This window comes from Salmo salar, chromosome ssa12 (assembly GCF_905237065.1).
Source record: "Salmo salar chromosome ssa12, Ssal_v3.1, whole genome shotgun sequence".
Classification (NCBI taxonomy): domain Eukaryota; kingdom Metazoa; phylum Chordata; class Actinopteri; order Salmoniformes; family Salmonidae; genus Salmo; species Salmo salar.
The window spans coordinates 77,663,356-77,735,212 of record NC_059453.1 but is presented as its reverse complement, the minus strand read 5'-3'; the positions used below and the strand labels follow the sequence as shown (position 1 = coordinate 77,735,212).

The window sequence follows — 71,857 nt, the reverse complement described above, 5'->3', positions numbered from 1 at the left end:
AGGCCCTTGTACATAACTGTTATGTCTTTGAACTTTGTCACCATGTAGCATCTCATCTAATGATGTCTGTGGGAAACTGTCACCAGATCTCTTGAAATGTCTTTCCCATTTATTCCCTGGCCTTCCTCAGGAGCAGGACTTCACAGCCTTCCAGTGAGAAGAGGCCTGGTGGTAGAGCAGGCTGTCCAGACAGTACCAGCGGATAATTCTGTCCACAGAAGTGGCCAGTCTGCCTCCCAGCAGCAAAGAACAGAGTCTGGTCAACCTCCCTAACACTCTGGCAGAGATGATTCTCAGTCTCAGAGGATGACTGCCTCCAGTGGTAAGCTCAGACAACAGGAATGAGGGCTTCTGGTACAGCCTGGTACATAGTTTGAGTTACACCTGTTCTTCTGTGTTTTCATTCCTTTATGAATTCTCATCACTTTAGGGAGCAGGATAACTACATTGAGCTCTAAAGTTATTGAGACAGTGACACATTTTTTGTTTGTTTTGGCTCTGTAATCCAGCACTTTGGATTTTAAATGGTAGAATGACTAGGAAGTTAACCTTTTAGATGTAGGACCTGCGTTGTTCTGGTACCTGTTCCGACTGACATTTTCGCTTTATAAATCGATATGTGGATACCCCAGATCAAACTGGCTTGCGTTGAGCAATAGTCCTGGTTCCAACGGACACAGTATATATATATTTTTTCTGAGCCTATGTGACATAGCTTGTGAAATCTGAAACCACTTCGAGCTGGGATATCCCTCCTACCATTTTAATGTTCTCTTCCGACTGTCCATCAACTCCTGGCTGAACCCTACAGCTTGCTTACTGCTTATGGTAGTCCATCGTATTCGATGATGACTTCCACTTCTGAGTTAACCGTGAATTCTTTGATGACTGTAGAGTCCAATCCAAGATCCACAAACTTTATTGCAGGTTGGGCATATGCAGTCTGTGTTGGCAGGGGCAGGCATGGTTGTATGTCTCCTGAGCTGTTTTTGCTGTGACTTTGTGCTCCTCTCCTCCTCCCACTGTACACCGCTCTGGCAGAGCTGTCGCCAGGTGGAACGGTCGGCAGCATCCTTGTCTAGGTCTGTGGGTTTGATGTTGCACTTCTTCAGCAACGTTTTTAGCTGCTCCTTGTAGCGCTTCATCTGCCCCCCTGCAGACCGCCGGCCAAGGTGTAGCTGGCCATACAGGATCTTCCGCGGCAAGCGCTCCTGAGACATTCTAATGACATGCCCAAGCCAGCGCAGTTGGTGTTGGGTGACCATGGCCTCCATACTCTTGCAGTTGGTCTTAGCAAGTATTTCTGTATGGGGCACACGGTTGCACCAGGTGATTCCCAGGATTCGCTACAGGCATCTTATGTGGACTCGCTCAAGCTGCTTGTTGTGGTGACGGTAAGTGACCCAGGCTTCACAGCTGTAAAGAAGTGTGGTGATGCAGACGGCTTGATAGACAGTGTCTTAGGTGTGGAGGTAGAGAACCCTGTTTTGGAAGACCCTGCGTTTGAGTTTCCCGAAGACAGCTGATGCTTGATCCCATTTTGAATTTCGAGATCTATGCTGCAGTCCTCTGAGAGGATGCTGCCCAGGTATTTGAAGGATGGAACTATTGCCAGTGATTTGTGTTCAATGGTGAAGACAGGCATGGTGGGTGGAGGGCTGGATCACCTCTATCTTGGTGGTGTTGATAGACAGTCCCATCCTGCTACAGACTCCCGAGTGGCGCAGCGGTCTAAGGTACTGCATCTCAGTGCTTGAGGCATCACTACAGACACCCTGGTTCAATTCCAGGCTGTATCACAACCGACCGTGATTGGCAGTCTCATAGGATGGCGCACAATTGGCCAGCGTCATCCGGATTTGGCCTGTGCAGACCGTCCATTGTAAATAAGAATTTGTTCTTGACTGACTTGCCTAAATAAATACATTTTATTATTTTTATTTTTTAAATAGACCCTCACAAGGACGGACTGAAGGTCTTCCGGAGTGTGGGCCACAAGAGCACAAAACCTTGGTGGTTACTTGGAGCCTCCTGATGTTGAATAGGTTTCCATCCAGCCTGAAGTCCACCACAACACTGCTGCTCTTCTCAAGCTCCTTCTGGAGAAGCTGGGTGACACATAGGAGGAAGATGTTAAAGTGTACCGGTGCCAGCACACACCCCTGCTTCACACCGATGCTTACTCCAAAGGGCACTGACTCCTGCCCTCCTATGGCCACCCGAGCCATCATCCCATCATGGAACTGGCAAAAGATGTTGGCAAATTTGTCTGGACAGCCAACTTTGAATATAATGCCCCATAGTAGTTCCCTGCTCACAGTGTCAAAGGCCTTGGAGAGGTCGACAAAGGCAATGAGAAGGTCCTGATGGTTATAGATGGTGACAATGTTTGCATCCCATTGCTATTGGGGGACGATCTCCCGGTCCCAAACCTCAGTGATGTACTTGTGGAGCGTTCTGGTGCAGAAGTAACCTCCCTTCTTAAGTAGCTCTACCGGGATGCTGTCAGCACCAGGAGTCTTGTTGTTCTTGAGGGAACGGATAACTGATAATACCTCCTGGAAGGTTGGCGAATGGTTGAGGTCTTGAATGGGTTGACAGACAGGCAGTTCTTCCAGGATGGAGTGGTCTGAAGGAGAATGCTGATTGAGTAGTGCTTCAAATTGGTCAGCCCACCTCATCAGTATCTGGTTTTGGTCCTTGAAGAAAGTCAGACCATCAGCTGTTTTCATGGGGGTGATGGAGCGACGTCTAGGGCCATAGATGGCTTTAGTTGAGTTGTAGAAATTGTGCAAGTCATTATGTCAGCATAAATGTGGATTTCCTGTGCCTTATTCGTCCACCATTTGTTCTGCAGAGCATGCAAGGTTGTTTGCACTTCCTTGCACGATGCATCCCATTGCTTGCGAAGGGTAGCAGATGTGGGGATAGTTGAGAGTAGCCCTGTGCACTTTGTGCATATTGTCCAGTAAGGTAGGGATGGTGTCAGCGTTCTCATCGAACCAGTCCTGATGTTTCCTACCTCTGTAGCCAATGCCGAGGTAGCGGAGCGCCTGCCACGCGCCGCCAGCACGCTGCTTTTCTCTCAGGGTGTGCTCCCCTAGCCTTTGTCGTACCAGACTAACCCACAAGGCAGCGGGACAGTGGTTGATGGTTGCCAGGACGTGTCCACACAGAGGTGGGCCTGTACAGACGCATCTCTGGGGCCCACTGCTGCTTCGAGATCCCCTGACGATTAGCCTGGAGTTTTAAGACAACAAGTTAACGTGTGCCGCCGCGAAAAGGCCTGACAGGAATCTTGGTCATGGAGAGGCTTTGTACCGGCAAGGGGAAATCTGTGCATGAAGCTGCTCCCCAATTCACCACAAGGGCTAGCCGGTGGCAGTGAGCTGTAAGCGAGAGTATGCAAGCACATGGTAAGTGGGCATGCAACTAACCTCTACCTAGGCACTACTGCACTAGACGCGTCACATGCACCCTGTGGTTGTCTGCCGACACAACCCTACATCACTGCCACAGACAAAGCACATGCCTGCAATCGTTACATCGTAGCTCAACAGGAGAGTGGTTTTATCGATTTTATATCCAATAATCTAAAATAATTCTGATTTTAAATAAATGCTTTCTGTTTGTCATAGACAGACAAGATGTATTATTTTTTTAATTTTTTTAATTTCACTTTTATTTAACCAGATAAGCTAGTTGAGAACAAGTTCTCATTTACAACTGCGACCTGGCCAAGATAAAGCAAAGCAGTGCGACACAAACAACAACACAGAGTTACACATGGAATAAACAAGCGTACAGTCAGTAACACAATAGAAAAAAAGAAAGTCTATATAAAATGTGTGCAAATGGTGTGAGGAGGTAAGGCAATAAATAGGCCATAGTAGCGACGTAATTACAATTTAGCAGATTAACACTGGAGTGATAGATGAGCAGATGATGATGTGCAAGTAGTGATACTGGTGTGCAGAAGAGCAGAAAAGTAAATAAAAACAGTATGGGGATGAGGTAGGTAGATTGGGTGGGCTATTTACAGATGGACTATGTACAGCTGCAGCGATCGGTTAGCTGCTCAGATAGCTGATGTTTAAAGTTAGTGAGGGAAATGTAAGTCTCCAGCTTCAGCGATTTTTGCAATTCATTCCAGTCACTGGCAGCAGACAACTGGAAGGAAAGGCGGCCTAAGTAGGTGTTGGCTTTGGGGATGACCAGTGAGATATACCTGCTGGAGCACGTGCTACAGGTAGGTGTTGTTATCGTGACCAGTGAGCTGAGATAAGGCGGAGCTTTACCTAGCATAGACTTGTAGATGACCTGGAGCCAGTGGGTCTGGCGACGAATATGTAGCGAGGGCCAGCCGACTAGAGCATACAGGTCGCAGTGGTGTGTGGTATAAGGCTCTTTGGTAACAAAACGGATGGCACTGTGATAGACTGCATCCAATATGTTGAGTAGAGTATTGGAAGCTATTTTGTTGATGACATCGCCGAAGTCGAGGATCGGTAGGATAGTCAGTTTTACTAGGGTAAGTTTGGCGGCATGAGTGAAGGATGCTTTGTTGTGAAATAGAAAGCCGATTCTAGATTTGATTTTGGATTGGAGATGTTTGATATGAGTCTGGAAGGAGAGTTTACAGTCTAACCAGACACCTAGGTATTTGTAGTTGTCCACGTATTCTAGGTCAGAGTAGTGATGGTAGTCGGGCGGGCGGGTGCGGGCAGCGAACGGTTGAAAAGCATGCATTTGGTTTTACTAGCGTTTAAGAGCAGTTGGAGGCCACGGAAGGAGTGTTGTATGGCATTGAAGCTCGTTTGCAGGTTAGTTAACACAGTGTCCAAAGAAGGGCCAGATGTATACAGAATGGTGTCGTCTGCGTAGAGGTGGATCAGGGAATCACCCGCAGCAAGAGCGACATCGTTGATATATACAGAGAAAAGAGTTGGCCCGAGAATTGAACCCTGTGGTACCATCATAGAGACTGCCAGAGGTCCGGACAACAGGCCTTCCGATTCTACACACTGAACTCTATCTGTGAAGTAGTTGGTGAACCAGGCGAGGCAGTCATTTGAGGGTTCGATTCCCATGGGGGACCAGTACGGGGAAAAAAATAAAAAATGTATGAAATGTATGCATTCACTACTGTAAGTCGGTCTGGATAAGAGCGTCTGCTAAATGACTAAAATGTAAATGTAAACCAAGGCTATTGAGTCTGTCAATAAGAATACGGTGATTGACAGAGTCGAAAGCCTTGGCCAGGTCGATGAAGACGGCTGCACAGTACTGTCTTTTATCGATGGCGGTTATGATATCGTTTAGTACCTTGAGAATGGCTGAGGTGCACCCGTGACTAGCTCGGAAACCGGATTGCACAGCGGAGAAGGTACGGTGGGATTCGAAATGGTCAGTGATCTGTTTATTAACCTGGCTTTCAAAGACTTTAGAAAGGCAGGGCAGGATGGATATAGGTCTGCAACAGTTTGCTGAAGCACCTTTGGCAGCGATTACTGCCTCGAGTCTTTTTGGGTATCACGCTACGAGCTTGGCACACCTCTATTTGGGGTGTTGGGGTGGAAGTTAGGAAGTGGGCTGTCATGTGCCTGTCATGTGTCATGTGCCTTTTACTGAGGAGTGGCTTCCGTCTGGCCACTCCGACATAAAGGCCTGATTGGTGGAGTGTTGTAGAGATGGTTGTCCTTCTAGAAGGTTCACCCATCTCCACAGAGGAACTCTAGAGCTCTGTCAGAGTTACTATCTGGTTCTTTGTCACCTCTCTGACCAAGGCCCTTCTCCCCCGATTTCTCAGTTTGGCCGGGCAGCCAGTTCTAGGAAGCGTCTTGGTAGTTCCAAACTTCTTCCAATTAAGAATTATTGAGGCCACTGTGTTCTTGGGGACCTTCAATGCTTTAGAAATGTTTTGGTAACCTTCCCCAGATCTGTGCCTTGAGACAATCCTGTCTCGGAGCTCTACGGACAATTTCTTTGACCTCTTGGTTTTTGCTCTGACATGCACTGTCAGCTGTGGGACCTTATATAGACAGGTGTGTGCCTTTCCAAATCATGTCCAATCAATTGAATTTACCACAGGTGGACTCCAATGAAGGATGTGCCTGAGCTAAATTTCGAGTTTCATATCAAAGGGTCTGAATACTTATGTAAATAAGGTATTTCTGTTTTTTATTTTTAATACATTTGCAAAAATGTCTAAAAACCTGTTTATTATGGGGTATTGTTTATTATGGGGTATTGTGTGTAGATTGTTGAGGGGGGGGGGACAATTTACTCCATTTTAGAATAAGGCGTAACAAAATGTGTCAACATACTTCAAAGTTGTTAAGTAATATATATTAAGCTATGTTCTTCTCCATTACAACTACTGCATCAATTAATGAATTATTTATTTCATTCATTCATTCTATGAGACTTTCCTGATATTCCAAGCATCCCTTGAATGAGATGGCACCATTGCTGTCGATGAAGAACTCAGTGTTTGGTGTGTCTGGCGTCACCGATGCGATTTCATAGTGAAATGTTGAGTTTGGGGAATCTGACTAGAAAGGATCCTGTATCAAAAGGAAGACATTTTGGTTTTGGTATATAGTGACACAAAATAGTTATTAGAGTTTCCTACTCTATACCAAGTACCAACATTGTTTACCTTGTGTATTTGCCACTCCAATGCTGACCTCATACATATCCCTCCCAAAGACTGGTGGGTTTTCATTTATGTCCTGCGAGTCTGACTTTTTTATTACCTCAAATGTAAGCTGTGGAATGAAATACTTATTTATGTACCTTGTTTGAGCTGCATACAATCTATGATAAATATGACAGATCAATTACATTTGGTAAATATTGTCAAGAAATACAGGAAATATATAAATAGATGAATGTTTCCAGGCTGGCTGATTTCTGAGTATTTGCTAATCTTCAGGTTCTGGTTCTGTTCATAGTCGACAGCCTTGTGGACCATCATCATGCCTGTCTCTTGTCATACTGAGAAGTCCCTTTGGCTACTTGTCCACTCCCTCCCCAAAGAATTTAAATGCCACACGGTACTGTCGCTCAACAAGAATCTGAAACAGAGTGGTGAGAATATACAGTTTAGAATCAGTATGATGGAGAAATGGGGAAATAGTAAGAGCATTCTGGAACACTGAACAGGCTACAGGGTCAGTAACTACCTGATGAAATATATTGTAGATGTCCAAACTATGAGTCTGTACCCCCTTTGCCCAGCTCATAAGGAAAAGGCCCAGGGTGCCCCTCTTCAATATGGAATGAGTCATGATCCAGACCCTCCTCTGATGGCTGAAATCAAAGTGTATTTGTCACGTGCGCCGAATTCAACAGGTGTAGACCTTACAGTGAAATGCTTACTTACAGGCTCTAACCAATAGTGCAAAAAAGGTATTAGGTGAACAATAGGTAAATAAAGAAATAAAAATGAAATAAAAACGAAGAAATAAAAACAACTGAACAGGAGATACTGGCTAATCCAAACACCTGAGGGAATGGATATTCAAGATTCAGTCAATAGAGATATGTCAATCTTTCCCAGGGGCATATATTTGTTTGTATTTTTGTGTTCTTTTTTATGTCAATATTGGTCATCCTGAACAGCAGCTCAAAGCTTAAGTGACATATTTGTTTGTGCATCAGCTGTTTTGCTCATTTTGTCAGTCACCGACAGTTACACTATTATTCTAGCCAGTTATCTAAACTTGTAGTTATCTTGTCTGAATACCGACCGGGCACACAGGGCACGTGCAAAATGTTCCCTCTGCCCCATGGCAAAGTGTGTAGAACTGCAGAAAATTTGCTTTAAAACTGCAACAAGGTGTAGAATTTTAGGAAATGAACTTTAAAATGTAAATTTGTCTCTCTGCTGTCAAGAGGTGGGCCACTAAAATGTTTTGCTCGATTAGAACCCCTAAAATGCTAGAGCCGGTCCTTCTGAACATCAAATGAATAACAGTGGTTAAAGGCTGTAGGCCTGTTCTCCACTGTAGTGCTTATTATTGCATGAAACCCAATCATTTGTAAGTGTTATAGTTTGCAGAGTAGAGAGTCTTTGTTCATGTTCTAAGACCTTTGTGACGGTTGCTGTGTCAGTGTGGATTAATCTCTTCAAGGATGATGGTATTTCATGACTCTTACACCGGTTTAGTATTTATTAGGATCCCTATTAGTTGCTGCCGAGGTAGCGGGTACTCTTCCTTGGGTCCAAACAGGGTTAAAACAGTTACATTGGCAAGAAAAAGTATGTGAACCCTTTGGAATTACCTGAATTTCTGCATAAATTAGTCATCAAATTCGATCTGATCTTCATCTTAGTCACAACAATAGACAAAAACAGTGTGCTTAAACTAATAACACACAAATTATTGTATTTTTCTTGTCTATATTGAATACATAATTTAAACATTCACAGTGTAGATTGGGAAAAGTATGTGAACCCCTAGGCTAATGACTTTTCCAAAAGCTAATTGGAGTCAGGAGTCAGCTAACCTGGAGTCCAATCAATGAGACGAGATTGGAGATGTTGGTTAGAGCTGCCCTGCCCTATAAAAAAACACTCACAGAATTTGAGTTTGCTATTCACAAGAAGCTTTGCCTGATGTGAATCGTGTCTTGAACAAAAGAGATCTCAGAAGACCTAAGATTAAGAATAGTTTCACTTGCATAACGCTGGAAAGGGTTACAAAAGTATCTCTAAAAGCCTTGATGTTCATCAGTCCACTGTAAGACAAATTGTCTATAAATGGAGAAAGTTCAGCACTGTTGCTACTCTCCCTAGGAGTGGCCGTCCTGCAAAGATGACTGCAAGAGCACAGTGCAGAATGCTCTATGAGGTTAAGAAGAATCCTAGAGTGTCAGCTAAAGACTTACAGAAATCTCTGGAACATGCTAACATCTCTTTTGACGAGTCTACGATAAGTAAAACACTAAACAAGAATGGTGTTCATGGGAGGACACCATGGAAGAAGCCACTGCTGTCCAAAAAAGAGCGCCTCTGGCAAAATATTCTGTGGACAGATTAAACTAAAGTTGAGTTGTTTGGAAGAAACACACAACACTATGTGTGGAGAAAAAAAGGCATAGCACACCAACATCAAAACCTCATCCCAACTGTAAAGTGTGGTGGAGGGAGCATCATGGTTTGGGGCTGCTTTTCTGAAAAATAAAACATTGAAAAATTCACTCTGAAAAATTAATTCCCAAGTTTATCAAGACATTTTGCATGATAATGTAAGGCTATCTGTCCAGCAATTGAAGTTCAACAGAAGTTGGGTGATGCAACGGGACACCAACCCAAAACACAGAAGTAAAACAACAACAGGATGGCTTCAACGGAAGAAAATATACCTTCTGGAGTGGCCCAGTCAGAGTCCTGACCTCAACCCAACTTAAAATATTGTGTCATGACCTCGAGAGTGGTTCACACCAGACATCCTAAGATTATTGCTGAACTGAAACAGTTTTGTAAAGATGAATGGTCCAAAATTCCTCCTGACCGTTGTGCAGGTCTGATCCGCAACTACAGAAAACATTTGGTTGATTTTATTGTTGCCAAAGGAGGGTCAACCAGTTATTAAATTCAAGGGTTCACATACTTTTACCCACCCTACACTGTGAATGTTTACACAGTGTGTTCAATAAAGACATGAAAATGTATAATTGTGTGTTATTAGTTTAAGCAGACTGTGTTTGTCTATTGTTGTGACTTAGATGAAGATCAGATCAAATGTTATGACCAATTTATGTAGAAATCCAGGTAATTCCAAAGGGTTCACATACTTTTTCTTGCCACTGTACATCACAACAAAACACAACAGCCTACATCACAAATAAAACAATACATCTGACAAGACATTACTACATTATTACTCTAATATTACAAATGTAGAATATTAAATCCACAATACAACAATACCACAACATTACAGCGTGTGTGTGTGTGTCTCTTCACTGTCCGCGTTATGCCGTGAGGTATTATTTTATCTGTTGTTTTTTTTTATCTGATTTTACTGCTCGCTTCAGATACTTAATGTGGAAGAGAGTTCCATGTAGTCATGGCTCTATGTAGTACTGTGTGTTTCCTAGAGTCTGTTCTGGGGACTGTGAAGAGACCCCTGGTGGCATGTCTGAGCAGCGTGTTAGCTGTTTGAACAGACAGTTCGGTGCTTTCAACACATCAATACCTCTCACAAAGACAAGTAGTGATGCTGTCAATCTCTCCTCTACTTTGAGCCAGGAGAGATTGACATGAATCTTATTGATATTAGCCCTCCATGTACATTTAAGGGCCAGCCGTGCTGCTCTGTTCTGGGCCAACTGTAATTGCCTATGTTCTTCTTTGTGACACTTGACCATGTAACTGGGCAGTAGTCCGGGTGTAATAAAACTAGGGCCAGTAGGACTCATTTAAATGATTGTGATGCCAAGAAAGCAGAGCAATGCCTTACCTCTCCCCATCTTAGCTACCGCTGCATCAATACGTTTTGACCATGACAGTTTACAGTCTAGGGTTACACTAAACAGTTTAGTCTCCTCAACTTGTTAAATTGCCACATTATTCATTATAAGATTTAGATGAGGTTTAGGGTTTAGTGAATGATTTGTCCCAAATACAATGATTTTTGTGTTTTATATGGTTTGAGAGCTGATTATACAGTAGACTCGTAAGGTTGAACTAGACCAAATTTTGTTTTGACCAAACAGACCCCAACTCCACATAGAGAGAACACAATAAGCATGGGGTTTCATATTATGCCCAGTTAAAGGGATAGTTCACCCAAATTTCAAAATTACACATTGGTTTACCCTGAAAACAGTCTATGGACAAGGTATGACAGGAATCCATGTTTTAGTTTAGTTTTCCTTGCATTGTTTCCACGTGCTAACCTTTTAGCATTCGTGGCACAAATCCCATTCAAGTCATGGGACTGATATGAGCATTTTTCGTGCATCATGTCCAAATCATCCAAAAGTATCTAAAATTGATAGTGAAGCTCAACAAAGTCATGTATAAATGATTTGAACATGGTGTGTGAAAAATGCTAATATTGGTCCCATGACTTGAATTGGATTTGTGCCACAAATGCTAAAACGTTTGCATTTTAGGCAGGTGCTACACAGAGTGGAAGAGGAGAAGTCCAGTGGCTATAAGACCAGAATTGCCTTCTACAAGATCAGCAGCAGGCTGCATCATCATCTACCATCCTCTGACCAGCTAGCTCCCTTCACTCAAGCCATGAGCTGACCCTCTCCATCTTTGGAGGATGCAGCATTCAAAGACTTGGCCTCTATTGGTTGACCTGTCATGATATATTGCTTGTTTGTTTTTTGCTCTTGGAGAGCTTTGTGATTCTATGAAAAGCGCTATAGAAGTTTAATAAATAATAATAACAATTGTTATTATTATTAGTGGAAACAATGCCAAGGAAACTAAACCAAAGCACGGATTGCTGTCATACCTTGTCCATAGACTGCTTACAGGGTAAGGAAACCAATATGTCATTTTGTAATTTGGGTGAGCTATACCTTAAGGCATCACGATTAACCATCACTATTTGTAGGAATATGGAGTTACTTTGACCTGCAGGATGGTTTAAGACAGACATCAGCAATTGGATACACCTCTCCTTTACAAGCTTTTAACTGACCCTAAAGTGTATCATGAAGATTCTGTGGTAACGGGTCCTTACTGAAAGGAGTCAGTTACACTGTTGTAAGCCTGTCCTGAACATCATAAATGAACAATGTTGTATGTTTACTGTATGTGATTCATAATTCTACATTTACATTTGACATGTTAGTGTTATCCAGAGCGACTGACAGTAGAGTGCATACATTTTCAAAAAAAAAAATTCATAGCAAACCATTCACATCTTATAATAATATGTGGGGTCAACATTGCAGAAGAGCATAGATACCCTTTCTAAATTAGAATAGTACGTAGAATACATTAAAGTTCAAGCTTCCATCAATAGTCGATTTCAAACTCTGATAAAATAAGTCCAGAATGTGCAGTGTACACTTTGCTAACAGCATATTCAGGTCATTTAAGAAATTACAAGATACCAAACCAGTACCATCACTTCATAGCTCAGTAGAGATAAATATGACCGATGTCATGGTAAAGCCAGACACAACACCTGGATGACCAGCCTAGGGGAGAGTGTGATAATATCTGGCAGGTCCTGAGCACTGACAGAGGAAATGCTGCCTTTCATGTAATACACACATAGAGCCTCATATGTGTGCATATATGTGTGCATTCATGTATGAGTGTGAGAGAGAGAGAAAGAGGAGGCCTTTAGGAGGAGGTAAGGAGAATATATTGAGAAAACTTTAAGAAATAATTAGACAACTTGAAGATAAGGTCATACAGTATTTTTGAAGAACCTGCCAATGATTCAAAGTAAAAATTATGGAGTCAAATCCAAAGATTAAACTTACGCTGACGCTTCTGAATTATTAAATGTTGTTATTTGAGTAATTAGTCTACTACTGTGCTACTGTAGTTTAAAGCTGGTGTCTTCCTATACATTTTGGGTAAACAGCCAGATGGCAAAGATCATCGGGGTCATGTTTAGTAGGGCACACTGTAGTAGATGTTTTTACAATTGTTTTAGCACAGTGTGCTAAACATGACCCAGGTAACAATTTTACATGTATTGAAGGCAGTAACTCCCTTCACTGAGTGTACAAAACTTTAGGAACACCTGCTCTTTGCATGACATAGACTGACCAAGTGAATCCAGGTGAAAGCTATGATCCCTTATTGATGTCACCTGTTAAATCCACCTCAATCAGTGTAGATCAGGGATAGGCCTAGCAGCCAGCTATCTAAACTTTTAGTAAGCATGGTCGAATTACCAACTGGCGTAGGGCCCATTGATCATCAATTATCATATTAAAAACTGCAAACATTAGCCTCCACCCTTGGCAAAATATGTAAAAACATCAGGAAATTTGATGTTAAACTGCAACATTTTCTCTCCGCCGATGGCAAAATGAATAGAATTGCATGAAATGAGTTGTAAAATTGCTAAATCCTCTCTCCACCCCATGGCCCACAAGCCACTGCAGCCCCTCATGATGAGTTCCATTTTTTTGTGGCCCCCACTCCATCAAAGTTGCCCATCCCTTGTGTAGATGAAGGGGAGGAGAGAGGTTAAAGAAGGATTTTTAAGCCTTGAAACAATTGAGACATGGATTGTGTGTGCCATTCAGAAGGTGTGAATGAGAAAGGCAAAAGTGCCTTTGAATGGAGTATGGTAGTAGGTGCCAGGAGCACTGGTTTTAGTGTGTCAAGAACTGTAATGCTGCTGGGATTTTCACGCTCAACAGTTTGCCTTGTAAATCAAGAATGGTCCACCACCCAAAGGACATCCAGCCAACTTGACACAACTATGGGTAGCATTGGAGTCAAAATGGGCCAGCATCCCTGTGGAATGCTTATCAACACCTTGTAGAGTCCATGCCCAACGAATTGAGGCTGTTCTGAGGGCAAAAGGGAGTGCAACTCAATATTAGGAAGGTGTTCCTAATATTTTATACACTCAGTGTATTCGTTCGTTAATGGCAAAGTATTTTCTCCCACTCTTCTCTGCTGTTCCTCTCAAAATCTGTCATGTTTGATGGCGAGCGTCACTGCACAGCTATTTTCAGGTCTCTCCAGAGATGTTTGATCGGGTTCAAGTCCGTGCTCTGGCTGGTCCACACAAGGACATTCAGAAACTTGTCCCGAAGCCACTCCTGCGTTGTCTTGGCTGTGTGCTTAGGGTCGTTGTCCTGTTAGAAGGTGAACCTTTCCCCAGTCTGAGGTCCTGAGTGCTCTGGAGCAAGTTTTCATCAAGGATCACTCTGTACTTTGCACCGTTCATCTTTCCCTCAATCCTGACTAGTCTCCCAGTCCCTGTCGCTGAAAAACATCCCCACAACATGATGCTACCACCACCATGCTTTACCGTAGGGATGGCGCCAGGTTTCCTCCAGACCTGACGCTTGGCACTTAAGCCAAAGAGTTCAATCTTGGTTTCATCAGACCAGAGAATCTTGTTTCTCATGGTCTGAGAGTCCTTTAGGTGCCTTTAGGCAAACTCCAAGTAGTGTGTCATGTGTCTTTTACTGAGGAGAGGCATCCGTCTCTACCATAAAGGCCTGATTGGTGAAGTGCTGCAAAGATGGTTGTCCTTCTGAAAGGTTCTCTCATCTCCACAGAGGAACACTGGAGCTCTGACCAAGTCCCTTCACCACCGATTGCTCAGTTTGGCTGGGCGGCAAGCTCTAGGAACAGTCTTGGTGGTTCCAAACTTTTCCATTTAAGAATGATGGAGTCCACTGTGTTCTTGGGGACCTTCAATGCTGCAGAAATGTTTTGGTGCCCTTCCCCAGATCTGTGCCTCGACACCATCCTGTCCCAGAGCTCTACGGACAATTCCTTCGACTTCATGGTTTGGTTTTTGCTCGGACATGCACTGTCAACTGTGGGACCACAAGTGTGTGCGTTACCAAATAATGTACAGTCAATTGAATTTACCACAGGTGGATTCCAATCAAATTGTGGAAACATCTTAAGGATGATCAATAGAAAGTTCAATTTAGAGTCTCATAGCAAAGGGTCTGAATGCTTATGTAAATAAGGTATTTCTGTTTATTTTTTTAATACATTTGCAAAAATGTCAAAAAAATGTTTTCACTTTGTCATTATGGGTTATTGTGTGTAGATTGATGAGGATTTTTTTAAATGTAATACATTTTAGGATAAGGCTGTAACATAACAAAATGTGGAAAAAGAGAAGGGGTCTGAATTCCGAATGCACTGTATATATCAAAATGAAAGCAACACTATGCAATATGTACAGTACATCCTTAGTTTTTATTTGTGGCAGGTGTTTTGGGATTGGTTCAACATTTTGGAGAATACGGGAACTAAGGGACAGATTTACTCAGCATTGCAGTTACTCTCTAAATAATGTTTTTGTGTGTGTAATTGCACAATTGTAAATCCCTGTCTGTAGTACAGTAAAGCATGCTTACATGGTTGCATATTTCACAACTCTATTATGTACATATCCTGGCTGTAGAGTACACACAGGAATGTACTTCCTCAAATGTCTGTATCACACATCGCCAGACCCTACTAGACTCTCAAATGAGGAAATAAAAATAAGTATCTTGTTATCTATATGCCAGAAGTATATATGGAGATAAGCAAGCTTTGAGAGGATTTGGCCTTATATTTACAGTTCAGACAAAACTAAATGAAGAGTAAAGAAAATGATGTTGTAAGTGATAGTTGCCAGTCCATGGAACACCTCTCTGTGTGAGTGTCCCGTTTCAGTGATACTTGTCAGCACCAGTATGTCCAAAATGTTAGTGAATATTGTAAGTGAAGCAAGGCCTCTATGAAGAGAAGATGGGCCGATCCTTCTCCTCATCTTTCCCTGGGGTTGATCCATTCAGCAAGAGTGTGCCGACATTCACATCCTCATCATCTGATTGGACTACAGGGGTTTCCCTTCCATCCTCATTGGTGTTCTGGCTGTTGGTGGAGGAAGTGGAGGAGGTGGAGGACATGCGGGACTTCCCCACGCAACCGCCTGTGTTGTGGGGAGAGCGTCCCTGGCTGATGACCTCATTGTTGTTGTTGTTGCCATGAACTACTGTGGGTGAAATGAAAGGGATGTTAGGCCACAGATGATCAGTGCTGCACTCAGTATTGCAGTTAATGTTGCCAGCTAGTATAGGGGAGGGACAAAGCCTAGACTCTGCCAAATACTACACTATCAACACGGGACTGCCTCAGATGCGAGTCTCCCCTCCACTCACCTTTACCTGGCAGAGGGGAGGCCAGCACCCCCTCATCCCCCCCAGAGCTGAGGAAGACATCCAAGGCCTCCTGGTCAGAGATGTCCATAAGGTCCATCTGCTCCAGCATGTCCACATTCACCTCCATGGACGAGACGCTGCCAATGGGAGCTAACAACAACACAAGAGACAAACGTGGTTGATTAGAGGCATTTACTGTATGTCAGCTTCACTTCTCAAAGGAAATGTTTAGTAACACTTAGTAGGGTTGTTCCACCAATTAGATGCCTTTCGAGTAGTTTAACTTGGTGGGAAATAAACATTTTATTTCACCTGATTTTAACATTCTGTCATAAAGAGCACATGTTCGCTTAATGAAAAAATGTTTCCCCATCTCAGTAGGTTAAAAAAAACATATACTATAGTAAGTGACTATTAAGTGCCAAATGAAGTAACAGGGATGACCGTAAAAGAGTAGACGACTTCATCTTAAATCAGCCCCAAATACCCTTGTGACAGGAGGAATGGAAGCGTGTTGTGTGCAACAGGGATGGGTATGTAAATGCAAGCTTCACAAAAAAATGTACATTGTTAAAACATTTTTAGCCTTCTATCTACGGCTAACAGGGCTGACGTGTTATGCTCGACCCTCTCAGTTGTCCACCAAAACACCAGAAAATGGCCAAAAGGAGTAGAACAAGCTCACCTGCTTTACACTATGATTTGACTATGAAATGTTTTTTACCTTCAAATTAATCATCTTCAGAAATGACTGACAACAAAATAAATAGGGCTTTACAATGATGGTGAAAACCTGGAGAAATGTTGGGGTTAAGTGGGTTAAAGTCTTCCTAGAAATCATAGAGGATGCAAGTCTAGTCATGTAAAAAATCGGATTTATAGAATTTTCCATGTGGTCTATATTAACAGGCATTTCATTTGACATAACAGGTTTTTTATAATTCAGCATTTCTACTTAAAATATCAAAGGGATGCAAAAGGAACTCATTTCGTGGAACGACCCAGAAACTTTCACACGTGTGTGTGTGTGAGAGAGAGAGAGAGAGAGAGAGAAAGAGATATTTGGAATGTCTCTATTCCTTTCTAACTTTTGTGAGTGTAATGTTTACTGTTAATTTTTGATTATTTATTTCACATTAGTTTATTATCTTTTTCACTTGCTTTGGCAATATAAACATGTTTCCCATGCCCCAAAAAATCTATTTGAATTTAATTGAGAGAGAGAGTGAGAGAGAGAGAGAGAGAGAGAGAGAACTTGAAGGCTGTGGAGTTGAATCTGGGGTTAGGGTAATGGCTTGGGTAAGGGTTGAGCTGGGGAATGGACATGAAGCTTAGATTAGGGTTAGGGTACATGTGTGCATACATGTGTGTGATGCCGATTGCACTCACGTCTCTTATAGTCATGAATCTGCAGGTGGGCAGAGGACAGGTAGACGTCCACATCGTGCTGAAATACCTCTTCAAAGAAGCGCTGTCTCTCTCTCAGTTTCAGCTGCTGGGCTGAGTCCAATTCTGGGACTCTCTGAGCATGCTCTGTCTCCGCTGGAACATAGAACAACAGAACATACCAGTCAGAAACTCTAGTCTAACAGGTCTGCAGAATCAACACTTCTCCCCAAATCTGTAACAAACAATAACCAGAAGGGGGCAACAATGAGCCATGGGAACAAGAAACGGCAGGAAACTGTAATCTCAGATTCTGGGGTTGAGAATTTTAGGCTTTTCATATCTTCTTGCAGTCTTGGTTTCCTTGGTATAACCAAGTGTAACAGACACTTTTAGCACCATAGCATATGTCTGTACAACATTTCATACTGATGCCTTACGTTGAAATATGATTGGATGATTGATCCTGTAAACCATATCATATCATAAATGCTCTCCTTTGTTCATGAAGAATATGCAATTGACAATCCACTGGGATTCAAAAACGTCAACTCCACAGCTCCATGTATTCTGATTCAATCCAGATACAGCTAATGCTTTTACTGTTGCAGGTCCGTAACTTACCTGACCAGTGTGGATGGCCAGAGAGATGTAGATCAATATATACGATATTCACACTTTACCGTAGTGTACTATATTCAATCCCTCCACACCCACCAATTGCTTTGCAAAGGCCAGCTGTCAATTCCCCTACTAGATTAATCTTGTTTAGGACAGAATGCAATCACATTTTCCACCTCATCAGAACCATTGTAATAAAGCAGAGTGCTGCTAGAGCCAGGGGAGGGGACAGCACTGAAGTGTATACACAGGGAGAGAGGAAAGAGAAATGCAAGAACCCAGAATGACCTGAAGAATGCCAGGGTGTTCTGGGCACAGAGTAAACCACCCTCCAGTTTACATCACCTTTTTATGGTGGGCTCCCTGAACACATCATGTATACAGATGTCAAAAAGTCTTCTTCCACTGTTAACATATAACTCAATCTGTAAACACACTCATTAATGGGTTAGCGATGCAATATGGAACAAGTACTGTGAGATCATAAAGTGATGTGTAGTGTCGTGTCTTGACTATCATTAATGTGTTTGACTGTTATTTTATAAAATAATTACATACCACATTCAATTATTAAGCGATTAAATTAATCATATAACAATTAGTTAAGTAGTAATCTGGGGCACCACGGGAAAAGTTATTTAACAAGTTACTATCTCCTGACTAAACTCTAAAGATATAAATATCTCTTACATCAGTCACAGTCAATTCATTAATTCTTATTTACCTTCAGTCTCATTCTGAATGTCACAAAACTCTTGGATATCTGCACGAACCCTATCATAAATGATGAATCAGCGATACACAATTTTTTTAGTTTTTAGTTTAGTTTTATTTAACCTTTATTTAACTAGGCAAGTCAGTTAAGAACAGATTCTTATTTACAATGACGTCCTACCCCGCCAAACCCAGGTGACGCTGGGCCAATTGTGCACCGCCCTATGGGACTCCCAATCATGGCCAGATGTGATGCAGCCTGGATCAAATTGGCTTAAATATTTATTACTAACTAACTAAATAATCACACAGAATTACATTAACACACAAACAGGATAGCTTACACATTGATTACTACCCAATGGAATGAAAAGTCCCTAGTGGACTAAACCGATATGATGGCTTGTTACACAAAATGGCAGATTCTAAAGAGAGGAAAAGGGAGAGACAAAGGAATTCTACTAACGTACATACAGCTGATAAATATGCTCATGGAAATGCGAATACTTTTCACATGAACGGACGCTCATTCGAAAGAATTGCAATGTACATTTTCATGTGTATGACTTTGCTGTCTCTCTGTTGAAAACACTCAATCCATCTATGGGGAGTAAGTGGACAGAAAGTCTCGGGTTGTGTAAGTCTCTGGTTGTCCACCAGAGGTCACCATGTCTTTTGTAGTCATAGCTTGGTTTCAGGTGTCTGTGAGAACGTATCTTCCAGAGGAAGTGTTAGTTAGAATGAATCTTTCAAAATACCACCTGGTGGTTCTCGGTCGAGTTTACTAGACTGAAGTACTCAAACAGCTACAGACTGAATGTTCCTGTGTAGTCTTCTTCGAGAGAGAGTTTCAGAGTTTCTAACCATTTTGTACCTTTCAGCTCACACTGTAGGCCCCGCTGGTCATGTAGAGTCTAACCATTCGTAATGTCCAATTCAACACCGTCTGCCTGCTTGTTCTAATGTGTTAATTTTCTTAACCATTTGCAACATATTCAGCTGGTGCTGCACGTAACTGGTCTCCATTTAAATGGCAACCATTTCAGCGTGTGGACTGCATCCTCACTTTCTCTGGTCTAATGTAAATTTTGTTAGTGAGTCCATTTATAAACTATGGAAAAAGGGGCATTCCATGACTCTGACATAATGTCTGTGCTCACGTGGGTGTGGTCACTGACTAGTTAAAACCTTTCTATGAAAAACAATTCTAATTTAGAAGGCTAACATTACATTTCATCTTCTCACAAAGAGTTTCAAATTTAATCATATAAGTTCCACAACATTTAGATGTAAATCTGATAACTGGGAAATATACACATTCAGAGATACAGTTATGTTGTTATACTGTCCTTAATGAGATCCCAAAACAACAACTGATCTGACATAATTGTTCTTTTAGTACACACGGACCCGACTGTCATAAAACGGCCAACTTACATTTACATTTTACATTTAAGTCATTTAGCAGACGCTCTTATCCAGAGCGACTTACAAATTGGTGCATTCACCTTATGATATCCAGTGGAACAACCACTTTACAATAGTGCATCTAAATCTTTTAGGGGGGGGGATTAGAAGGATTACTTTATCCTATCCTAGGTATTCCTTAAAGAGGTGGGGTTTCAGGTGTCTCCGGAAGGTGGTGATTGACTCCGCTGTCCTGGCGTCGTGAGGGAGCTTGTTCCACCATAGGGGTGCCAGAGCAGCGAACAGTTTTGACTGGGCTGAGCGGGAACTGTGCTTCCTCAGAGGTAGGGGGGCCAGCAGGCCAGCGGTGGATGATCGCAGTGCCCTCGTTTGGGTGTAGGGACTGATCAGAGCCTGAAGGTACGGAGGTGCCGTTCCCCTCACGGCTCCGTAGGCAAGCACCATGGTCTTGTAGCGGATGCGAGCTTCAACTGGAAGCCAGTGGAGAGAGGAGGAGCGGGGTGACGTGAGAGAACTTGGGAAGGTTGAACGCCAGACGGGCTGCGGCGTTCTGGATGAGTTGTAGGGGTTTAATGGCACAGGCAGGGAGCCCAGCCAACAGCGAGTTGCAGTAATCCAGACGGGAGATGACAAGTGCCTGGATTAGGACCTGCGCCGCTTCCTGTGTGAGGCAGGGTCGTACTCTGCGAATGTTGTAGAGCATGAACGTACAGGATCGGGTCACCGCCTTGATGTTAGTGGAGAACGACAGGGTGTTGTCCAGGGTCACGCCAAGGTTCTTAGCACTCTGGGAGGAGGACACAATGGAGTTGTCAACCATGATGGCGAGATCATGGAACAGGCAGTCCTTCCCCGGGAGGAAAAGCAGCTCCGTCTTGCCGAGGTTCAGCTTGAGGTGGTGATCCGTCATCCACACTGATATGTCTGCCAGACATGCAGAGATGCGATTCGCCACCTGGTTATCAGAAGGGGGAAAGGAGAAGATTAATTGTGTGTCGTCTGCATAGCAATGATAGGAGAGACCATGTGAGGATATGACAGAGCCAAGTGACTTGGTGTATAGCGAGAATAGGAGAGGGCCTAGAACAGAGCCCTGGGGGACACCAGAGGTGAGAGCACGTGGTGCGGAGACAGATTCTCGCCACGCCACCTGGTAGGAGCGACCTGTCAGGTAGGACGCAATCCAAGCGTGGGCCACGCCGGAAATGCCCAACTCGGAGAGGGTGGAGAGGAGGATCTGGTGGTTCACAGTATCAAAGGCAGCAGATAGGTCTAGAAGGATGAGAGCAGAGGAGAGAGTTAGCTTTAGCAGTGCGGAGAGCCTCCGTGACACAGAGAAGAGCAGTCTCAGTTGAGTGACCAGTCTTGAAACCTGACTGATTTGGATCAAGAAGGTCATTCTGAGAGAGATAGCAAGAGAGCTGGCCAAGGACGGCACGTTCAAGAGTTTTGGAGAGAAAAGAAAGAAGGGATACTGGTCTGTAGTTGTTGACATCGGAGGGATCGAGTGTAGGTTTTTTCAGAAGGGGTGCAACTCTCGCTCTCTTGAAGACGGAAGGGACGTAGCCAGCGGTCAAGGATGAGTTGATGAGCGAGGTGAGGTAAGGGAGAAGGTCTCCGGAAATGGTCTGTAGAAGAGAGGAGGGGATAGGGTCAAGCGGGAAGGTTGTTGGGCGGCCGGCCGTCACAAGACGCGAGATTTCATCTGGAGAGAGAGGGGAGAAAGAGGTCAAAGCACAGGGTAGGGCAGTGTGAACAGGATCAGCGGTGTCGTTTGACTTAACAAACGAGGATCGGATGTCGTCGACCTTCTTTTCAAAATGGTTGACGAAGTCATCCGCAGAGAGGGAGGAGGGGTGGAGGGGGAGGAGGATTCAGGAGGGAGGAGAAGGTGGCAAAGAGCTTCCTAGGGTTAGAGGCAGATGCTTGGAATTTAGAGTGGTTTCTGCTTTAGCAGCAGAAACAGAAGAGGAAAATGTAGAGAGGAGGGAGTGAAAGGATGCCAGGTCCGCAGGGAGGCGAGTTTTCCTCCATTTCCGCTCGGCTGCCCGGAGCCCTGTTCTGTGAGCTCGCAATGAGTCGTCGAGCCACGGAGCAGGAGGGGAGGACCGAGCCGGCCTGGAGGATAGGGGACATAGAGAGTCAAAGGATGCAGAAAGGGAGGAGAGGAGGGTTGAGGAGGCAGAATCAGGAGATAGGTTGGAGAAGGTTTGAGCAGAGGGAAGAGATGATAGGATGGAAGAGGAGAGAGTAGCGGGAGAGAGAGAGCGAAGGTTGCGACGGCGCAATACCATCCGAGTAGGGGCAGAGTGAGAAGTGTTGGAGGAGAGCGAGAGGGAAAAGGATACAAGGTAGTGGTCGGAGACTTGGAGGGGAGTTGCAATGAGATTAGTGGAAGAACAGCATCTAGTAAAGATGAGGTCAAGCGTATTGCCTGCCTTGTGAGTAGGGGGGGAAGGTGAGAGGGTGAGGTCAAAAGAGGAGAGGAGTGTAAAGAAGGATACAGAGAGGAATGAGTCAAAGGTAGACGTGGGGAGGTTAAAGTCACCCAGAACTGTGAGAGGTGAGCCATCCTCAGGAAAGGAACTTATCAAGGCGTCAAGCTCATTGATGAACTCTCCAAGGGAACCTGGAGGGCAATAAATGATATGGATGTTAAGCTTGAAAGGGCTGGTAACTGTGACAGCATGGAATTCAAAGGAGGCGATAGACAGATGGGTCAGGGGAGAAAGAGAGAAAGTCCACTTGGGAGAGATGAGGATTCCAGTGCCACCACCCCGCTGGCCAGATGCTCTCGGGGTATGCGAGAACACGTGGGCAGACGAGGAGAGAGCAGTAGGAGTAGCAGTGTTATCTGTGGTAATCCATGTTTCCGTCAGCGCCAAGAAGTCGAGGGACTGGAGGGTAGCATAGGCTGAGATGAACTCTGCCTTGTTCCAGAGGCTGCTTCACCCCTCTCCAGAACTTCACCCCTCTCCCCCTCTGCGGGAGAGAGGGGGCAATGTAGAGCGGACCCACTGTATCCTGATCCTTCAGATCTTCACAGGAGAGTCATGACATTAGCCTACATACAGCAGACTGACATAGGCTACATTGGGGCTTTCAGCACAGTTCTGTAAGTGTTAAAACATGAATTGCCCTCTCTCGCCTCTCAACACATCCATATATTGACCTCCTACTGAACAAAACTGTCTGGGGATTTAGGCATAGTGAGAAGCTACAGGCAGGGATTGGGCTAATTGTATGAGGCTTTTAATCCTGATCTAAATTGGGAATAATGTAAAGATTATGTGGCCTGTGCTGTGATCACTGATCATGCTCAGACAGTAATGAGGCTCTAAGAAGCTGAGGACAGATAGAGGTATCAGGGCAGAAATAATAATAGGGGGAAGAGGAACTTGGCCTCCGACCACAGGGCTGCAAGCTCCAAGTGGATGTCTAATAGTATTGTCACCGTGACAACGTCTTTATTGCTGAATTTGTTTTAATCCTTGCTGAGTCATGACAAGTAACCGCATAAAGCAGTGTTGCTTTTGTTTTGCCCATGCTTCTCTAACATTACAGTAAGCAAATGGTATAATGGTAATACCAATGGTGTTCCTGGTTTTCCTTTGTATGCAGAACGATTTAAGTCTATCTGAAAAGGGCAAACACGCCCCCCCCCAGTCCAGTCTGCTGTGTCAGCCCCAAACACCCCGTGGGTCCTGTGGAGCCCTCTGTCTAGTGACAAAAGGAGGCAGGCCTGTCACAGCAACTCCCTGTCTCCCCCAGTCTGGAAGCCCTGTCCTGGGGCCATCCGGGAAGGGGAGGAGAGATAGCAGAGGAGAGGCTTCACCTCACCTCCTGGGCCTGACTCTCTGTCTGACTGCACCACTGGGCACCATTGGGAATCACTGGGCATCTGTGGGCAAACACTAAGACACTGATCCATGTGGGGGACAGCCTCTGACACCAGCCCAAGCAAACTCTCAGCGCTCCAGAGGCACAAAACCAAAATGACAGAAAAAATAAAGAGCTGGTGAGAAAGTCTGCTGCATCCTGCCAAACATTCAATGAGTTATGTCTGTTCATAACATTAGTATTCTGTCTGCTCTATGAGTTACAAGTTTGAAGTCATGGAATTAGGCCCTGACTGTGCTTTGTCGTGGATTCTATTGCCTTCACTCACTGTGATGATTCAGATGGATTTGATTTGAACCACCCTCATGAAGCCAACTTTACCCACAACATATCAGATCTCATTAGCTATTACAACAGCTCTGTGTATGTACATGATGTAACTCGGTACAATGAGCAACATCATTTCGTCCCCTGTCACATCTATTTTCTAACGTAACTTGCAGTGATGTAGGCAGCTATCTGACCAATTCAGCTAAATTGAGGCACGTAATAAGGCCATATAATGACAGAGATGTCTTTCGCTCCTGAAGCACTTTCACATTTCCTTTCCTTTCTTCTGTTCTCATCCCCTCTCCTCTCCCTCCTCCTCCTCTCTCATCATAATTGTTTCCATGAAGTGATTAAAATCAGTCCACAATCCTTAAAACTTTTTCCATTGTCATTTCCAACTCTGTTTTTTCTAAACGACAAATCTCCCAGAGCTGCTGTTTATGTAACCAGAGAGAGTAGGATATTGTCACTCTGGTTACTCCCCTGCGGAAAGCAAAGCCCGATGTGTGATTAATTTAGGATTATATAATAAAGGTGTAAAATTGGGAGCACTGAAGCACTCTCGCCATGCCGGCGGCACTTTTCTTCAGCCTCAATCTAAGAGAGCATGTTAACTTGTGGGCCTGGGGCCACAGACAGATACAAGGATAGGAGAACACTTTTTGGTTTCAGGCAGAACCATTTTTGGCTCCAGGTAGAAGAACCCTTTTGGGTTCCATGTAGAACCCTCTGTGGAAAGGGTTCTACATGGAACCTAAAAGGGTTATTCAAAGGGCTCTCCTATGTGGACAGCCAAAGAACCCTTTAAGGTTCTATATTTTTCTAAGTGTGTAATGCATCACTGGTTTCTATGGAGAACTAACTCATCATAATTGTCCTTATAAAAGCCTATTGCTTTCAAAAAGAAGAAGAACAAGAATAACTTTCAAAGCCTTGCTCACATTGCTTTTTAGGTTCTGTGGCGAACGGCAGGGCTCTCCAGAGGGTGGTGCAGTCTGCCCAACTCATCACCGGGGCCAAACTACCTGCCCTCCAGGACACCTAGAGCACCTGATGTGACAGGAAGGCCAAAAAGATCATCAAGGACATCAACCACCCGAGCCACGGTCTATTCATCCCATTATCATCCAAAAGGCAAGGTCAGTACAGGTGCATCAAAGCTGGGACCGAGAGACTGAAAAACAGCTTCTATCTTAACCTGTCTGGGATAGGGGGCAGTATTTTCACGGCCGGATAAAAAACGTACCCGATTTAAACTGGTTACTACTCTTTCCCAGAAACGAGAATATGCATAGTATTAGTAGATTGGGATAGAAAACACTCTAAAGTTTCTAAAACTGTTTGAATGGTGTCTGTGAGTATAACAGAACTCATATGGCAGGCAAAAACCTGAGAAGATTCCAAGCAGGAAGTGGCCTGTCTAACAATTTGTAGTCCTTCTGTTGCATCTCTATCAAAATTACAGTATCTGTGCTGTTACGTGACACTTTCTAAGGCTTCCATTGGCTCTCTAAAGCCTTCAGAAACCGTCTCCTGTCTCTGGGCAGATAACAGCAGCACAGTTTGTCAGTGGACTGCCTGGTGACAGAGAGACTGGAGATGTGCATTCACGAGACCTCGCCATTTTTTTCTTTCCCTCTTTGAATGAATACAACATTGTCCGGTTGGAATATTATCGCTATTTTACGAGAAAAATACCATAAAAATTGATTTTGAACAGCGTTTGACATGCTTCTAAGTACGGTAATGGAACATTTTGAATTTTTTTGTCACATAATGCGCTCACGCATTACCCTTTGGATAGTGACCTGAACGCACGAACAAAACGGAGCTATTTGAATATAACTATGGATTATTTGGAACCAAAACAACATTTGTTGTTGAAGAAGAAGTCCTGGGAGTGCATTCTGATGAAGAACAGCAAAGGTAATCCAATTTTCTAATAGTAATTCTGAGTTTAGTGAGCCCCGAAGTTGGCGGGTGTCTGAATAGCTAGCCTGTGATGGCTGAGCTATGTACTCAGAATATTGCAAATGTGCTTTCGCCGAAAAGCTATTTTAAAAGCTGACATAGAGATTGCATAAAGGAGTTCTGTATCTATAATTCTTAAAATAATTGTTATGTATTTTGTCAACGTTTATGATGAGTAATTTAGTAAATTCACCAGAGGTTTTCGGTGGGTATGCTAGTTCTGAACATTACATGCTAATGTTAAAAGCTGGTTTTTGATATAAATATGAACTTGATTGAACAAAACATGCATGTATTGTATAACATAATGTCCTAGGAGTGTCATCTGATGAAGATCATCAAAGGTTAGTGCTGCATTTAGCTGTGGATTGGGTTTTTGTGACATATATGCTTGCTTGGAAAATGGCTGTGTGATTATTTTGGGCTGGGTACTCTCCTGACACAATCTAATGTTTTGCTTTCGCTATAAAGCCTGTTTGAAATCGGACAATGTGGTTGGATTAACGAGAGTCTTATCTTTCAAATGGTGTTAAACAGTAATATGTTTGACAAATTGAAGTTATAGCATTTAAGGTTTTTGTATTTCGCGCCACGCTCTACCATTGGATATTGGTGAGGCGTTCCGCTAGCGGAATGTCTAGATGCAAGCCATCAGACTGTTAAATAGCCATCTTCCGCCCGGTTACGCAACCCTGCACCTTAGAGGCTGCTGCCCTATATTCATAGACTTGGAACTACCGGCCACTTTAATAATGGAACACTAGTCACTTTAATAATGTTTAAATAATGTTTACATACTGCTTTACAAATCTCATATGTATATACTGTATTCTATTCCACTGTATTTTAGTCAATGCCACTCCGACGTTGCTCTATCTAATATTTAAATATTTCTTCATTCCATTCTTTTACTTTTAGATGTGTGTATATTGTTGTGAATTGTTAGATACTACTGCACTGTTGGAGCTAGGAACACAAGCATTTCGCTACACCCGCAATAATATCTGCTAAATATGTGTGTGTGACCAATACAATTTGATTTGATTAGCAAAGTGAAAGAGCAGGTGTTCCAGCGCGAGGGAGAGAGAGGAGGGGGCAGGCAGAAAAAAACATGCTCATATGTCTTGATAATCTGTATCTCGCAATGTCTTGTCTTACATGTCTCGCAAATCCAAAGTAGCCTAAAGTTTGCCTCTTCCCCAGGCCTTAATAGCCTATCGTCTAGTTAGGCTATAACACTGAAAATAATATGTTTTGTGATAACTGCACTGTGATGGCTTCTTGGTAGCTAGTCATGAGGCTGGGAGATTGGGGGATAGATAAAGCCAACTTCATAAAATTACTAGGTGGCTAGTAGTATGACCGAGAAACAACAACCACACCTTTTTTTTACATAAATAATACAAATTAAATTACAACATGACAAATCTGAGGGGGCACGTGCCCCTGTTCCCGCTATGGGCATGATGCCTCTGCTCCCATCTCTTTTAAGGCTAAAACTCCTGAGGGGGAGACAAAGCATGCCCAAGACACCTCAACCAGAGACCAGAGCCCTACCAGGGACTGTCAGAACACCAGAACACCTGTGGATTAATCAGAGGATGATATCACAACACAAGCAATTGATGGAGACACCACTGACTATGGAAATTCCAGCTCTACCACCTCAAGCCTGCATGAACAGGAAGACACAGCCACTGATAACAATCAGAGAGCTCTAACAGGACCCCAACACATGACCACGAGAAGCTCCTGGTCAATCTCCTGGTCAAGGAATCCATGGAGGAGGGACTGGAATAAGGAACTTGCTGTCTTCATGATGCAGAATAACTCAGATGATTAACCAACCGACCAAGCAACCAAACAGCCAGCCACCAACCAACCAACGGACCGACGAACCAACCAACCAGCCTTAACTACAATATGAAGACATGTAGGAGTGGAAGATAACTCCTAGTCATTTTAATATTTCTAATTTACAAATAAATGCATATCATAAATTATGATGTGATTCTGTATTAGTGTAAGATACAGTTGAAGTCGGAAGTTTACATACACCTTAGCCAAATACATTTAAACTCAGTTTTTCACAATTCCTGACATTTAATCCTTGTAAAAATTCCCTGTCTTAGGTCAGTTAGGATCACCACTTTATTTTAAGAATGTGAAATGTCAGAATAATAGTAGAGAGAATGACTTATTTCAGCTTTTATGTCTTTCATCACATTCCCTGTGGGTCAGAAGTTTACATACACTCAATTAGTATTTGGTAACGTTCCTTTTAAGTTGTTTAACTTGGGTCAAACGTTTTGGGTAGCCTTCCACAAGCTTCCCACAATAACTTGGGTGAATTGTGGCCCATTCCTCCCGACAGAGCTGGTGTAACTGAGTCAGGTTTGTAGGCCTCCTTAATCGCACACGCTTTTTCAGTTCTGCTCACAAAATGTCTTTATGATTGAGGTCAGGGCTTTGTGATGGCCACTCCAATACCTTGACTTTGTTGTCCTTAAGCCAGTTTGCCACAACTTTGGAAGTATCATTGGGGTCATTGTCCATTTGGAAGACCCATTTGCGACCAAGCTTTGACTTCCTGACTGATGTCTTGAGATGTTGCTTCAATATATCCACATAATTTTCCTATCTCATGATGCCATCTATTTTGTGAAGTGCACCAGTCCCTCCTGCAGCAAAGCACCTCTACAACATGATGCTGCCACCCCCGTGCTTCACGGTTGGGAAGGTGTTCTTTGGCTTGCAAGCCTCCCCCTTTTTCCTCCAAACATAATGATGGTCATTATGGCCAAACAGTTCTATTGTTGTTTCATCAGACCAGAGGATGTTTCTCCAAAAAGTACAATCTTTGTCCCTATGTGCAGTTGCAAACCGTAGTCTGGCTTTTTTATGGTGGTTTTGGAGCAGTGGTTTCTTCCTTGCTGAGTGGCCTTTCAGGTTATGTCGATATAGGACTCGTTTTACTATGGATATAGATACTTTTGTACCTGTTTCCTCCAGCATCTTCACAAGGTCCTTTGCTGTTGTTCTGGGATTGATTTGCACTTTTCGCACCAAAGTACGTTAAGGCATTTGGAAATTGCTCCCAAGGATGAACCAGACTTGTGGAGGTCTACAATTATTTTTCTGAGGTCTTGGCTGATCTCTTTTGATTTTCCCATGGTGTCACGCAAAGAGGCACTGAGTTTGAAGGTAGGCCTTGAAATACATCCACCGGTACACCTCCAATTGACTCAAATGATGTCAATTAGCCTATCAGAAGCTTCTAAAGCCATGACATAATTTTCTGGAATTTTCCAAGCTGTTCAAAGGCACAGTCAACTTAGTGTATGTAAACTTCTGACTCACTGGAATTGTGATATAGTGAATTATAAGTGAAATAATCTGTCTGTAAACAATTGTTGAAAAAATAACTTGTGTCATGCACAATGTAGATGCCCTAACCGACTTGCCAAAACTACAGTTCGTTAACGAGAAATTTGTGGAGTGGTTGAAAAACGAGTTTTAATAACTCCAACCTAAGTGTATGTTAACTTCCGACTTCAACTGTAAGTGTATTAGTGTAAGAGAAGTGTTAGATATTGTTAAATAAGAAAGACACAACAGCACAACAATACAAACTGTATGTTAGCTCTTAACATTTGTCCCCCCAAAACAAGGCAGAAAGAAAAAGACATCTCCATGGAGCAGTGTGGCTTTACTATGTCAGGTATAGATGGCATTCAACAAGGTCACTGGAGAGGTCTGTGTGCTTAGAGCAGAGCTGACACTTGGCATTGCGGGGAGGGAGTGACTCCTTTTTCTCTTCTCATGGTCGTATGCAATCAGACATGACCCCGCCTTCTCTTATTATGAGGGCAGTGTGAGAGCCATGCTGACAAAGCAAGATGCCAGCAGAAATTGAGGCCAGGCATATGAGGAATATCAAAACATGCCAGGGTATATCTCAAAAATACTGGTTGCATGACTGATGTCTAAATGTGTATCACAGTAATAAAGACTGATAACAGTACAGTATGTCGCTGCAGTTTGGGAGAACAGCAGTTTGGTCATACTTTGGATCACTCAGTGTTTTCCTCATCCTCATGTTAGTGCAAAAGATCCTACAACCAGGTTGACATTGATTGATTGATGCTTTATGTATTTTTCTTAAGAGGCCTGGTACCTGACTTATACATGAGCTAAAGGGAAAGTAGTTAACAATGCAAATCTTCCCATTGATTTTCCTATCCCATTTTGTTACCATCTAATCCCCTTTATCAATAAGGTCTGGGGAACTCACAGCTGACCTTTTTGACCTTTGACCAGTTCCCTTTTCACAAGGGAAAAAACAGGGTCACAAAATGACAGGGTCACAATATCTCGGATTGCTGAGATCACTTTTCCGGACAATCATTCTCCATTCCTTACCCAAACCCCCCACTTCACACCACAAGCCACCCAGAGTGGCAGCCAGTGGGCAACACAGAGCGGCTATTCAGGAGGGAGGAAGAGGGGGGACTCAGATGAGAGAAGACTGGGACAAAACAGATGAAAGCAGATTGTCAGAGGGCTTTAAGTTTGACCTGACTTTCTTACAGAAAGGTTTTTCCGTTGTTTTTACTCACTCCCTCTCTCCCCCTCAGGGAAATGAGTTGGGGGTTGGACAGAGTGCGGGATTAGGGCTCAGTACCAGCTGGACGTGTGGAATGAGTCGGACTCGAACAGAGCCGGACGTGTCAGCTTTCCCACTCTGCCTCCCCACACAAAGACAAACCCAGATCCTCCACTCTGACGGGAAAAACAGAAAAAGCCCTTTCAGACAAACACAAAAGCAGGGCTGTAAGGGAGTGATTCTAAAGCAGGGCTGTAAGGGAGTGATTCTAAAGCAGGGCTGTAAGGGAGTGATTCTAAAGCAGGGCTGTAAGGGAGTGATTCTAAAGCAGGGCTGTAAGGGAGTGATTCTAAAGCAGGGATGTAAGGGAGTGATTCTAAAGCAGGGCTGTAAGGGAGTGATTCTAAAGCAGGGATGTAAGGGAGTGATTCTAAAGACATGACGCCAGTGAGAGGAAGTTATTTTACTCCATAGGCATGTCGGGAAGGTTAGGAAGGGGTACACCATGACATCATCAGCACATTGTCCTTTCCAACAGGGACCTCTCTCCCTCTCTGTATCATACTCACATTAGACCTTAGTGCTAGTCAGATACAGAGATAGTGAGAGCTGAAGGGCTGATGACCTCGTGACTGGAAGAGCTGGCCTCAGAAAGACAAACAGTGTTTGGGAACAAAACATGGACGATTAGCTTTCTAGATGATCCAGTTGCTTTTGGGTTTTAGATCTTTCACTGGGGCTGCTGGTTTGTGGCCTTCCTACATTCCCCAGCAGAGGCAGCTCTCAACACAAAAACCCTATGGGAATGGTCACTTCCTTTAGTGCAAACACTAATTATAGACTAGTTTGCCAGAGTCATTTGAAGGGAATTCTCTACCACCAAGCATAACTGGTTTCATAAAAGTGACAGACTTAATTTCCAAAATAATGAAGTAATCCTACTTAAATAATCCTTTGGAATTGATAGTAAACTGCAAAGACACAGCCATGAAAATGTAGGTTTCCTTGCGGTGGAAGACAAAAAGCAGCTCTCTCTCTATATATACACACGTCTCTTTGGGGGCAGAGTGAGCACTGCCTGTGCTCTCTCTCTATCTCTCTCTCTCTCTTTCACAGGATGACAACATGGCACCAGTGATCAGTGTTAGATGTTGTTCAGGATAAGAGATGAATCACCTGCTGGCACATCGCCAGGCAGTGAGACAACAGCAGGCAGTGACAGTGACTCCTGATCAGATTGATCAGGACCAACAAGATGTGACGTAATGCTGTTTGGGACTGGGGGAGATGAGACTGGGTAACCTTTACGACAGGACATGTTGCTGCGGGTGTGTGGGAGGGTAACAGGAGGGATTGTATTTCAACATGCACCATCTCACCGCTTGCTCTGGAGATGTGTTTGAGGGAAGAAGTTGGGAGGAAAAGTGGATAAAAAAACTAAAAGGAGTGAGATAAGAAAGGTCAACCAAAGACTAAAAAGTTCAATGGAAGTGCAAAGAAGGTGGGTGAAAAAAAGGAATGTACATATAAAAGAGAAGAAAAAAGATTAGGTGTGGAGTAGACAGGGAGAGCTGAGAGAAAGAATGAGTAGACAGGGAGAGCTGAGAGAAAGAATGAGTAGACAGGGAGAGGCCAGAGAAAGAATGAGTAGACAGGGAGAGGCCAGAGAAAGAATGAGTAGGCAGGGAGATCGAAGAGAGAGAATGAGTAGACAGGGAGAGCCCAGAGAAAGAATGAGTAGACAGGGAGAGCCAAGAGAAGTAATGAGTAGACAGGGAGAGCCTAGAGAGATAATGAGTAGACAGGGAGAACCAAGAGAAGTAATGAGTAGACAGGGAGAGCCTAGAGAGATAATGAGTAGACAGGGAGAACCAAGAGAAGTAATGAGTAGACAGGGAGAGCCAAGAGAAAGAATGAGTAGACAGGGAGAGCCAAGAGAAAGAATGAGTAGACAGGGAGAGCCAAGAGAAAGAATGAGTAGACAGGGAGAGCTGAGAGAAAGAATGAGTAGACAGGGAGAGCCAAGAGAAAGAATGAGTAGACAGGGAGAGCTGAGAGAAAGAATGAGTAGACAGGGAGAGCCAAGAGAAAGAATGAGTAGACAGGGAGAGCTGAGAGAAAGAATGAGTAGACAGGGAGAGCTGAGAGAAAGAATGAGTAGATAGTGAGAGCTGAGAGAAGGAATGAGTAGACAGGGAGAGGCCAGAGAAAGAATGTACCGACTGATTGGAGCTCATTAGCTGAGGAGGATGTCTTCCTGTTTTAACATGATGTCTTTTCCACTGCTCTCTCATCATCAAATTCCACTCTCAACAGTCTAGTGGCTGGCAAAAGCTGGCACTATGGAGATCATCAGCTGGCCATGACTGCCTCTAGGTATCTGGAAGTTCATTGGATCAATTGTAGTGAATAAGGGGGCAACATAGAAACTGCTTCAGAACAACATCAGATTATATGAAGCCCTGTGCAATTACTTTGTTTATTGAAAGGGTTTAGCAGGTGAAGCACCGTCCCTGGCTATGTAAACTGACCAGGGTGGCAGGCAATAGCCTCCCTTACATAAAACAGATGACAATATTAACAATTATGTAGAAGATGCCTCTTGTCGTATTTTGTTTACACCATTTATTATTGGGCTTTTTTCATCCTCCTGCTCTCTCCTGAACCTCCCATCTGGGCTTGGTTCCAATTGCGAAGAGAGTGAATTATTGATGTTGAGAGTTGAGCTGTGTGTGTGTGTGTGTGTGTGTGTGTGTGTGTGTGTGTGTGTGTGTGTGTGTGTGTGTGTGTGTGTGTGTGTGTGTGTGTGTGTGTGTGTGTGTGTGTGTGTGTGTGTGTGTGTGTGTGTGTGTGAGATCGTTGCGTGTGTGTGTTTGGACTGTGTGTGTGTGGGGAGCTTGCAATGGGTTGAATCACAGACTGGCACCACCACATGCCCACTCTGTAAATACTACAATGACATCATCTCTCCTCTCCCAGCACAAACATTCACACTCCGGACTGACAATAGTGCCATTTATAGGTCAGTCAGCCTCAGTCTCCTGTGCCAGTGCCCTCTACGTGGCCCATAAGCAGACTACTCGTCCACAATGAAGCCAAGAAGCTGAAAACTGAGAGACGTCTCCATTAGACTACACTCACTCACCATGAATGAGCAGAATTTGTCTGGAGTGTTGTGAGGGAGCGGATGTACTTAAAAGCATCAATAGGGTGACACTGTTGGTCAACTGAGTTCCCTCCATCATGACTCATCATGCCCTTTGGCAACACATCAACTATCACATTGTTCACCTTTCCTGGTGTTCCTGGAACCTCTTTGTTGCTCATCCTCTTTTTGTGATGAATAGCCCACATTGTTATTTTCAAATCAATGGAGAGCATCACTGGAATGTTTGGCTGGACACAATAGAATAGTTCTGGCCTTACAGTGATCTATTCTGTTGTTGTTGGTATTTCTCAAATCTAGTGCTTTTTGGAAGCAAACCACTCGATTTCGTCTCTGCGTTATATTGGCATCGAACATGTCACCCTCCCTAGGAGAGGGGGTGACCTTGATAATTTATTGTTAAAACGAGAGGCTGCCTGGATCTTTAATTTAAAGACCCTTGCTCCCTTCGGTCTCAACATAGACTTTGATCTTAAGCCATTCTTGTGATTATTGTGACTTTGCCATTGTAATTGTTTGTAAGCTTGTGTAGTCTAAAATGAATCTATGATCGTATGCTATCCATTTGTTTTTTGTATGCTGTTCTTTGTATGCCATTTTTATATTTGAGAATTAACCAATGATATTACAGACACCTGTGTGTCTTTTGACACTATATAAACGAGTCATCTCGCAGTGTTTGTGATCATACCCTGATGAAGACAGCTTGGCTGTCAAAACGTTGGATATTACATTTTTGCATCTGAGCTCCTAGAGTGTGCGGCTCTCCCTTATTTTCAAATCGAGTGCTGTCATGAGCCTGAGTAGTTTTGCACTATCGTTGTGGGTCCATGGTGAACAGCAAAGACCAGAAACCAAACCACTATGTATTTCCCATACAATTACTAATGATACCTGTGATACCTGTGTTGATGTGGGAGATGTGTAAGAGCTTTGTGGGTCCAGCACATGCTGACAGATTTATGAATAATGAATAATAACTGTGTTGTTGTATTTAGTGAACTACAATATGCCTGTAGGCATTAACAAGTATACCTGGTCTGAACCAGGGCTTGTTTTTCACCAAGCAGAGAATGGGATGATGGGAGATTTGATCCAAACTAATTAGGAGGACTTGGTTTTAGGCCTTGGTTTTAGGCCTAAGGTTTTAGGCTGTGTAGATTAAAGGATCTAAGTAGAAATAGATATGAACAGACGCTCATTCAAGGCCTGTAGTGTGTACAGATACATAATGTACATACACACACATGCACATGTACACACACCATGGGGCATTGCATGTGCACAGCATCCATGGATATTGTGTGTTCATCAAGCTGTTGGTCAGCCATGCATGGGGAAAAAACGACATTATCTACACTGCAGCTGTTGCAGTCATAAAGTAATATTAGTACAGGTAGAATAAATCCAGAAGCTTTTGTTGTGGCCACCTCTCCATCCTACAGTGAGCTGCACCACCTTATCAGAAATGTACTATGCTGTGTCTGCCTCAGTGGGAGACTGGCTCTGTTTAAAATGAGCACTCTGGCAACAGTAATCCTGTGAGCCACTAGCATACATGGGGAACAGATAGGAGTTCCATGGAATGCTGCAGGGAGAGACACCAGTCGTATCTATATAATGGAGTTAGTCCCGTCAGAAAACGAAGGGACCTACCATGGTTGGTGAAGAGTAGAATACCTGAATGGGATACCTGAGACACACAATGTTTGATCACCGAGCATAGTTGGCACCACAACAAAACCATGTCCACAACAACATAGAAAATATGTGAGAATAAGTTGTGTGTTTGCAATCAGTTATGTCTTATCTGGTGTACATTCAATACAAACTGCGCATGAATCATTCCCAACCTGTCATGTAACTTTTCAACAGTGTGATAGCAGCTGTACAGTCCTCCAAGCCAACACACACCACTGTGCCCCTCCAAACAGAACATTCCCACACAATACAGACCCTACAGGTAGGGCACTGGGCACTGGGACCGGTCTACCCACAGATAGAGGATGTCTTCTCTCTCAGTCATGGTCTGATCAAATTTAGCCACTGACTGACTGACCCTATTGTGACAAATTCAATTTCCTCTTTCTGTGTTTCACTGTGAGAGCATCGTCTGTAGGACAGTCTGTCTGTAGCCCTATGTCACTGAAGTCAATCTATAGATACAGACACAACCCATGCCCACTATAATTCTCTGTTCTGTTAATTTTCCCTATTCACTCTGTCCTATGTGGCTCTCAAACTGGAAGAAAATTTCTCAATCATTTTTACAGGCTAAATTCCTGTCCAATCATTCAAAATGGTTAAATTTCCGTTTCATTACAAGGGTTCTATTTCTTGCTGTTTTTTTTTTTTAGGAGTTAGAGATTCATGTCAGTGAAAGCATTGGATGTCTTTAAGGCCCCAATCCAAAATGAGAATATACTGTATCCCTTTAAGAACCCTCAATGTCTTGAGTAAAGTTCCACTGATTACAGCGGTATTATGGTACATTACTCATGGGGATGATTCACCATTCTAGACTTTATTTGGCCAGCAGAACATACAGTATGTCAGCCTTAGTAACATCAACAAACACCAGGTCCTTACCACATCGGCTGAGCAGTCAAAGCAGCCAACACCGACACACACCGACACACACAGACACACACACACACACACACGCACACGCACACACACACACACACACACACACACACACACACACACACACACACACACACACCAACAACAACATCAACAACAATAACAACAGCAGGAATCAGTAATCACCCATAATTACTTGAACAGGTTCTGTTGATTGTGGCTTGGTTTGTGTTTCTCTTCACTAAATATTTAATGAGTTTGTCTGTCTGTAAAGCTACTACAGATACCCAAATATGGACAGGAATTTTCTCTATGTAGCGTTCTGCTCAGCAATAGGGGATTACAGTGATTGAAACTACAGATGTAGGATCTTAATTTGATCACCCTGTTGCAGGAGAACTGTCCTGCAATGCAGGAAATGTAAAACCTGTAGTGTATTTGAGGTTTAAAAAAGCTTCTGAAGTTTGTAATTTGAACTTTGAAATGTCAGTTTATTTGTATCAATCGCCCACAAAACTGTCCATTAATTATAATCCACATAATAATGTACATTTCCTGTTGCTGCAGGATTATTTTCCTGTGTAGAAAACTGGCTCACATCTGAATATAGAAAATTATTTTTTTTAAACAGTACAGTACACTACAGAATAAATGACTAAAATGATCTGTAATGACTTATGGAATATTCCCATTGTGACGTAGACTTTCCAAGTCCTACACATTCAAATAGTTTTTAAGAGAGGTAAAGAAGCTTTAAAGTTACTCACAGGGTAGACGCTTGTTGTGGAGGTTTGCCCCAGATGAGCTCATGGTGCTGGCAGCTTCGGAGAGAGAGCTGCAGAATCAGATGAGGTGTGCTGTTGAGGAGGACTGGAGAGTCAGGTCACACAGTCAGGCACAGAGATGAGATGGGGTGGGGAACAGTCAGCCCTCCAGAGCCTCAGCAGGACAGCTCATCTCCCTCCTCTCCTGGGACAGACAGAGAGTAAAAGCACTCCCAAGAAACTCACTGGCTCTCTCAAACACACTCTCTCCTTTCTCTATGGAACAGTACAGGACCCTTCTCTCTGAGTGAACTTACTCTGTCAACTACAGTATTTGGATGAGAACAGCAGGTTAGGGCTTTGTGGAGCATACCAAATGGTCATTCACAGGGGGAGGAGCTTGGTGTGAGAGGGGTGGATAGGGGAGAGTGCAGGGTCCTTTATGTAACAGTGGAAGATACCAAGTCAGTAGACAGACACTTGCTTTTGTTATTTTTGTCATCCTCTCTCTCTCCCTCTCTCCTTTCTCCTCTGTGTCCCTCTCACTTCCAGGCTCAATTGATGTGCACAAAATGCAATGCGACAGGATACAAGATCTTCTTGCCGTTAATGGAATAGTATTGATGTTATTGAACAAATCAAAATCTTTTTTTTAGGCTTGCCTTTTTGAAAGAGCACACATTGTTCTTCAGAGGAACAGTTGATTTCAGCAGCTTTATGTATAATTCAGTTCATGGCAAAGATGACATTTTTCATCACAAAAATAGCATTAGAAGCCAACACCTCCAAAATAACCTATTGTGTTTAGCTAGACTGCAAACAATTTCTTCTAGAAATGTATACCTTTATTTTTAAGAAATCTTTAGAGAAGTAAAAGCTTAAAATTATACTTAACTGCTTAATTGCAGGGCAGTTTTGATAGCGTACTATACTTATACCGCATTGTATCAGTAGGTATTTTAGATGTAAGGGTAGTACCGTCCCATAAAATGTATGTGTTGCCTGGGATAATACTGATTGCCTGCAAATACAGAAATAATGATCACTCAGTACTACAACATTGTGTGAATATCAAAGTAATTGACCCCATCTAGTGGTCAAAGGATGTGTTTCCTTTTCATTGCAACCTGAGCTGTTGTAAATAGATATTATTCTGCATTTAAATAGCTAATATGAAATGTTTTATTTGCTTGATTTGAATAGGCCTTATATAGGCCTTTAATTAGCCTTGAATTATATGGTATATAAGTGGTAATATCAATGGGGTTTTATTGTATAGGATGTTTTCCTGTGAGGTGGCATTCTTTCAAATGAAAGCACACAGACATGCTGCCACCCAGAGAGAGACATATAGAAAGAGATGGAGAGAGGGGAAGGACATATATGAATAGCTATCTGTCTTTGTGGAAACCTTAACAATAACAAGTCTTGGCATCCATGCATGGGTGCGGATGTAAGCTACTGACTGCAGATGCGTGTATACTCTAATGGGTGTTTGGAGGACGTGGGAGTGAGAAAATGATACGTTGATTTGTATCAACAGTGATCTTCCTAAATGTCAGAGAAGTGTTGCTTGAGGTAGTGACTCCTCCAGCTTTAACTCTTGACATGTCCTGTACTGTCTGAGAGAGTGTGTGTGGGCAGAGGAAGAATGATGTGACTCAAAATGAGAAGCTCTTTTCACCTCTCTCTAATGTGTGTGTGTGGGCTTCATCATGACTGGGGTTTCACCCTGCAGAGCATGGGGCATCTGGAGCTACCTGTAAATCAGATTGCTTTCCTATAGATGGGAGATGCTTGAATCAAGGGCCATGATCACTTTTTATTCTGTAGAATGAGAGTAGGGCTGAATAGAAATACAAAGAGAGGGGGAAAAGAAGAATAGTAAAAGAGGGAACATATCTTTTGTGTCCTGAGTTAAAAAAATGTGTTTGTTCTGAATGTATATAGGTCTAAATACTGATCCTTTTAACTGCTGAATAGAAAGCAATTAAGGCTGATAATTTTCTAACTTTACTGACATTCACACTGTCTGGCATTTGGCTCAGTGGCTCGGATATGTATCCTACATATGCAGCAGTGAGAAAACTAAGAGAAGACTGTAAGACTGTATTAATGACCACAGTAATAGAGAAGTGGGTTTCGAGGATTCACTGTCATTTTCAACTGTCATTTTCAACAACTGAGAATTGCAATAAATGTGAAGCCAACGGAAGTATTTTCAGAATGGGATTTCATTTTCAGAATGTGTCTTCCTATATATTCCCAAGAAGGTTCTGCATTCCAACTGGTGGAACAGGCATGAAAGCTAAAGATGTGTAATGCCCAGAACATTCTAAGCTATAGTTTCCCGCCCTCACCACAACTGGGCAGAGTTCCAAGCCCATCAGGCAGCCATACGCCTACTATCAGCTGACGAGTATCACAGCGGTCTCATGTCTAATTATACACCCAGAGAGAGGGAGGGAGAGAGAGGGAAGGAGAGAGGGATGGGGGGAGAGAGAGAGATGGAGAGAGTCAGAAACCAGAGAGAAGGGTTGTGAAAGGGAAAGAAGAAGGGAGGGAGAGGGACAAGACTGAGCTAGAAACGGAGAAAGAGACAGAGCAACAGAGAGGAAGTGAGGGAAGGAGGGAAGGAGAGGGCTGAGCAAATCTGGTAGATATGTCGAGAGGGCTGGAGATAGTGGGGGTGTAAAAGAGAGTGGGAGGAAAAAGAGAGAGTGCATCTGTCTGATAGACATAGTGAGGCTGTCTGGATGTTCCCATTCACTCTGCAGCATGCTGTACTAAAGACACACCTTAACCAGAAGAGAGGTAAGGCGGCAAGTGTTCAGATGTATCTTGTGAATGTGATAATATGTGTGTAACTGTGTGGGAGGAAGGTATTCATCTCCCTTGTAGTCATTAGATATGCATGGTATTCCTTTATGTTACGGTTGAGGTGTTACATTTACACCAAGTGGTAAAAACTCAATAGCAATAATATTGCATCAGTGATAAAGTGCATCTAACCCATCTAGAGCATTAGGCTTCACATCAGTCAGAACTTACGCAACGCGATATGACCAGTTCTGTTTGGGGTGTAATTTGTAACTTGGAAATGTGTTGCTTGAGAAAAAGAGCTCTGCACATAATGATAACAATACCAAAAGAAAAGTATGTTTCAGGACTTTCATAGCAATTACTGTTCCACTAAAAGTAACACAATTGTGTACATACAACACACCTACAGACACTCTATGAAGATTGCATTTGCATAGTCGTAGTATGACATGCACAGCAAGGTGAGGTCAATTGATACCCTTAATAGGTTATACTACCAGTCTGCTGCTCTGAGTTTTTGCCCAATGATTGGCCTCTGTCAGTACAGCCCTCTGTGTTAGGAATGTCTCTCCATTTGAGGGTGTATTCTGTCCCAATCTTATGAGGTCATCTAGTCTGTACACACAATGGAAGGTGTGATCCAAGCTATGCCTCATACTTGCGAGACATGTCTGTTAGTCAGAGTGAAAGAGCATCATTCAGCAATCAAGGGAGCTGGTGCCTGCTCTGCGGTGGTGTGATGACACCATTCAGGCCTTGGCTTTAGCTTTGCATAAGATTGCACCGTAAAGTCTTGCTCTGTTTTCTTCTGTCACTTCTCTTCAGGCTTTCGGTCAAATCATTTAAATAAAGAGCATGTAGATTTGAATAGGTCAACTACTGGCAAGTGTGTGCATTGTGAAATATCTTTATGGTATGAGCTGTACATAGGAAATGCAAGGTTAAGCTACATTTCTATATAAGGTCATTATTTTTATACAATATTGAGAAGTATAACAGTTTTATCTGCATGTATTTTGCTCAGATTCACATGAATGCATTATGCATTTTGTTGCTGTGCTGCATAGTAGGTCAGCTACAGCGAAATGAATAACTCCTGTTGTTGGTAAAATCAATGACATCCCATGTGTGTTGATCATTGGGTAAGAATGCGATATATTATTCAGACAAAGTAGATTCATTAAGTTTTCATGAAAATGATATTTGTGATTAGTGTTGGAAAGCACAACACAGCACCCCTGTGCAACACCTCCCCTCATGTACACCGTTCCCACAGTATGCACACTACTATACTGTGTTACCATAGTAACTTCTTCCTAAGTACATCCGGTTAAAGTTTAGTGTTCTAGTGAGCCAGACTTCAGCTGTCAATCACACTCTCAATGTAGCAGTCTGTGGTTTGAAAGGCTCTAATTTGGAGGCGATGGAGAAATTAGTGATGAGATTTCAAGGGCATAGTCACCATCTGTAACTCCATAGGGGTCTAAGAGAGACAGGGAGAACTGGCAGAGAAAGGCTCTGTCTATCACTTATGTAGCAAATTTTAAAGAGAGAGGGAGAGTAGAGAGAAAAAGAGGGATATGAGAGAGAGAGGGCGTTGTGACAGTACGTAATGAAATATAGTTTATGAAATGCTTCATCAAAAGTCACATGACTATAAGCTGAACAGCCTGTAATACAAGGCTATGAAATGTATACAATTATCTTGGTGTACCTTCCTCTTGGGCTTTTGACATAAGGATGAGGGTTAAATTATAATTTATGTCAAACAAACACCTTTCTGTCTTTTTTCAGATTGGATCATTGAGACTGAGACCACCTTTGACCTCTCTGTCAGTGATGATTCACCAGAGAGTAACGGGATCCCTTAGGGTGCCTCTTTCACATGAGGCCTATGTGACTTAACCTCTCCACAACAACCTGTAGGCCAGGGAACTGAAGTGTCAGTATATGTGACGGCTGTGTGAACCAATGAGCACCACACTAACCCCAGAGACCGGCCTAGGCAGAGAGAGTCTCCCGCCCAAGAAGAGGGACCCCAGACCAGGCCTCTCAGAGCAGCCTCCTGCTGTCACGTTCAAGGTCCCCTTCCCCTACAAGAGCCATAATGAAGTCAAGCCCTACAATGCATCTTACTCAGACCTGCTCCCTCCTACACCTGCATCTGTGCCCCCACTATACCAGCCCTGGACCCAGTCCCCCACCACAGCCTCCACCACCAGAGTCAACCCCTATCTCCCCTCTCCTGTCAACGACAGCTATGGCTGGGCTGAGTGGAAGGAGCACTATTACAGACGTTGGGCTGCAGTGCCTTCAGGGTGGGAAGTTCCCTACATTCTCCATCACCCCTCAGAATACCCACGCCACCCCTCTATCTGCAGACACATGGCCTTGCCTACAGAGGAGCCCAGTGGGGTGGAAGCAGGGTACAGATGGCACCTCAATAAAAAAGTGAGGGAGAAGTTAAGTCCACACACCACACAGCAAAGCAGACAGAGCGGCCCATATATGAGAAGAAGAAAACAGGGGGGCCAGCGACGACCCAGCTCAGGGACAGGTTCTGCCCCACTGAACACAGCTCTATCTCCTACCACCAACAGGAACCTACACCACCACCCTGAACTGGTATACACAAACCTCTCCACAGCCCCCAAGTACCATGCTTCAGGGCAAAGTCCTTTGGAGTTTGAGGCACAATCTCCCATAAGACCGTCACTTATTGATCAATCAACAGAGAAATATTGGACCATGGGAGTAACAGAAAAAGTATGTGTGCCTCCACATCTCTCCTCCCATCACTCTTCCTACCCTTCCGCCTCTTCTGACCAGCTGCCCTGGTTGCTCCCTCACTTTGCGGCAGGCTCTTTAATCGAGCTCAAAGACGGGCGGCTGAGGAGGGTTGAGGATTTGCAGACAGAAGACTTCCTAATCGGCGCGGAGGCTTGTCCAGAGCTGCGTCTGAGCTGCTGCACTGTGCAGCACATCTCCCCCTCCACAGCCCCCTCCCTCTCCCGCCTCCTCATCCTCCTACACGAGGAACACTCTCAGGTGAGCTGGGCCTGAGCCTACTACATCATTACATCACATGAGCTCATGTCAGTGTGTTTGTCATTGTATGTTTGTCTACTGACATTTCCATAATTTATAACATGGAATTCAATATACAAGATATCATAAATATTTGCAAATAGTATAATTCTTGATGAGTCTAACCCTAAAGAAAGTGAAATACATTCCTGCAGTATCCCTCATTATGATACTACATCAATGCCAATCCCCAATTTCAGAACACTAACACCACTTTAGTAGACAAACAGAGGTTCTGCATTGTGACTGTAACAGTATTTTTTCCCACAGGAATTCCTGGATGTGTATGTGGAGTACCCGTTCTTTGTACGCGGGCGTGGCTGGTCCTCCTGCTGTCCCCAGAGAACAGTCCGTCTTTGTGGCCTCCGCTGCCACCAACTTAGTGTGGGTGACGTCTGCCTGGCTCTCATACCCACATCACCCTCTGTTCCCCCACCCACCCAACCCCAGGGTCCTGGTACCCCAGCTAGAGGGCCTAAGCCCCTGCAAACATCCTGCCCCCAGGCTCCCCTTCCCCCTGCTCCAGATAGGCCAAAAGCAGGGCAGAGAGGGGGGTTGGAACCAGCGCGGAAGAGGCGTTGGTCAGCCCCTGAGCTGCGTGGCCCAGGCACCAACTGCCCGTACTGATAAACACCACTACCATATGGAAAGGGAGCCAGCAAAGCCTAACTTTGGTTTTATTATCTTTATCTCAACCTCACACTCTTCCATCCCTGTCTTTGTGGCAGTCTTTGGCTCGTTTCTGCTTGTCTGTTTTATATAAAGGTGAATTATGATCAAGGAGGAAAGAAATATAGATTTGACTCCTAACGACAGTGCCCTAAGCAGTGCCCTCAGCGACTCCTAAGACAGACTCATAAGCAGAGTACAATTGCAGTTATTGGTCTAAAAGCCATGGATTATCAGGGATGTGAGAGAGAATATATCAGGCACAATATATTACCTTGACCCAACTCTAGAATTGCAATTTTAAAGGTGTCACACAATATTATTAAAACTTGAAAACATAAACACTCCTAATTTTATCAATGAGATCATTCAGGGGAAATACATGTCATTCTATGCTACCTCTATATTAGCAACTTTAATTGACAGAACTGATTTCTGTATGTAGAACAGTGAATGTTGAAGTAGGCCCCAGTGAGTGTGAATGGCTCTCTGTGTGCTGTACTGTATAGCTGACAGTTGTTGGCATTACATTATGCACTAGATCCCCTTCATTGGTGTCCGGTCTGTTCTTTTACCTCAACTTTTGCTACGGTTTGACAATCCTTTATGTTCTGAAATTCTAATTGAAATATTTCTGTTGATTAAGAATAAAACATGTTAAAGGGCTCTATTCAATCCGTATGGCGGAAATTCAGCGTTACAGCGTGATAAACATTTATAATGGAATGTTCTGCGGAAGCAGAGACTGTATTCACGGTAAATGCTGCATAGTGAGCTACAAACGTATTAGGACAGCGACATAATTTTTGTTGTTTTGGCTCTGTATTCTAGCACTTTGGATTTGAAATGACTAGGAGGTTAAAGTGCAGACTGTGCACTTTATTTTGAGGGTATTTTCATTCATATCTGGTGAACCATTAAGAAATTACAGTGCTTTTTGTACATAGTCCCCCATTTTAGGGGACCAAAATTATTGGCCAAATTCACTTATACAGTATGTGTATTAAAGTAGTAAAAAGTTAAGTATTTGGTCCCATATTCATAGAACACAATGACTACATCAAGCTTGTTACTCTACAAATTTGTTGAATGCATTTCCTGTTTGTTTTGATTGTGTTTAAGATTAGTTTGTGACCAATAGAAATGAATGGTAAATAATGTATTGTGTCATTTTGGAGTAACTTTTATTGTAAATAAGAATATAGTATTTTCTAAACACTTCTAAATTAATGTGGATGCTACCATGATTACGGATAATCCTGAATGAATCATGAATAATGATGAGTGAGAAAGTAACAGACGCACAAATATCATACCCTCCCAAAAAAAACAAAATGCTAACCTGCCGTTATTGTAATTGTGAGAGGTTAGCATGTCTTCGGGGTATGACATTTCTAGCACGCAATCTGTAACGCTTCGGCTATACAGACTGAATAGAGCCCTAAAGTAGGCTACATTTACTATATTTTACCTCACCAGCTGATGTTTACAATATTTATATACATATGCTTATAGAGCGAGCCTATTATAGATTATACATAAACCATCAACGTTTTCAGTTACCATGTTTTGGTTGTCAGTGTGTGAGAAAATGCTTTTCTGGCCAAGTGATATAAATGTATTGCATCTGCTATGTCTATGAGAGTTTCTGTGCAATTTGTTGCTGTAATCTCACATTTAGTTTTTACAGAAAATATGGCCTCGATCGCCCACCTGCAGGTCTGGAAGGACATCAAAAGGAAGCTGGAACAGAATGATAGCTCAGAGTTCTCTCGGTCTCATGTGGGCAAAACCAATGGCATCTCTGGGACCACATGCCTTTCTTGTGCTGTGTAGAGCTTGGTGATATATGTCTGTGCCACCTCCTCCAGGAAACTCAACCCAAAAGGGCATACTCTATCAATCCCACACAGTCTCGTATTAACCGTCAGCTCTGCCATCTCTCATAGTAGCAGCCTCTGAATCTGCACACAGACAGCCAGATGTCTTACACCTGACCTCTGCTCCGCAAAATACATCATCATCTACATGCTGTTCAAAGGAAAAACAGACAGCCATTTTGTTCTCATCGAAATCAAAGTAAACCCAGCTGTTTGTGGAAAAAATGAATGATGCTGTAAAAAAGAAACGTGTCAAAGTAAACCCATTTCAGAGACTGTCTAATGCAATCAGATGCAGCAGTTTTATCCAGCAATTGTTTTACACAGATGCGCTGTGTGCACACAGCAGAACTGTCCAAACAGGATTTATCTTGTTCAAAGGCACATCTTAAAATGTCTACTCATGGATAAACAAGCAATTGCTAACTTTTTAATTCTGCTCCGTTTTGGAGCATCTTTAGCATTTCATTTGAGTCTCGTGCCTCTGTCCAGGGGGCTATCTTTTTGTATTCATCAATACTTTCCTTTCTTTGTTAACTTAAGTAAAATGAGATTATAAATAAATGGATGACAGTGCGGTGTCTGTGATGTTTCATTCCTCCATGGTACTGACTGGGAATTCTATTGCGGTCTCTAGACGAGTAGCCTTGTCACTATCTTTAATGCACCATGTAGTGGAGACAATCCAGATGCCAAAGATCTTCTTCGTAGTTGGGCTAGGGCAGTATGCCTCTACTGCTAGGGCAGTATGCCTCTACTGCTAGGGCAGTATGCCTCTACTGCTAGGGCAGTATGCCTCTACTGCTAGGGCAGTATGCCTCTACTGCTAGGGCAGTATGCCTCTACTGCTAGGGCAGTATGTCTCTACTGCTAAGGCAGTATTGCTAGTACTTGTCAGTTTGCAGCCAATAATAAAGGCAGTTGGTCTTCCTGCCAGTCCTGAAGCAGCAGGTCCTTATAGATCAGGAAATTAATGAGTTTTGCTGCATAATCCCCATTTCCTCCTCTTCCTCATCTTCCTCCACTAGCCCCAGTGTATCCTGAGAAGGGGAAGTCTGATGGCGGTCAGTGACAGCCGCAGTCTCTGACCACCATGTTACGGTACTTCTTCAGAATGACATTGGAGCTGTCGTCAAAGTAGAGGACTGAGATGCCGTGGAGCTGGGTGGGGGCACAGCAGGGTTTGGGCACTGTCTCTGGGTTTATGAAGTGGACCTGGGGGGGGGGGTAGAATAGAGCACTGTTATTAGAAATATTCAAGTGTGGGGTAAAATGTGCATTGATACTTTAGCAGTTTTCTTTACAGGATGCAGGACGTCAAAGAGTGCTTTGATAAAGAAATTGAAAAATGAAAATAATTTACAATTTAAAGTAAAGACTCTACAGTGAAACCCTGATAAAATGCCATATTCAACCCCCTCAGAAATGTATATAATAATATGTAAGCTATAAATATTCTTACCAGAGTCTGCACAATGGCATGATTGGTGGCATTCATGTAGGAGTTGAGGGGAAAAGCGCATTCGCCCTGGCAGTAGTACGCTGCATAGCCCTCTGGTGCAATGATCCAGTCCTGAGGGGACAATTGAAAAAATGAATTTCATAACAACATCCAACAAATGGGAGATGGAGATAATGTCATATTGAATCTATTCAAGTCATACTCCTATCTAAGTGGGTGAATAGAGAAAGAAGAGGGGGTGCTCAGATCATTACAGTACAGAACAGAGATATCAGGACCTGGTGTGATAGAAGGAGTCGTCATATTACTGTACCTGCCATCCCAGATCTCTGAAGCTGACATACAGCTCATGCTTCTTACAGCCCTGTTTCGGGTCTGTGCTGAGGGTCTCTGAAGACAAAGGGGGAAATTAACAGCATACAGATTAATCAACACAATCCACTGTGATCACTGCCACTTAAACACTGTAAAATAGAGGTGTTCCTAGTTAAATATTATTCATAGCCTGAATATGAAGTTTACAAGTTTATAAAATGTTGACTGACTCATTAAACTCCAAGTGGGGAATTTGTGTACCTGCTGCAGCCTCAGCAACCTTCAGTGCGTCCTGAGCATTCTTGGGGTTTTTAGAGCGGTTGGGGTTGCGCCCCTTGTGACCGTGGGCAGAGCGGACGCTGCGGAGGCGAACCTCAGTTCCCTTAAAGAAGGCCACCATAAAGGGCTGCTTGTCCTGTAGCCCACTGCCACACACCAGCCCTACTAGCCTGGGGTTCACACTCTGGCCTGTAGAGGGAGACAGAAATACATGCACATGTCAGTCCAGTGTATATGTTGATATTTTTAAATTCAATGTTATGTGGTGGGTGTACCAGCCCTAGAGATCTATCTCTGTTGGACCAGCGGCCATTCAGTACTCCTATAACTTTATGACAGTGACTCACCGTCCATGCTCTCTAGGCCCAGCTGCAGGTTCAGGTTCTGGTTCTGGTCCAGGTTCACCACCCACTGGTTACTGGTGGCTGTGATGTCAAACACCAGCCAGCCTTCCTCTATAGCCCACACCACACGCGTGTCCAGCAGGAACAGGTCCTCCTCACTGAGGGGCACATTGACTACTAACATTAGATACACAGCACATAAAGTCTCAGTTAGATACACAACAAAGAGTTACAGACCTAGGAAGTGTGTTCTTCTAAATTCTAACATCAGTTGCCTCAAGTCTGGATAAACGTATAGCCTTGCCACTTCACATTGCATTTCAAACCATTCTCCTCAGTGGCAGTTTGGGATGCTGCTATGTAGTGCAGTATGTAAAAGTAAAGTAGGTATATAAAAGTTGATCTAGATAGCTGATACATATTCCAATAAATAGTAGAGACTGAAGAGATTAGCCACCCAGAGAGAACCCAGGATCCAGTAAATCCAAAACAAGATGGGCTAGGACATGCAGTGTCGATCTAACCCCACCGATAGCCATTATTAAAAGAGGTATCTTTATCACAGATGAAAATTCCCAGACTGATTGAAGCAGATATCACAGCTCTGGGGCAGATCTCACAGACAATGGATTTGTTTACAGATTGAGTTTCAGGCCCCCAGGCCCACAACACAGACTGTTTCTTTCTCTTGCCGCCTTGTTGTCTGTATGGAAGGCATGTGTGTCTCTAAATGACAATGGTGTTGTTCTTAGCACCGACATAGCCTCACTGTCACCTCTGTGGGACAGGCCATGCCTACACATGACTGGGCTCTGATGTCACCTAGCAGGACAAGCTGTGTGTGTGTGTGTGTGTGTGTGTGTGTGTGTGTGTGTGTGTGTGTGTGTGTGTGTGTGTGTGTGTGTGTGTGTGTGTGTGTGTGTGTGTGTGTGTGTGTTTCCTAGGTGGACAAATCAAACTGCTGTTCACTACAATCAAAACGCGTAGTGTGGCCAAGAAGAGAGGGGTTGGTGGAGGGAGGGGAGGGTTGCCAGGTATTACAGAAGGGGGATTAAGTGAATGATGGTGGCGTGGGGAGTGAGGGTGATGTTTGAAGGGGTGTTCTATATGGTCAAGGTGGGTCTCTGCAGTTTTAGGGAGTAGTATACTGTTTTATAAGGCCACACACACAAAGATTAATGGAAGAGGTGTCACCTGTCAGGGGGCTTCTGTAGCACCTGGTACACGCTCACATGGAAGGTCTCATTCTCATAGTGTTCTCCGATGTAGTCCTTGTAGATTCTGAACTCTGCAGCGGAGACAGCTTCTCCCTCTGGGATATGGGACAAGTCAAAGAGGAATTCCCTGTTGTGCCGAGAAGACAGGACGTTCTGATCCAGCTCAACTGTTGAGAGGGGATAGTGGGAGAAAAGAGGTTACTCACTACCCATACCAACTGATCCCTGATCAGCTTTTTCCAACAGCTAACCTCACCCATTAACAGCTGCACAACTAACATAATGAACACTGACCCTGGAGGGTTAAAGGCACATCCCTTTTCTCCCCATAACCCCTGGTCTGTTGAAACAGTGGGGGGTGCATGTGTACCAACACACAGTGCTGTGAATACACTTAGATCAGCAGCCAGGTGGTGGTTTAATTCTGCCAAAAATGTTGCTGAATCAAAGTCTTCTGATCCACATTGCTCTGCACACATCTCAGAAGCACTGTGTCAAAAATAGCAGACTCCTGCTTCCATGAGAGAGCTGATTGATCTGAACATCAGTCTGCATAAAGCGCCAATGGGGGGCTCCATGTTTAAATAGCACACGTGCTGACCACAAGAAAAGCCCTGTTAAAGCAATGCCAGAAAAACCACAGCAGCCAATCCAATGTCCATACATACACCCTGCAGAAACACTATGATCCTAATGTCATAATCCTCAAAATGTTATCCATAATCCACCATAGGAGAATACATTTAACCACTATACATGAAGTACTATATTCTGGAGGGGAATGATAATAGAGTATTTATGTGAATGGTCTTTCTGAGAGTAGGCTAGGCCTGATATCAGTCCCCTAACTGAGATCCACGGTGTCCCACCCTGCCCTGAAACAGCTGAGCCACTCTCAGAGTTTCCACAATAATGGTGGTGGGGCAGAGCCAAAGATTTCCTGGAGGTTTCCAGCGCTGTGTTTTTACAGCGTTACCCAATGTGTTTGTCCTTGGAAAGCTTAGTGGAGGTCTCCGGAGCAATGGGGGACTTCCCACACTGGAGGTGTGCAGAGTGGAGCGATGATTACCCATCTTAAACACATCCTGCCCACTAGCAGCCCCCATGACATCATACGTCTGTCTCACTGGTGCCTTGGTATTGTTTCAGTACCGAATAACACACACACACACACACACACAACTTAATGCAGCACACATGCACCCAACACATTAAAGCCCAGAAAACAACTTTTAACCACACACACACACCGTAAAGAGCATTCTGAACCATGCTAGTCATTTATTAAACGATGGAAAGAAACCATGGCGTTTTTATGAAGGCAATAATTGCTCGTAAGGTCTTGGTGTGTTTACGTTAGGGACCATTAGCTCCAGAGATCAGCCCTCAGATATGCAAACTTCTCTCTGTGAAGCATTTCAACACTTTTCTTAGCTCATGACACAGGGTTCAACGTGCAGCGCTGGCGTGGCACAATCAATAGCCTGTTTGTTTATAATGAATCATTTTCAGCTGCCAATCAAAATATATTGGTGAAGTTTATGAATATTCTACATCAGAGGCAAAACTAAAACCTAGAAAATCTACTTGGTATAAAATAAAGTAAGCTGGAACACAATGAAAATGCCTAATGAAAAAAACACTTTCTTAATCAGATGTCTAAAATAACCCATTTCACAGCACCTATCCGGTGGTGTATGTGACAATAAAACATTTTATTCTTTAACCTCTCCAACTACCCTGTCTTAGGTTCCATTAAAAAAATGTTGATATGGAAGTATGACAACATTCAGTGGCTTATGTTCAGATTATTTTATTTACCAAAACAGGCCTTGTTTAACAAACCTTACACCTTGCTAAGCATTTCAATTGAAACAACGTCTTAGAAAAAAAGGAAACCATCTTTAAAGAAGGGATTAAAAAATGATTAGAGGAATTATACAATTTTGAGTATCGAGAACAAATACCCTGCATGCTTTCCTCCCCAAATCAGATTACTATGACAGTCAGCTTTCAATTTAGCCTGTTGGGTTCACAAACCTGTTACAAGGCAAACTTTGACCATACAGCACCATCTTCTTAATTTCATTTCACATGGAGCAATGTGAAAGATAACTGATAAACCTGTCTCTTATTCCCATATGTGGCAAGTGTGTTCTCATGGAAGCAAGAACATCCCAAAGACATCTGTGTCTGCCTATGCCCACAAGAGGCACTAGCAGTGCAGGAATGCAGGTCAACCTAGTCCAACCAGGAACCATGCTGTCAGGTTATAGTCAGATTGCTTCAGCAGTGTAAAGTCAGACCTGAGCTCTCCACTCCACAGTATGGCTATAGCTCCATTATAACGACACAGATGTGCAGGCAAGCTACAGATGTGTGCGGTCAAACTGCAGCTGTATAGTCAGATGTGTTGCATAGTCATGGACATTAAATTAATACATATTGATAGTGGGCAGACTGGATGGTGGTTGGGGATTCTAACAGTACTGACTCTATGTGGGGAAATGGTATATATTCACACAAAACAAATGAGTAAAAAAGGATACCCTACAGCAGTTTCATTTCAATATATTAATTCACTTAGGGGAAAGAAGAAAAAATATGTCTACCATTCCACAAGAACAAGGCATGAGAAGCCAAAGCTTTTTCCACCATTAATTAGTTTAGGAAATGAAGGAAGCAAGACTAATAAAACTGAACTGATTCCATCATTTCCGAGATGCGTCAACATTGGCCACCTAAATACCTGCACATTGAAAGAGGGGGTAGAAAAGTTATATTTTCCTCACTGAAAGCTACGGTCTATCAAGGGGAAATGCCTTAATCCAGTTTGGCTTTAAGCTATCACTCCAGGGACTAGAGGTCGACCGATTATGATTTTTCAACGCCGATACCGATACCGATTATTGGAGGGCCAAAAACCCCTGATACCGATTAATCGGCCGATTTTTTTGTGTATTTATTTATTTGTAATAATGACAATTACAACAATACTGAATGAACACTTTTAGTTTAACTTAATATAATACATCAATAAAATCAATTTAGCCTCAAATAAATAATCAAACATGTTCAATTTGGTTTAAATAATGCAAAAACAAAGTGTTGGAGAAGAAAGTAAAAATGCAATATGTGCCATGTAAAAAAGCTAACGTTTAAGTTCCTTGCTCAGAACATGAGAACATATGAAAGCTGGTGGTTCCTTTTAACATGAGTCTTCAATATTCCCAGGTAAGAAGTTTTAGGTTGTAGTTATTATAGGACTATTTCTCTCTATACCAATTGTATTTCATATACCTTTGACTATTGGATGTTCTTATAGGCACTTTAGTATTGCCAGTGTAACAGTATAGCTTCTGTCCCTCTCCTCGCCCCTACCTGGGCTCGAACCAGGAACACATCGACAACAGCTACCCTCGAAGCATCGTTACCCATCGCTCCACAAAAGCCGCGGCCCTTGCAGAGCAAGGGGAACAACTACTTCAAGGTCTCAGAGCGAGTGACGTCACCGATTGAAACGCTATTAGCTAACTAGCTCCGGAGTTGATAGGCTTGAAGTCATAAACAGCTCAATGCTTGAAGCACAGCGAAGAGCTGCTGGCAAACGCACTAATGTGCTGTTTGAATGAATGCTTACGAGCGTGCTGCTGCCTACCACCGCTCAGTCAGACTGCTCTATCAAATATCAAATCATATACTTAATTATAACATAATAACAGACAGAAATACGAGCCTCAGGTCATTAATATGGTCAAATCCGGAAACTATCATTTTGAAAACAAAACATTTATTCTTTCAGTGAAATACGGAACCGTTCCGTATTTTATCTAATGGGTGGAATCTATAAGTCTAAATATTCCTGTTACATTGCACAACATTCAATGTTATGTCATAATTACGTAAAATCCTGGCAAATTAGTTCGCAACGAGCCAGGCGGCCCAAACTATTGCATATACCCTGAATCTGCGTGCAATGAATGCAAGAGAAGTGACACAATTTCCCTAGTTTAATATTGCCTGCTAACCTGGATTCTTTTAACTAAATATGCAGGTTTAAAAATATATACTTGTGTATCGATTTTAAGAAAGGCTTTGATGTTTATGGTTAGGTATACATTGGTGCAACGACAGTGCTTTTTTCGCGAATGCGCTTGTTAAATCACCCATTTGGCGAAGTAGGCTATGATTCAATGATAAATTAACAGGCACCGCATCGATTATATGCAACGCAGGACAAGCTAGATAAACTAGTAATATCATCAACCATGTGTAGTTAACTAGTGATTATGTTAAGATTGATTGTTTTTTATAAAATACGTTTAATGCTAGCTAGCACCATACCTTGGCTCCTTGCTGCACTTGCATAACAGGTAGTCAGCCTGCCACGCAGTCTCTGTCACGACTTCCACCAAAGGTGGCTCCTCTCCCTGTTCGGCGGTGCTCGGCAGTCGTCGTCGCCGGCCTACCGATCCCATTTTCCTTTTCGTTTGTGTCTGTCTGTTTTTTCACACCTGTGTTCAGTTTAGTTGATTTGGGTGGGTTTATATACACCCCGTTGCAGGCTAGGCTTTGTGCGGGATTATTTGTTATGTATTTGCATATAAGGGGTGCGTACCTGCACCACGGGGTTTCGTTTATATTTTCGGTAAATGTTTACCGTGTGCTTGCGTGACTTTGTTTGTGGAGTCGAGGTTTCTCCTCCGTGTGCGTAATTTATTCCCTGTGGGTGGTGACTACGTTTGTGCGTGTTTTCCCATTTGTTTGTATTGTGCCTTCGGGACCGCCTGATTAAACGTGTGCCACTGGAACTTCTCTGCTCTCCTGCTTCTGATTCCTACACCCCCCCCCCTCCTACTAGGAGGCATTGTTACAGAATCCTGCACCACGACAATGGAGTCTGCAGGAGCTGACGTGCTCTCCACGTCCATGGAGGAGCGCGTACAACACCACACCACCGTTCTCCACCATCTCAGGACCGCCATGGATCAGGTGATGGCAACGATGGAGAGATGGGAGAGGGGTGGCCTGCCTACCCCTGCACCCACCACGTTCCAACCTACACCACCACCTTCGCCGGCGTCATCCGGGCCCAGCGGTATTCGGCTCGCGCTCCCGAGGGAGTACGATGGGACGGCTGCCGGGTGCAAGGGTTTCCTGCTCCAGCTGGAGCTGTACCTGGCAACCGTTCACCCGGCTCCTTCGGGAGGTGAGAGCGTGAATGCCCTCGTCTCCTGCCTGTCAGGCAAAGCTCTGGAGTGGGCCAACGCGGTCTGGGAGGGACCAGACTCGGCGAGGGACAATTACCCAGAGTATCTGTACCATCTATAGCAGGAGATGAGGAGCGCCCAAGACTTCGCGCTGGAGTTCAGGACCTTGGCCGCTGGCTCGGGGTGGAACGACAGGGCCCTGATTGACCACTATAGGTGCAGCCTACATGAGGACGTCCCCAGGGAGCTAGCTTGGAGAGACGCTACCCTCACCCTGGACCAGCTAGTGGACATGTTGGATAACTTGCTGGCTACACGCGGGCGTCCGGATCGGGTCCGGTTGGTTCCACCCCCCAGCACCTCCGCTCCAACCCCCATGGAGTTAGGAGGTGCTGCAGCGAGGGCGACCGGAGGAGGATCCTCCTCCTGGACCGGATGTGGTCATAGAGGGCACACTGCCGACCGGTGCTGGAGGGGCTGTGGACCGTGGTTTTGCGCATAGGTTAGGGATTCCCCAGTTTCAGATGGACAAACCCTTTCAGGTGCACTCCCTAGATAGTCGACCATTAGGGTCAGGGGTGGTCAGGGAGTCCACGGCTCCACTGGACATGGTTACGCAGGGGGATCATGAGGAGAGAATTCGTTTTTTCCTCATTGATTCTCCTGCGTTTCCGGTGGTGCTGGGGATTCCCTGGTTGGCCTTTCACAACCCCACTATTTTGTGGCAACAGAGGGCTCTAAAGGGGTGGTCAGAGGAATGCTCAGGTAGGTGTGTGGGAGTTTCTATCGGTGCAACGATGGTGGAGAGTCCAGACCAAGTCTCCACCGTGCGAATTCCCCCCGAATATGCTGATTTGGCTATCGCCTTCTGTAAAAAGAGGGCGACCCAATTACCACCCCATCGACAAGGGGATTGTGCGATAAACCTCCAGGTAAACGCAGCACCTCCCAAGAGTCACGTGTATCCCCGTCACAGGAGGAGATGGTGGCTATGGAAACATATGTCTCTGAATCTCTGAGGCAGGGGTACATTCGGCCCTCCATGTCACCCGCCTCCTCGAGTTTCTTTTTTGTGAAGAAGAAGGGGGGAGATTTGCATCCGTGCATTGACTATAGAGGTCTAAATTCGATTACGGTGGGGTACAGTTACCCGCTACCTCTCATCGCTACGGCGACGGAGTCATTTCACGGAGCACGCGTCTTCACAAAATTGGATCTCAGGAGCACGTATAACTTGGTGCGTATCCGGGCGGGAGATGAGTGGAAGACAGCATTTAGTACCACGTCCGGCCATTATGAGTACCTCGTCATGCCGTATGGGTTGAAGAATGCTCCAGCCGTCTTCCAATCCTTTGTAGACGAGATTCTCAGGGACCTGCACGGGCAGGGTGTGGTGACTTATATCGATGATATTCTGATATATTCCGCTACACGCGCCGCGCATGTATCTCTGGTGCGCAGAGTACTTGGGCGACTGTTGGAGCATGACTTATACGTCAAGGCTGAGAAATGCGTGTTCTTCAAACAGTCCGTCACCTTCCTGGGGTATCGCATTTCCACATCAGGGGTGGAAATGGAGTGTGACCGTATTTCGGCCGTGTGTAATTGGCCGACTCCCACCACGGTAAAGGAGGTGCAGCGGTTTTTAGGGTTTGCCAATTACTACCGGAGGTTTATCCGGGGTTTTGGGCAGGTGGCAGCTCCCATTACCTCACTGCTGAAGGGAGGGCCGGTGCATCTGCGGTGGTTGGCTGAGGCGGATAGAGCTTTTGGTCGCTTGAAGTCTCTGTTTACCGAGGCTCCCGTATTGGCTCATCTGGATCCCTCTTTGGCATTCATAGTGGAGGTGGACGCGTCCGAGGCTGGGGTAGGAGCCGTGCTCTCACAGCGCTCGGGCACGCCACTGAAGCTCCGCCCCTGCACTTTCCTTTCGAGGAAGCTCAGCCCGGTGGAGCGAAACTATGACGTGGGGGACCGGGAGTTGCTAGCTGTCGTAAAAGCTCTGAAAGTGTGAAGACATTGGCTCGAGGGGGCTCAACACCCTTTCCTCATCTGGACTGACCACCGTAATCTGGAGTACATCCGGGCGGCGAGGAGGCTGAACCCTCACCAGGCAAGCTGGGCCATGTTTTTCACCAGATTTAGATTTACGATCTCGTATAGACCAGGTTCCCAGAACACTAAGACAGACGCACTGTCCGTTTGAATGATACAGAGGAACGGTCCATCGATCCCACCCCCATACTTCCGGTCTCTTATCTGGTGGCGCCGGTGGTGTGGGAGGTGGATGCGGACATCGAGCGGGCATCTCGATCGGAGCCTTCTCCGCCTCAGTGTCCTGCGGGACGGAGGTATGTCCCGCTTGGTGTCCGCGATAGATTGATTCGGTGGGCGCATACGTTACCCTCCAGGTATCGATAGGACGGTGTGAAGCCTTAGGGGAAAGTACTGGTGGCCCACTTTAGCCAAGGACGTGAGGGTTTACGTCTCCTCCTGTTCGGTGTGCGCTCAGTGCAAGGCTCCTAGACACCTGCCCAAAGGGAGGTTACAACCCCTCCCCGTTCCACAGCGGCCTTGGTTACACCTATCGGTAGACTTCCTGACCGATCTCCCTCCATCCCAGGGGAACACCACGATCCTGGTCGTTGTGGATCGGTTTTCTAAGTCCTGTCGTCTCCTCCCTTTGCCCGGTCTCCCTACGGCCCTACAGACTGCGGAGGCCCTATTTACACACGTCTTCCGGCACTACGGGGTGCCTGAGGACATAGTTTCTGATCGGGGTCCCCAGTTCACGTCCCGGGTGTGGAAGGCGTTCATGGAGCGTCTGGGGGTCTCGGTCAGCCTGACCTCTGGTTTTCACCCCGAGAGTAATGGGCAGGTGGAGAGAGTAAACCAGGAGGTGGGTAGGTTTCTGCGGTCGTATTGCCATGACCGGCCAGGGGAGTGGGCGAGGTATGTTCCATGGGCAGAGATGGCCCAGAACTCGCTCCGCCACTCCTCTACGAACATTTCGCCCTTTCAGTGCGTGTTGGGGTATCAGCCGGTCCTGGTACCATGGCATCAGAGCCAGACCGAGGCTCCTGTGGTGGAGGATTGGGTACAGCGCTCGAGGGAGACCTGGGAGACTGTCCAGGGGCACCTAAAACGGGCCGAAGGCCGGCAGAAAACGAGCGCTGACCGCCACCGCAGTGAGGCCCCAGTGTTCATGCCAGGGGATCGGGTCTGGCTCTCGACCCGAAACCTGCCCCTCGGCCTGCCCTGCCGGAAGCTGGGTCCGTGGTTTGTGGGGAAATTTAAAGTCCTGAGGAGAATTAACGAGGTGTGTTATAGGTTACAGCTCCCCCCTTATTATCGTATTAACCCCTCGTTTCATGTGTCTCTCCTCAGGCCGGTGGTAGCTGTTCCGCTTCAAGAAGCTGAGGTGCAGGAGGTCCCTCCGCACCCCCTGGACATCGAGGGGGCCCCGGCGTACACAGTACGATCCATGCTGGATTCCAGGTGTCAGGTGGGGGGCCAGCAGTACCTCGTGGATTGGGAGGGGTACGGTCCGGAGGATAGATGCTGGGTGCCGGTGGGGGACGTCTTGGACCATCTCTGCTGAGTGAGTTTCACCACCTCCATCCGGATCGCCCTGCAACTCGTCCTCCGGGTCGGCCTCAAGGCCGGCGTAGGCGCGCTGCGGGAGCCGCGTGTCAGGGGGGGGTACTGTCACGACTTCCACCGAAGGTGGCTCCTCTCCCTGTTCGGGCAGTGCTCGGCGGTCGTCGTTGCCGGCCTACTAGCTGCCACCGATCCCATTTTCCTTTTCGTTTGTGTCTGTCTGTTTTTTCACACCTGTGTTCAGTTTAGTTGATTTGGGTGGGTTTATATACACCCCGCTGCAGGCTACGCTTTGCGCGGGATTATTTGTTGTGTATTTGCATGTAAGGGGTGCGTGCCTGCACCACGGGGTTTCGTTTATATTTTCGGTAAATGTTTACTGTGTGCTTGCGTGACTTTGTTTGTGGAGTCGAGGTTTCTCCTCCATGTGCGTAATTTATTCCCTGTGGGTGGCGACTACGTTTGTGCGTGTTTTCCCATTTGTTTGTATTGTGCCTTCGGGACCGCCTGATTAAACGTTGTGTGCCACTGGAACTTCTCTGCTCTCCTGCTCCTGATTCCTACACACCCCCCTCCTACTAGGAGGCATTGTTACAGTCTCCTCGTGGAGTGCCATGTAATCGGCCATGATTGGTGTCCAAAAATGCTGATTACCGATTGTTATGAAAACCTGAAATCGGCCCTAATTAATCGGCCATTCTGATGAATCGGTCGACCTCTACCAGGGACCACCGGGACTGGCTCTTTACAAAATGGTGGAACCCACAGCTGGAAACAGAATGCAGATCAAATGGAGAGAGGGGCCATGGGTTCATGAGAGGAACGGGGACCCTGCATCCTTCTCATTCTTTCTCTTTTCTCTGCACTTTATATGCACTTACTTCTTCCCCTTTCCTCTATCCCGGTCACTCAACCCTGCCTCACATACATGCTCACACAGACACATGAATGGGAATAGAAGGTGAAAAGTGCCAAATCTATTCCTGATGATAAATTGAGAACCTTACACACACACAATAGGCCATGAAGCCCAACCTGTATCCCTCCTGTAAGCCTTGAGGCAGGACAACGAAGGGGAAAGGGTTGACTTTGGATGAAAAATCCCAGCCGGATGGGAGCCACAGGCACCACACTGTCTGCTGTTTCACCATAGTGATATTAGACCCGCGGTGAGATCTCCAAAGGAAACAAAAGCAGGATTTGGGTTTTATAAACGCAATAATGTCCAAGGAAGCCCCCCCTACTCCTCCCACCCTACTCCCCTTGATTTACACACACACACACACACACACACACACACACACACACACACACACACACACACACACACACACACACACACACACACACACACACACACACACACACACACACACACACACACACACACACACAGCCAGCTTAGATGCAACACCTGTGACCAAAAACACTAAGGTAACCTGCCTAAATGACTACCCAAAACACTAAGGTAACCTGCCTAAATGACTACCAACCCGTAGCACTCACACCCCCATTCTCATTGACGGGGCTGTAGTGGAGCAGGTTGAGAGCTTCAAGTTCCCTGGTGTCCACATCACCAACAAACTATCATGGTCCAAACACACCAAGACAGTTGTGAAGAGGGCACGACAAAGCCTATTCCCCCGCAGGAGACTGAAAAGATTTGGTATCCTCAAAAGGTTCTACAGCTACACCTTCGAGAGCATCCTGACTGGTTGCATCACTGCCTGGTATGGCAACTGCTCAGCCTCCGACCGCAAGGCACTTCAGAGGGTAGTGCGTACGGCTCAGTACATCACTGGGGCCAAGCTTCCTGCCATCCAGGACCTCTATACCAGGCGGTGTCAGAGGAAGGCCCTAAAAATTGTCACTGGCTCCAGCCACCCTTGTCATAGACTGTTCTCTCTGCTACCGCATGGCAAGCGGTACCGGAGCGCCAAGTCTAGGTCCAAAAGGCTTCTTAACAGCTTCTACACCCAAGCCATAAGACTCCTGAACAGCTAATCAAAGGGTTACCGAGACCCCTCTTTTACGCTGCTGCTACTCTCTGTTTATTATCTATGCATAGTCACTTTAACTCTACCTACATGTACATATTACCTCAATTACCTCAACTAACCATTGCCTCTGTACCGGTACCCCCTGTATACAGCCTCGCTATTGTTATTTTACTGCTGCTGTTTAATTATTTATTCCTTTTATTTTCTATTTTTTACTTTACACTTATTTTTCTTAAAACTTCTTAAAGCATTGTTGGTTAAGGGCTTGTAAATAAGCATTTCACTGTAAGGTCTATTCGGTGCATGTGACAAATATAATTTGATTTTAGTCTTTATCTCCCTGTTGATTTGTCCTGCCTTCCCCAGGGTACTGAAATACCTGTCCAAATCATGCTAAACAAAGCCTTGCTAAAGCCGGTCTCCCAGAACACTGAAGGGATTCAGGGGAAATCAGATACAGCCATGTTGTCATAACATTTACAACTCAGAATGCAGAACAGTGTTATCTAAAGAGAACGTTACCATAAGCCTCCACGTTTAGAAGCTGCACACAAATGGAACATCACTCACACACAAACACTTAGCTCATGCACTCAGTTCAACAGTAGAGTTATTTCTGCAAAGTGCTTACAAACAACAAAACAGCAGTGAAGAAAGCTTTCACCCTTTAATACTTACGCCAACAGGGAAACTGGGAGTAAGCCTGCTTTCTACAGTCAACTCCTGTGATTTAAGTCAAGGTTAAGCCAGAGAGACTGACTCCTAACTGGAGTATCTACTGGATCCTCAGCAGTGCTCTGTCTGACCAGCACAACACAACCACCCTTTACCTTGCCTGACCTCTGCTCTCCTGGTCAGTATTCCTACAGACCAGACAGGTCCAAAGAGAAACCATGGTAGGAAGTTTTGTTAAAAAACTGGAAAACTATGTTTTTACACTCAAAAAAAAAAAGTACCACCTAGAACCTAAAACAGTTATTTGGCTGTCCCATAGTAGTTTGGTTACAGGTAGAACCTTTTGGGTTCCATGTAAAACCCTTTCCACAGAGAGTTCTACGTGGAACCCAAAAGTGTTATCCTATGGGGATGGCCAGAAAACCCTTTTTTCTACGAGTGTATGCGCAATTGAGACACTGAATGAGTCAAAGTAAGCATAATGAGTGTATTAGCATTGCAGTGCAGTGTCAGATAAATCAGAGTAAACCTAAACAAGCAGCTGTTTAATTATTGTGTTTAGGTCATGTTCATGTGAGATGTGTTGAGTAAAAAACTATTTAGAAGGTATTGTAAGATAAAGGCGCTTCTGTGTCAAGACTGGGTCATCGGTTGCGCAAAGGTGAAATAAACTTTTTTTTGCTTTTAAAAATAAAGTGAACAATCGTGAAATATATGTTTTATATCATATAGGCTAAACAATAACTTATCAATGAATATCCATCGAAATGAATGGATACGTCTCTGGATATGGTGATAAGGAGGACATACCAAGATTGACAAAGCTCATCACCATATCCGCGTCATTGAGGAAAATACTGTTTTGCTGGGTCACCATCTGGGGCCGCTGGGTCGATAAAACGGGCTTATAATATGAAAAACCTGCTGGCTGTTGTCCGTCCGTGGAAATAGCGTTGTACAAATCCAGCATGAACATCGGGGCAGCGTTTTGTTTGGTGTAGATGTGCGGCCGGGGCCGGTGGGGCAGCCCCAGGATGGAGAGGATTTCCCGCTGCATCTCCCGGCGCTCCTGGCTCCTCAGACGGCGCTGGATGAAGCTGGAGTGAACCTCGTTATCAAGAGTGATGTTAGAAAAAGTTGTCTCAGCCAAAATACAATAACCCCACGCAAGAAGCATCGCCGAAGCTCGTCGACGCAATAAAGTCACCATTTTCAAATGAATGCGTGTAATTAATTGATTGATACCAAGATAGAGATATGCTAACTAAAATTACTGTCCCAAGTCCTCATGCATTGGAGAGCAAGCTTCGACCCTGATAGTCTACTTTAGAAGCTGAATCAAACATCAGCCAAGCATCATCAGCTTTGGTGCGCACCGCAATGTCAGGCAAGGCCCCCCTCCTGCCACCGGACTTTACTGAGTTGCAGTGTCTGAGGGGAGGGGTCGGTGGGCTTTGGCATGGGATTTCCCTATGGCGGGGTCGGGGGGGGGTCGACGACATTTGAGGACATTTTTGCACCTCTATCTTCATAATAGAATAATGGGTGAGTACAAATTTACCCGCGATAACCGTTTAAAACCTTTATTGTGCTATCAAACCTTTGTTTGGACATGATTACAACACGTGCAACAGTTGATAAACTTTTGGAATTATGACTAGTAGTCTAACTAAAACAAGAAGTCAGTCGTTTAAAGTACTGAAGTAAAAATACTTTAAAGTACTACTTAATTAGTTTTCTAGGGTATCTGTACTTTACTTTACTATTTATATTTTGGCAACTTTTACTTCACTACATTCCTAAAGAAAATAATTAACTTTTTACTCCAAACATTTTCCCTGACACCCAAAAGTACTCCTTACATTTTGACAGGAAAATTCACACACTTATCAAGAGAACATCCCTGGCCGTCCCTACTGCCTGTGACCTGGCAGACTTACTAAACGCAAATGCTTGGTTTGTTAATTATGTCTGAGTGTTGTAGTGTGACCCTGGCTATAAATCAATTTTAAAAAAAGTACAAAATTGTGCAATTTGGTTTGCTTAATATAATGAATTTTAAATGATTTATACTTTTACTTTTGATACTTCAGTACCTTTTAGCAATTCAATTTACTTTTGATACTTAAGTATATTTAAAACCAAATACTTTTAGACTTTTACTCAAGTAGTATTTTACTGGGTGACTTTCACTTTTACTTGAGTCATTTTCTATTAAGGTATCTTTACTTTTTGAGTACTTTGAGTATTTTTTCCGCCACTGAAATTGTGCACCTGGTAAACTTGCAGGCTGTTGTGCAAACAGTGTATCATTATCACCACAGGTTTATCTACTTTAAGCCTTTCATATGGAGAATATTTACATTTTCTTATAGCTCCCTTTACGAGAAAAGATTGCAGAGTGCAGTTTAACTGCAGTACAATGCAGTATAACGGCAGTTCAACTGCAGTACACTGAAGTACACTGCAGTTATTCTGCAATTACTGCGTCCAAAATACCACAGTTCACTGCAATTACTGCAGTTTTACTGCAGTTTCAAAACTTCAGTCTTTCTTCGTAAGGGTCTGTATGTACACACACCTATGCACTCACATCCACAAACAAAAGGACACAAATGTAAAAGTTACAACAGCTGAAAGCACCTGTTTCCAATAGGTCTATCCAGACTCAAAGATTCTACTCCAGCATCATTTTGGGCAGCAAGTGAAGCATGTGACAGTTAGGGATATTTGATGACTTCTTGGCACAGCATTAACTCCTGCTGTGTTTGTGCCCCCCTTTCCCATTAGAGCAAGAGGCCTCAGGCCTGGCATCCAGGCATCCCCCCTGCTGGGGGCCATCCCAGGATTCCCTACTGCTCTGCTGCTGAGCTCAAATACATCCCAATCACTATAGCGGACTAAACACTGATCCTCTTTTTTAGGCTGCTCTGCTACTCGCTGTTTATTATCTATGCATAGTCACTTTACCCCTACCTACTGTACATGTCCATATTACCTCAATTATCTTGACTAACCCGTACCCCCGCACATTGACTCGGTACCGGTACCCCCTGTATATAGCCTCATTATTGTTATTTTATTGTATTACTTCATTTTTTTACTTAATTTTATTTACCGAATATTTTCTTACTCTGCATTGTCGGTTAAGGGCTTGTAAATAAGCATTTCACGGTAAGGTCTACACATGTTATTTTCTTTTTGAACGGTTAAATGGGGATCTGAACACAAACATCTCTTTTTCCTTCTATACCCCTCTGAGAAGTTTACATCCCTCCAACAATATCAGTCTGAAGGGCATGCTTTTTTAATTTTGTTGTTTAACTAGGCAAGTCAGTTCAGAACACAATCATATTTACAATGACAGCCTACTGGGGAACAGTGGGATAATTGCCTTGTTCAGCAGCAGAACAACAGATTCTTACCTTGTCAGCTCAGGGATTCGATCCAGCAACCTTTCAGTTACTGGCCCAACGCTCTAACCACTAGGCTACCTGCCGCACCTGCCACCCCTGCTGCCCTTTTCAGCATATGATGTCAATAAATCAGAAATCCCAATAGTATTTTTTTAGGGCACGAGCAGCCCGAACCTGCACTACTCATTGTCACATGAGTGTTCCCATTACTCCCCTGTGGTCAATCAAAAGGTAATCCGTTGTTCACACCAGCAGACGCCTTTGAACCTTAACAATGAGTCAGGGTCCTCCCTTGTTGTGTGTGAGTGATCAACAGCAGCACTGTGGAGACACATGACAAGGGAGGTGTTAATGCTGCCGCTGAATTACAGGACAAGGTGTGAAGTACCCCACAGCGAGGGGTTGTTTGTGTGGGAGGAGGGTGTGGAAGGGCTGAGAACCTGTGGCAATATCCCAACCAGACAAAGCACACACATAGCCTTACAGACACTCACACTCACACACCCATCTTTTCTATTGTTCAGGTTTTTAATAAATGGGACTGCAGATTGATTTGAATGTAGTGGCACTGTACGTAACTTCTGAAAATCCACAACGGAGAAAGAAAACCCCTTATTTGTAGTCCTTGAGCCACTGAACTGAACTGACCTCCTGGCTATAAACATTGTGTTATTCTAATGAAGTTATATTTAAGTAACATGCATACATACTTTCACACCCAAAATAGCAAAAATAACTATGCAAAGGTACGTGTGTGGTGTATGTTGTCATGCCAAGAACAAAGCCAGTTGTTACCCACATCCAGCTGCCTCAGTCCAAACCATGTCACAGTCAGAAGTTGTGTCTCATGGATTCGGGGTGGAAATAATCCCTTATTCACATGGCTGGATTAATCTAAAGGAAAATATCAAAAGACATGGTTTTCACATGTGGCCAAACTCATATCTTGCCCTTTGACAATAATAGTTTCAGTTATAATTCCAAAACAACTTCCCACTCGGCACACGCTGGTTCAATCAAATACTGTTTCCATGTAATTTCAATGAAATTACATTGAACCAACGTTGAATTGAATTCTGTGCCCAGTGGGTTCTAACTACCACACATTCAGATGTTTTAATTTGGGTTATAATTCAACCACTTCATGTTGGGTTAGAGGATGCTGTGGAAGTTTTATATTTTATAGCTGCTGAGAACAACCATGGAAAAACAAAATTCCCTAAACTCTTACTGCAGCGTCTGTAGCATTCAGTGATACATACATAGCCACATGCTGCCCTCTTGTGAATAAATGTGGTAATCGGGCATGTGAACCGAGACTACAGAAGTATATTTCTTTCCTCCTCACTGATCTAATAAAAAAGTTGTATATGCTCAATATTTGGGCCGGATAATAGTCCATGACTGAGAAGAAGGTCAGGTCAGCTCAACAATGTTGCTTATCATAATTTGCCACAATACTGTACATGGTCCTGAAAGTTTTAATTTTAAATTACACAGGAATTGATGTGGTTAAGGTAACAGTGGCTAATGCAAATGTTTCATACCAGTATGTGTTACCGCCACTCATTGTGTATCCATTAGTACTTTTATTATTATGTGTTTTATTTTTCTATTATTTCTCTATTTTCTTTCTCTCTGCATTGTTGGGAAGGGCCCATAAGTAAGCATTTCACTCCTAATCCACACCTGTTATTTACGAAGCATGTGACGAATACAATTTGATTCGATTTTTTTAATTAATTAAGCACATGTACTTACTAGTTGATTTTAAATAAAGTTAAACTTTGTAATCTTGTGTAGGTTTTTGCAATGCGCTCCGCTCCCTATGAGAGTAAACTAGACAGTAGACTATTCAAATTAATGGGTTAATTTACAACAATTAACATTTGGTGAATAACATTTGAACACGGCTGTTTGAATATTCTAGTTATTCAATTGATAATTGACCATTAGAGATGATGTCACGTCCTGGCCAGTATAAGGGTTAATTAGTATTGTAGTTTGGTCAGGACGTGGCAGAGGGTATTCGTTTTATGTGGTTCGGGGTGGTGTGTTTGTTAAAAGGGTGTTTGATTTAGTATTTCCGGGTTTTGGTTTATGTCTAGGTATTTCTATGTTTAGTCTAGTGTGTCTGGTTCTATGTTGAGTTAATTGGGGTTGGACTTCCAATTGAAGGCAGCTGTTTGGTGTTGCCTTTGATTGGAAGTCCTATATTAGTTGGGTGTGTTTGTCTTGTATTTTGTGGGAGATTGTTCTGTGTTAGCCTTATGCTTTGCCAGACTGTTTTTGTCGATCGTTATTTCTGTTTGTTATTTTGGTGTTCATTTTGTATTCATTAAAAACGGTGAGATGAGCATTCACATACCTGCTGCGTTTTGGTCCTCCATTTCCAACGACAACCGTGACAGATGAGCTCGTAGCACAGAAGCAAATCCGATGCATTCGATGGACCAGGGCCCGTTGTCCCAAAACCATTATAATTAAGGCTAGGTTTATCATAAAAACCTTCATAGGAGCATCATTAAATCTCTACGCTGTTTCCCCAAATCATTATAATTAAGGCTAGGTTTATCATAAAAACCTTCATAGGAGCATCATTAAATCTCTACGCTGTTTCCCCAAACCATTGTTACTGTAATTGCACTTGAAAATCCTTGCTATTTACCGAATGCCTCAGACCACTTGTAGAACAGCTAAGTGCGTTGTTACATAACGTTTTTCCCTTCCACGTCACTTTATACACAGAAGATCTCTGCTAAACATAGAATCAAGATGTTTATCTGCCCGTCTGTGACCTCAGATAATTTCAGAACGAAATTGACTACAAATCAAATGTAAAAAAAAATGTCACATGCTTTGTAAACAACAGGTGAAATGTTTACTTACGGTCCTTTTCCAACAATGCAGAGTTAAAGATGGAGATAAAAAAATAATAGAAATAGTGAAGAATAAATACACAGTGAATAACAATAAGGAGTAAAAATAAAATGGCTATATACAGGGAGTACCAGTACCAAGTCAATGTGCAGGGGAATTTATTTTACTAGGCAAGTCAGTTAAGAACAAATTCTTATTTACAATGACAGCCTAGGAACAACAGGTTAACTGCCTTGTTCAGGGGAAGAATGACAGATTTCTACCTTGTCAGCTCAGGGATTCGATCTAGCAACCTTGCGGTTACTGGCCCAACGCTCTAACCACAAGGCTACCTGCCGAAGTAGCTATGTACATATAGGTAGGGGTAAAGTGACTACGCAACAGGATAGACACTAGACAGTAACAACAGTGTATGTGGTGAATGTGAAAGTGTGTATGTGTGTGTATATGTGTGTGTGTGTGTGTGTGTGTGTGTGTGTGTGTGTGTGTGTGTGTGTGTGTGTGTGTGTGTGTGTGTGTGTGTGTGTGTGTGTGTGTGTGTGTGTGTGTGTGTGACGTAAGTATGCATGTGTGCATGTGTTGTGGGTGTATGTAGTGTGTATGTGTGTGTTGGGGTGTCAGTGTAAGTATGAGTGAGTGTGTGGGCATAGAGTCATCAGGAACAGCTGGTGGTCTCATGCATGGTTCAGTGTTGCTTCCCCGAAGCGAGCATACTGCAGAAGGCATTTAGCTCATCTGTTAGGCTTGTGTCGCTGGACAGCTCGCAGCTGAGGTTCCCTTTGTAATCCGTGATAGTTTGCAAGCCCTGCCACTTCTGTCGAGCGACGTCGTAGTAGGATTCGATCTTAGTCCTGTATTGATGCTTAGCCTGCTTGATGACTTGTCGGAGGTTGCAGTGGGATTTTTTACAAGTGTCTGGATCAGTGTCCCACTCCTTGAAAGCGGCAGTTCTAGCCTTTAGCTCAATGCGGATGTTGCCTGTACTTTACCCCATGGCTTCTGGTTGGGGTATGTATGTACGGTCACTGTGGGGATGACGACGTTGATGCATTTATTAATGAAGCCAGTGACTGATGTGGTAAACTCCTCAATGTTATCGGATGAATCCCAGAACATATTCCAGTCTGTGCTAGTGAAACGGTCCGCTTCATTGGACTACTCCCGTATTGAGCGCATCACTGGTACTTCCTGTTTGAGTTTTTGCTTGTAAGCAGGAGGTGTTATGGTCTTATTTGCCAAAGGGAGGGCAAGGTAGAGCCTTGTATGCATTTCTGTTTGTGGAGTAAATGTGATGTAGAGTTTTGTCGCCTCTAGGTGCACAGGTGACATGCTGGTAAAATTGAAGGTAAAATGGATTTCAGTTTCCCTGCATTAAAATCACCAGCCACGAGAAACGATCCCTCTGAATGTACATTTTCTTGTTTGCTTATGGCCCTATACAGCTCACTGAGTGCGGTCTTAGTGCCAGCATTGATTTATCATATTACAGAAATTTTTCCATTGGTGCTATGATTGGTTAGCCGGGTCACAGATCTGTTTGTGCTATCATGTCAACTACTCGTAATATTTGGCATGACAAGGAGTGACAAGGAGTGCCATGATGGCACAGTCATGAATCCAATGATTTAGTTGGGGTTGTTTACTTTATTTGTGTCAGTATTTGTCTAAAATGTGATACCCATTATGAGAATAAACAGAGGAGGAGTTGATGTGCTCTTGTCAGTCATTTAAATATTTGTGCTTCTACTTGAATTAGTATGAGATAGAGTTGAAGTCGGAAATTTACATACACTGAGGTTGGAGTCATTAAAACTCGTTTTTCAACCACTCCACAAATGTAACGGTTGTCCAAAGGAGTAGACCAGGGTGCAGCGTGGTAAGTGTTCATCTTGATATTTATTTTTACTCAGAACACTTAAACAAAATAATAAACAATGGTAAACGACCGTCACGTCTTGCAGGTTTTACCGAGCAGTACAAAAATAAGATCCCACAACTCAAGGAGGGAAAAAGGGCTGCCTAAGTATGGTTCCCAATCAGAGACAACGATAGGCAGCTGCCTCTGATTGGAAACCATACCTGGCCAAAACATTGAAATATAAAACATAGAATTCCCATCCCACACCCTGACCAAACAAAATAGAGAAATAAACCATCTCTCTCAGGTCAGGGCGTGACAGTACCCCCCCCCCCCCCCCCCAAAGGTGCGGACTCCCGGCCGCAAACCTGAACCTATAGGGGAGGGTCTGGGTGGGCATCTATTCTTGGCTCTGGTTCGGGGGCGTAGCCCCCACTCCGCCCGCTGATCCTCCCACTTCTGTGTCGCCGGAGGAACCAGACCGGGGATCATCGCCGGAGACTCTGCACTGCCGACCGTCGCTGAAGACTCTGGACTGCAGGCCGCCGCTGAAGACTCCGGGCTGCGGACCGCCGCTGAAGACTCCGGGCTGAGGACCGCCGCCGAAGGCTCCGGGCTGCGGACCGTCGCCGAAGGCTCCGGGCCGCGGATCGTCTCTACAGGTTCTGCGCCATGGATCATCACTGGAGGCTTTGTGCCATGGATCATCACTGGAGGCTCCGGACCATGGATTATCACTGGAGGCTTCGTGCCATGGATCATCACTACAGGCTCCGGGCCATGGATCATCACTGGAGGCTTCGTGCCATGGATTATCACTGGAGGCTTCCTACGTGGAGCTGGAACCGGTCTCACCGGACTGGGGAGACGCACAGGAGACTGGGTGCGCAGAGCAGGCACAGGGTATACTGGGCTGTGGAGGCGCACTGGAGGTCTGGAACTTAGGGCTGGCACACCCCGTCCTGGCTGGATGTTTATTTTAGCCCAGCAATGGCGGAGCGCTGGCACAGGACGAACTGGTTTGTGCTGGTGAACGGGGGGGGGTAACGTGCGTAGAGCTGGCGCAGGATAACCTGGGCCAAAGAGACGCACTGGAGATCAGGAATGCTGAGCCTGCACACTTCTTCCTGGCTGACTGCCAACTCTAGCATGGCAACTGTGAGGAGCTTTCACCGAGCACACCGGGCTGTGAGTGCGCACTGGCGACACAGTGTGCATCACCGCATAACACGGTGCTTGCTCAGTCACTCGCTCCCCACGGTAAGCACGGGGAGTTGGCTCAGGTCTCAACCCCGACTTCGCCAATCTCCCCGTGTGCCGCCCCCCCCCCCCCCCCCCAACATTTTTGGGGCACTGCCTCTCGGGCTTCCGTTGTTCCCGTGCTTGTTCCTCATAGTATCGCCATTCCGCTTTCGCTGCCTCTATCTCTTCTTGCGGACGGCGATACTCCCCAGGCCTTGTCCAGGGTCCTGCCCCATCCAGGATTTCCTCCCAGGTCCAGTCCTCCTGACCACGCTGCTTGGTTCTTTGGTGGTGGGATCTTCTGTAATGGTTGTCCAAAAGGGTACACCAAGGTGCAGTGTGGTAAGTGTTCATCTTGATATTTATTTTTACTCAGAACACTTAAACAAAATAATGAACAATGGTAAATGACCGTCACATCTTGCAGGCTTTACCAAGCAGTACGAAATTAAGATCCCACAACTCAAGGAGGGAAAAAGGGCTGCCTAAGTATGGTTCCCAATCAGAGACAACGATAGGCAGCTGCCTCTGATTGGAAACCATACCTGGCCAAAACATAGGAATATAAAACATGGAATGCCCACCCCACACCCTGACCTAACAAAATAGAGAAATAAACCGTCTCTCTCAGGTCAGGGCGTGACAACAAATTTCTTGTTAACGAACTATAGTTTTGGCAAGTCGGTTAGGACATCTACTCTTCTTTTACAGACAGATTATTTCACTTATAATTCACTGTATGACAATTCTAGTGGGTCAGAAGTTTACATACACTAAGTTGACTGTGCCTTTAAACAGCATGGAAAATTCCAGAAATGTATTTAATGGCTTTAGAAGCTTCTGATAGGCTAACGGACACAATTTGAGTCAATTGGAGGTGTTCCTGTGGATGTATTTCAAGGCCTACCTTCAAACTCAGTGCCTCTTTGCTTGACATCATGGGAAAATCAAAAGAAATCAGCCAACACCTCAGAAAAGAATTGTAGACCTCCACAAGTCTGGTTCATCCTTGGGAACAATTTCCAAATGCCTGAAGGTACCACGTTCACCTGTACAAACAATAGTATGCAAGTATAAACACCATAGGACTACACAGCCGTCATACCAGTCAGGAAGGAGACACGTTCTGTCTCCTAGAGATCAACGTACTTTGGTGCGAAAAGTGCAAAAACAACAGCAAAGGACCTTGTGAAGAGCAGGGGGAAACACGTACAAAAGTATCTATATCCACAGTAAAATGAGTCCTATATCAACATAACCTGAAAGGCCACTGAGCAAGGAAGAAGCCACTGCTCCAAAACCGCCATAAAAAAGCCAGACTACGGTTTGCAACTGCACATGGGGACAAAGATCGAACTTTTTGGAGAAATGTCCTCCGGTCTGATTAAAAAAAAATAGAGCTGTTTGGCCATAATGGCCATCGTTATGTTTGGAGGAGAAAGGGGGATGCTTGCAAGCCAAAGAACACCATCCCAACTGTGAAGCACGGGGGTGGCAGCATCATGTTGTGGGGGTGCTTTGCTGCAGGAGGGACTGGTGCACTTCACAAAATTGAAGGCATCATGAAGAGTAAAATTACGTGGATATATTGAAGCAACATCTCAAGACATCAGTCAGGAAGTTAAAGCTTGGTCGCAAATGG

The 71,857-nt window shown here is 44.2% G+C and overlaps 3 protein-coding genes across 4 annotated transcripts; 1 reads left to right on the top strand and 2 right to left on the bottom strand.

Annotated features, from left to right (window-relative positions):
- Window positions 1-14,874: 14,874 nt before the first annotated feature.
- On the bottom strand, window positions 14,875-37,624 carry LOC106565802 (dysbindin). Of its 2 annotated transcripts, none has more exons than XM_014133351.1 (4): window positions 37,262-37,624; window positions 17,236-17,388; window positions 15,853-15,996; window positions 14,875-15,680 (listed from the first exon to the last, which is right to left on the bottom strand). In XM_014133351.1, exons 1-4 carry the CDS (start codon window positions 37,302-37,304, stop codon window positions 15,421-15,423), a joined length of 600 nt encoding a protein of 199 aa, XP_013988826.1. In that variant the 5' UTR covers window positions 37,305-37,624; the 3' UTR covers window positions 14,875-15,420. The 2 variants fall into 2 exon arrangements, with proteins under 2 accessions (XP_013988826.1, XP_013988825.1); XM_014133350.2 differs by having other exon boundaries at window positions 15,847-15,996; window positions 37,262-37,618.
- Window positions 37,625-39,750: 2,126 nt separating this feature from the next.
- On the top strand, window positions 39,751-46,293 carry LOC106565947 (uncharacterized). The gene is made up of 3 exons (XM_014133638.2): window positions 39,751-40,072; window positions 41,876-43,129; window positions 43,439-46,293. The coding sequence occupies exons 2-3, from the start codon at window positions 42,053-42,055 to the stop codon at window positions 43,793-43,795; spliced, it is 1,434 nt and encodes a 477-aa protein (XP_013989113.1). The 5' UTR covers window positions 39,751-40,072; window positions 41,876-42,052; the 3' UTR covers window positions 43,796-46,293.
- LOC106565804 (bone morphogenetic protein 7) lies at window positions 46,264-62,188 on the bottom strand. The gene is made up of 7 exons (XM_014133359.2): window positions 61,630-62,188; window positions 49,312-49,501; window positions 48,121-48,275; window positions 47,756-47,962; window positions 47,493-47,569; window positions 47,180-47,290; window positions 46,264-46,932 (listed from the first exon to the last, which is right to left on the bottom strand). The coding sequence occupies exons 1-7, from the start codon at window positions 62,027-62,029 to the stop codon at window positions 46,783-46,785; spliced, it is 1,290 nt and encodes a 429-aa protein (XP_013988834.1). The 5' UTR covers window positions 62,030-62,188; the 3' UTR covers window positions 46,264-46,782.
- Between the last annotated feature and the right edge of the window lie 9,669 nt (window positions 62,189-71,857).

Bases quoted from the DNA above. Each gene is read 5' to 3' on its own strand.
- LOC106565802 (XM_014133350.2), bottom strand. From the start codon at position 37,304: ATGAGCTCATCTGGGGCAAACCTCCACAACAAGCGTCTACCCT. The intron at 15,997-17,235 runs GTGAGTGCAATC...TGTTGTTGTTAG, and splicing joins GATTCATGACTATAAGAGAC to CTCCCATTGGCAGCGTCTCG. The intron at 15,681-15,846 runs GTGAGTGGAGGG...TTTCACCCACAG, and splicing joins CTCCCCTCTGCCAGGTAAAG to TAGTTCATGGCAACAACAAC.
- LOC106565947 (XM_014133638.2), top strand. From the start codon at position 42,053: ATGAGCACCACACTAACCCCAGAGACCGGCCTAGGCAGAGAGAGTCTC. The intron at 43,130-43,438 runs GTGAGCTGGGCC...TTTTTCCCACAG, and splicing joins TACACGAGGAACACTCTCAG to GAATTCCTGGATGTGTATGT.
- LOC106565804 (XM_014133359.2), bottom strand. From the start codon at position 62,029: ATGGTGACTTTATTGCGTCGACGAGCTTCGGCGATGCTTCTTGCGTGG. The intron at 49,502-61,629 runs GTATGTCCTCCT...CCCTCTCAACAG, and splicing joins GATGAGCTTTGTCAATCTTG to TTGAGCTGGATCAGAACGTC. The intron at 48,276-49,311 runs GTGACACCTCTT...TGTGCCCCTCAG, and splicing joins CTACAGAAGCCCCCTGACAG to TGAGGAGGACCTGTTCCTGC.